The sequence below is a fragment of the Adiantum capillus-veneris genome, chromosome 26 (assembly GCF_014529385.1).
Source record: "Adiantum capillus-veneris isolate H3 chromosome 26, ASM1452938v2, whole genome shotgun sequence".
NCBI classification, from domain to species: domain Eukaryota; kingdom Viridiplantae; phylum Streptophyta; class Polypodiopsida; order Polypodiales; family Pteridaceae; genus Adiantum; species Adiantum capillus-veneris.
The window spans coordinates 105,716,991-105,789,079 of record NC_140956.1 but is presented as its reverse complement, the minus strand read 5'-3'; the positions used below and the strand labels follow the sequence as shown (position 1 = coordinate 105,789,079).

The window sequence follows — 72,089 nt, the reverse complement described above, 5'->3', positions numbered from 1 at the left end:
CGTCGTGCTTCACATTAATGCTCATGTAGTGCTAGTGCTCATAGAGAATATATGCTCCCGTTGACACACATGTGTCCAAGTGGAGAGGAATCGACCGTGTCAAAATTGCTTAAAAAAAGAAAGCATTATGTATTATATCTTGACTAAATATGCTATACTAAGCACAGTATTGTATCATATACAACTAACCAAAAGGGTTATTTGAAAGAGGAGATAACCACTAAAGAGCATGCAAGAAATTTATTGACTACTTAGCCGTAAAATCCATCAAAAAGGCATAAGAATCTAGTACCTGGGGACAATGTTTCCGTTGATGTTGTCCCATACAATTGAAACATAACTTCTACAATTTGGCTTTCTGAAAGTCTACTGTGGAAAGTCTCCTTTTTGCCACCTTGACGGAGACCGGTTCGATGACTGCCACCCACCACAGGTGTAGATACGGTAGCCTGTGGGATGCATGAGATGACCAGCTCTGTAAGATGATCCACCTGTGTAGCAAGCAATTGGATGCGAACCGCCAATTTGCGAAACCGTTCTGCAAACGTTTAAAAGTCACGTCTTGTAACGTACTCTTTTTCCTCGACGAGATTGCTAGTATCCTCCAGAATTTCCACCACACTTTGAGGAGGAGGAGTAGATGCTCGTGAAGGAAGTTCGAAGTCAAAAAAATGATTCTCGGAAAGTTCCGTATCCAAAAACTCAAACTAGGAATCCATGACAGTTTTATGTGGTGCTAGCAATTAAAAGGAAGAATACTTAGATATCAAAGATGTGATGCAAACCCATTGTATCCGTTGTCGGTACCGAAAATCGTCGGTAATTAGCCATGCTAATTACGTGATTTTTAGGTAATGGTCATCCCTTCATGTGTGTTTCTGATGACTCCAAAAAACCACCATGATCGCAATCAATTAACCGTGTTAATTGACTTGGTACGTCAGAGGCAAGATTTCTGAAAATCCGGCTCGATGGCGATAAGCACAATCCCTTTTGCTCGATCAAACAAGCACAAAAAATGTGCTTGAGAAGCAGTCGGATGTAAAACGTATCATCCAAATCCCACTGTGTTAACTCAACGATTTCACTGATATCGTTTCAAATTCGCCTTTTCTTCTTTAAAAAAAACTGCTGCAAAAAATTGGTAATTTGCTGATGAATTCCCTTGTCCTTTGCCGATGATTTTGGCCGAGGTGCGACACCTTGCCATGCAGCTTTTGGTGTCCTTTTTATGTGGTGTGTGGTCGAGGGTGCGCACGCATCCTTGGTAAGTTGAAGGCCAAATTTTAGCCTCCGGGAGGGCGGCCAAAAATATGCCCTTCAAGTTGGAGTGATGGCGATTACAGCGCGCAGCGTTTGCAGACGAAGCAGCTCTTCGTGTGAAGCTTTCCGGTCTTCGGCCGTGTGACGAGAATTGCCAGGCTCGGTGGCGCGCACCCGTCAAACTAGGCCTTTCGGTGTGTGGCTTTGGTTGAAACACCCTCTCCCCTCGCCTCAAGAGGCCCTGTACACGCTACCCGTCTTCGACCCCGCCTGTCAAGAGCGCTTCTCCACCGCATGAACATGCAAAAGGCTTGCAAGGGAAGGTCGACGACCCCCACTTCCTAATAATAGCTCCAATACCAATGCAAAGCCCTCTTAGGGACTGCCTGAGAATGAACCTCCCATTAAATAGCCCCTTGGCCTCATTCCTATCCACACTTGCAACCGGCCCCTTGGGCCTGGTCCTTGACCACCGGGCATTGCCATTGGCATGACACTCTAGCTGGACAGGAAGCTCAAGTCTTTGTCGCATCTCCTCAGCAACAAGGCAAGGTAGGGTCACTCTACCAGTACGGGTGTCCTGCGTGTTCAATCTCTCTATCCAAAGTTCCTTCACTTTCTCTCCAAGCTTTGGATCCAGCAAGATCCTCTTGGGAATGCATAGCATCACACCCCTCCTCCTCTATCTATCTGTCACTGTAAGAATCATTGGTGCATGGTCAAGAAAAGTAGTCCTTGCCAAGATGCAAATAGATCCCCCCATGTCACAGATGTAATCACTAGCGTAGAAGCAATCTATCCAAGATAGATTCATGCCTCCTACTCTACAATCAGAGCGAGAAAAAGATAGGTTGTCTTGGGGCCTCACAAAGCCTAAGTGTTGCCGAACATTAAAAACCCTCAAAGTCAGGCACAACCACTCCCAAGCTGCCAACTCAGCCCCGTGCACAGTAGCATGGCCACCTCCAATCATGTCAGAGGGGTCCTCCAACATGTTGAAGTCCCCCCAACACACCACTACTCTACATGTGGCAAAGACTCAACAACATGAGCCCAAAATTGTGATCGTGCATTTGCAACATTGGGTGTATATATGTTCAGAAAACCCATGTCAAGGCAACCATGAACCTACATAGTAATCCACTCAGCTCTACCTAGCACAATAATACCTCTGCCCATAATGACATGTTGCCATGAGTCCACAATAGTCATACATACCCCTCCCTGGATATCTCCAAGTCCATCTACAGGCAGCTGGCCAAACTGTATCATAGCGACTACGCAAAATCTGGCCACATCATCTAATGCAACTCTCACAAAGATGATGCTCTTGTAGCATAAGAATATCAATCTCACCACCCACAAGGAATTGTTGAAGGTCCTGATGCAACTGACCCCTCTAACGCTAAAACTGGGGACCTCCTAATCCTTGCACACTCCATTAGACAATCCTCATGGAGTCAGTTAGAAAAAAACAGATGCTGCAGTAGCAACCAACCTTGCTATCTTTGAGGCCGGTTTGGATGGGGAGTAATCCGCATTTAAGCAACCTCTAGACAAACATATCTAAAGTGACTCTCCCACCCAGCCCCAGTCCGAACGTGCAATCTGTAGGGCTACATCCTCTGTCCAAGAATCCTCATGTACAAATACATAGCGAGGGGGGATCTGAGTGTTAGCGAATAAGTGCACCACAATGTGTCTGCAACCTGCTGCATCCGACACGACGTCACACTAAACTTGGCTAAAGGCCAAAGTGTTTATACCAGCTATGTCACCCCCAGGTTCCCTATGTGGCGTGAGAACTCAATAGCCTCTACCTGGAGTCAGTCAAGAACTGTGTGCAAGGTCCACTTTGTATGATCCCTGCCGCATAGTGAAAAAGAGAAGCCTAATGATGTATCGAGAGCAATGTTAGGATTTGAAGGGTTCCCTATTCTTTCAAAAGACAAGTGGGCATATTTTTAAAAATCAACATGTTTAGCAAAAAATATAAGAAGGAAGCATGTTTGAGAATAGTAGAAGTTGAATAAATTATCTCCATAAGAGAAGTGACAAGTTTTTAACGTTGTGGGAACAATCCCGAGAGACCTGAAAGATGTATCCAACCAGTAATCCACCACACTTGTATGATAGAAAAGTTATTCCAATTTCCTCTTCTTATTCCCACACACGCACATGCTTGCATACACATGAGAAGAGAATTTTTCACTTCAAAGATCTCCAACAAGTCTTGAACTCGAGATCTATACTTTAGAGTTTTGGGAATACATGAATTCTAAAAGAGACTCCTACTTTACATAGTGCTTTCCATTTTCAATGATATAGCATGTTCCTATTTTCTAAATAAGGTGGACATCTTATGTACTACCCATCTCCTTGAAAGGTGCCCTATGTTATTCCCTTTTCCTATAGATGGGAATTTTTAAACAAACCTTTCTAATGACTAATAAGTCATGAAATTTTGACCTTTATATGACGAAAAAAAGACCTTAAGAAGTGTAGATGGGTATCAAATCCTATCCCAGGGTAGTCCTTTGACAAGGAGGGCATGCCCTAGCATATGAGAGATGCAAGCTATACGAGAGCTGCCACTTGCATCAAGAGAAGTATAGTCGACAGATTTATCAGAGATAGCTATGACACTAGATGTGAACCAAGTGTCAAGTATCTGCCATAATGGCCTACTTAACACCCCTCCTACCAAAAATAGGAACAATGAAAGTTTGCCATCATAAACTTGTCATGTGGCACTAATCTACCAGCTTTTATCCAACGGCCCACAATGGCTACCAAAAGTTCGGTGCTTTACTAAGGCCTTATGTAGGTCAAAAATTTATGTGACTAGTATAGTGTTTGTAAACCCTTGATCAATTGTGATTGTTGGTAGCATGGCAACTATACCTCAATCCATGGGGCCCCTCAGAGATCCAAAATGGAGGAGACATTAATCATCATCCAAAGTAAATTATCATTAGCGTTTGCTTCAACCATGACACCTATGTTTGCGGTACGGAGGGCTGGTGGCAAATGCATTTTGAGAGACCATGCAAAGATGGGTTAGAGAAAGGACCTGCAATGTCCTTTCCCCAAAATGCAAGCGACCCATTGGTGACCGGCAAAGGCCGGGAGCCATGGGGAGCTGCATTGTGGGGAAAGGACACTGTAGGTCCTTTCCCGATCGTTCAGTGTCGGGGGGAGAGGGGCCACTTATGAGCCTCCCACGACACTAATTGACACCCCAATTTCAGTAGGGATGAACGATGTGGAGATGATCTACATCCAAGGCTATTAGATGAACAAGGGGAATAATTTAAGAATCAAAAGGGAAAGGACAAAACGCCATCTAAGTGGGGCACTCCGGTTCGAACTTACCACCGCTATCCTATTAGGCAACCGCCTTACCAATAAGCTATTGCTCACGACTTGATGGATATAGCATGAATAAAAAAATAAAGTAAATAGCGGGTTTTGACGTTTCTGAGGACTACACAAGGATCACATTTGGTTCACACGTGGATCACATCTAGATCACACCCCATGTGTAGCTCAGATGAGGATCACATTGTGATCATAAGGAGATCACACTACAAGATGATCACATTGTGATCACAACTATGCACATCCATGATCCGACGGCGTACATGAGCAAGGCCCGCACCTTTTGGCAAGGACGATTGATCCCCATCGGGGAGGTCCGTGTCAATTGGTCCTGAGGATGAGCCTCCACATGGTAGTAGTTTTGGCTGTGGGGCTGCAGGGAGCAGTGTGAATGCATACATTCGTACAGATCTGCAGGTTCCAACAAACTACTATCAGCAATGGACTGGGTGCCCTTGAGAGGATTCATGAGGATGTTGGAATGTGTTCTCCCTCTTTCTGTTGTATCGCTTCTAAGATTACACAATTTGACATTTTTCTCTCTCGAAGAAACAGTATGAAAATTAAAAGTAACCGTATGGAGTTGTGATGTGTCTGAAGCTGGACGTTGTTACATCGTTCGGATTGATAATAAAACTCCCTCAGGTACCCCACTACATTTAATATCCTTTCTCAATCAAGGACTCAAGTGAATACCTTCCAAATACCAAGCATTTCTTTCACAAAGCCCAAACTTATTTTGGAGACACTCAAGGTTCCTCCTTTTTGAACTTAATCTCACTTCAGCTTCAAGCAAGATCCTCTTCTTTTAGGTTCATGGGATTCACCACAGCTAAACATTGCTCGTGTTGTCTCATTAACCTCCTTTACCTTTCATGTTGTAAAAAATTGTTTTCCTGCCGATATCTCTGCAATACTCACCTTAATCATGCTGTAAAGTCAAAGGGAGCTTTTACCCATCGAGATACTTACCACCATACTAGGAAGAGTATCAACCACCCCACCTTGTACATGCCTACTCAAGCGCGAAATAACCATACTCAAAAGGCATCAATTACCAATTCCATTACGTACACTTGCACCTTGAAGGCATGTGGCATTACACAAAATGCTGATATGGGCAAAAGAATTCACGATGATATTGTTAGTCTTGACATAGAAACACCAATATGTTACATATCCGCACCTACAAAATTCACTTTCTCAACTTTCTAATCTCATCAGCATAATCTACTCATGAGAGTTGCATTTCAACGAAAACCTTACCATTCCAACCATCAAGGAACATGAGTACAAGGTGTCAATTTAATATCGCAATCTTAAGAGCAAGCATCCTTTTCCAGATTATTGGAGGATGATTAGATGATGGCATCACCATAATGACCCTCATAACTTTCTCGAAAAGCCTTGCACAACCCAAAAAGATCAACCATGCAAGGGTAGTGTTCATTGTTCGGTGCAATGCCATATTGTTACCAGAACGCATTAGCCCTCATCCACTATGACCTGAGTGACCACATGCATTATTGCATCTTGGGAGATGCCCTCCTGTGGCATCCACTGAAAATGGTCGAGAGAGCTTCCCTAACCAGCCCTTGCTGGGCATTTCCTCAAACAAGTCCATGAGACTATACCTGGAGAGAAACCCCCACTTCTGTTCATTGAAAACAGCCCAGTGCTTGTTGGCCCTGCTTCTGTTCAGCATATTCTGCAATCAATGCACTCAAGACATTTTTTCCTGGACAGGAAGCTCACTGAAAGAAATTGTGCTTTCAAAAGTACACCTCAATTGTCACACCTGTCGACCAAAGCTCCACAAAGCACTTCATCCATTTTTAACAGCCCTTGCTAACAATTCCATCATGAATGTATTTGCCCATGTCAACATCTTGCAAAATACCGCATGCCTCCAAAATAACACCTGGAAAGAGAGCTCCCGTTGCATTCATAGAAACAACTCAAAATTTCCTAGCCTTGCGCCTGTTGTTGGCAATAGCTTGCAATCAATGCACTCCAAGGGACCACGTCTTAAACAGGAAGTTCATCAAGAGCTTGACCTTTCAAAAGGACACCACCATTTGGCATATTTGTTGACCAAAGAATCAAATCCTTTTTTCAAAAGCACCGGACCAACATTATCATCATCAAATTTCCTTGCTCATATTAACATCTTGCATAATTCCACATGCCTTCAAGATACAAGAATAGGTGATCCCATTTGGCGAGAAGCCTTCACTCCGCATTTGTTGAAGACAGCTCATAGCTTTCTGGCCCTGGCCTTGTCGAGCATATCCTGCAATCAATGCATTCCAAGAGGCCGCATCCCGAACAAGAAGCTCATCAAAAACTTTTCGTGCTTTCAAAAGCACGCCACATTTGGCATACATGCCGACCAAAGCTCCACAAAGCACGACGTCTCTTTTCAACATTCCTTGACGAACAATCTCATAATGAATTTGTTCGCCCATGTCAACCTCTTGCATAATGCCACATGCCTTCAGAATGCTAGTATAGGTGATCGCATTTGGAGAAAAGCCCTTGCTTTTCATCCTATGAAAACAACTTAGAGCTTCTTTGCCCTGCCCATGTTGGATATATCCTGCAATAAGTGCATTCCAGGATACGACATCCTTGACAAGAAGCTCATCAAACACTTCATGTGCTTTCATGAATACACCACACTTGGAATACATGTCAACCAAAGCATTGCCAAGCACGATGTTATTTTTCAAAAGCGCCCGACTAACAATCTCATCATGAATTTGTTTGCCCATGTGGACGTCTTGAATGATGCCACATGCCTTCAAGATACAAGAATAGGTGATGGCATTTGGAGAGAAGCCCTCACTTTGCATCCGATGAAAACAACCTAGAGCTTCTTCGCCCTGTCCATGTTGGACATAACTTGCAATAAGTGCAGTCCAAGAGATTACATCCCGGACAAAAAGTTCATCAAACACTTTATGTGCTTTCTTGAATGCACCACACTTGGCATACATGTCCACCAAAGCACTGCCAAGCACAACATTTTTTGCCAAGAGTCCCTGACTAGCAATCTCATCATGGATTTGTTTGCCCATATCAACGTCTTGGACAATGCCACATGCCTTCAAGATGCAAGCATAGGTGATGGCATTTGGATACAAGCCCTCGCTTTGCATCCGATGATAACAACCTAGAGCTTCATTGCCCTTCCCATGTTGGATATATCCTGCAATAAGTGCAGTCCATGAGACGACATCTCGGACAGGAAGCTCGTCCACAACTTGTTGTGCTCTCACAAGTGCACCACACTTGGCGTACATGTTAACCAGCATATTCCCTAAGTATGTGTCCTTCTCAAGTAACCCATTACTGCGGATATCAGCATCTATCTTACTGCCTTGGTACAAATCCCTCTTCTTAGCACATGCTTGTAATGCGGTCCTGAAAGACGATATTGCTTCTTTCGAACTTTTTACATGGGATTTGGAGCTGCTCTGTGAGCACGAAACCGGTCAATGACCAAAAGAGAGAAAACAAATTTTCTCTCTCTCTCTCTCTCTCTCTCTCTCTCTCTCTCTCTCTCTCTGGGTAAGAGACACTCTCTTACCCAGAAAGAAACAGCTTAATTACGAGAGAGAGAGAGAGAGAGAGAGAGAGAGAGAGAGAGAGAGAGAGTCTTTCTTACCCAGAAAGAAACAGCTTAATTACCTTGACAGAACGTCGTCTCAGCACCCCCATTGTCTACATGGTAACCTTCAGTGCGATAACTTGCTCGCTTTCTACTTTTGCCGGACCGGGTCTTAGCGTTGAAAGTTGCTCTTTTACCTTAGGCCTCTGTCACACACGTCCGGACAGAGTTGTGTGCAGATGGCAAAAGAGCACTGGCCGCCTATGAGGTGTTCTTTTGAATGCTAGATCGAGAACCAAACTAATCATGGTAAAAATAGCACCAAAAGACAACCAATTTCCATGTGTTGGCCATTAAAAAGGACCTTAATTAAGCGGACATCTAAAAAAGCTTCTGTGAGCGCAGCTAGCTAATTGCGGCATCGAACAGCGAAAGCCAAAGTTGACGTAGGGCATTTGGCGCTTCTCGTTCGAGGCTTAGAAGCAAAGGGTAATGGAAAGAGAAACATGTGTAACGAGAGAAGGTGTTTGTGGCTTAGAAGGAAAGAGTAACACAAAGAGAAACATGTGTAGGCGAGAGCATGTTTTGTAGCCAGAATGCATCAAATGGAGGCTATGCCCAATGTGGCCAAAACCAAGAAATTTCTAGGAGATCATGCAAACTGAGAAAAACACATCATCCTTCTACCGAACAGGTGGGTTTTCTATTGGTTGGTTGCACCCCAATTAAGCACCTGCAAGTGAGGTGTGCAACTACAAATGCATGCGAAAGAGATCATGATGTAGAAGATGTAGTATTTTGTACTTCCGTTTGAGACAGTGGAATAAGGTAGGCAGGGTGATCCCAAAGGGGCTTGGTAATCTATGAGTGAGTTGGCATGTATGATTTCAAGGGTAGTGTGTGTACAGGATCATAGCACAAGTGTAGCTTACTTGAAGGCACACTATGGACACATGCATAATATGATTGCGGTTGGACATTATGTATAATTTTTGGAAGAGCCTTAATGGTTAATTATTCTTCTAGAGTCTTGCATAGCGTGTGAACAACACCAGAGAATAGCTCTAGCTTGGTTGATGGTGCATCGTGGGTCTATGTCTATGATCGAGGCTGGAAAATGCTTTTTGAATTTGCAAACTTGTAGAAGGAATGTAGTCTCTTGGAATCCAATAATGTAGAATCTATTCAATAGACCGGAGAAGCTCAAGGATATTTTCATTGAATGTGAAGTGAAGTTTTCTCTCTACACATAGTATCTCAGAGTGTGGTCTAATGATTGTAGGATATGCCCAACAAGGAAAGGGCCAAGGTCCTTAGAGTTGGTTTCATTAGATGCGAATAGAGGGTTTCCCAATAGAGGGGGAGTCACAAAGCTTGGGGCAGGCTATTTTTATTAGATGCAAAGAGAAGGGTTTCTCTCAAGGTATACACAAAGATTGTAGTATCTCGGAATGTGTTCCATTGGAATGCAATGATTGCAAGACATGACCACTAACAAATAAAGGGCTAGGGTCCTTAGGACGGGTTTCATAGATACAAACAGAGGGTTTCCCAATAGGGGAAGAGTCATGAAGCTTGGGGTTGTTTCATCATATGCAAAGAAAAGTTTTCTCTCAAGCTGTGAAGCAAGGTTCATGCAATGGAGATGGAAGTAGGTGAGACAGGTGATTGCAATAGACATGATCGACATGATGATGGAGATCGCGGTCTACATGAGAGAAGGTATGAAAGATGAAGAGATCCTCACATGGTTGCACTGGATAACCATGCTTTGCTTAGTCCTACTTTACTACACCGTTTTTAATGCATTCATAAAAATCTCTTGATACCCATAAACATACTAGAAACTAAATATTCTCTCTCTCTCTCTCTCTCTCTCTCTCTCTCTCTCTCTCTCTCTCTCTCTCTCTCTCTCTCTCTCTCTCTCTCTCACACACACACACACACACACACACACACACACACACACACACACACACACACACACACAGAGTAGTAACCTCACTTGAACAAATTTTCCATTTACAAATCTTGCTCTTAAGTATCTACAACAAAAAGAAAAATAGTTCAACTTTTTGTATTGGAAGAAAAATGAAAACTCTATTAAAGTATGTCTAGTGCATGTCCTAAGTTTATGCCATACGTAAATATGATGGAGAGTTGGCACTGTGTATCTCCAGAATTTATAAGAAACAGAATTTGGGCCTTGTACTATAGTCCTTTCTTGTTGGAATTAGGGTTGCTGGGATGCACACACAGCTTGGAGAAGATAAGAAGCTCAAGGCATGCAACAGACAGTGTATCGCTTAGTGCAAAAACAGAAACATAAATTATCACTAGAGTGATAGACATATATACAAACAAAACCTCCTAATGAAGGAGAAAAAAGTGTCGACTGTCCTGGGTGTGTTCACATACATCACTACCACATATGTGGTAACAAATCCCCCTGGAGTGATGTAGTGAACAAAAGCTAGCACATCTTGTATAGGGAAGTGTCATGCCCTAAGGACATGATCAATCTACGAAGGGAAGCAAGCCCAAATCTTTGCAAAAAGCTTCAAAATTCTCATGAGGCTACTCCTTTGTGAACATATCTGCAAGATTGTCATGTGTCGGCACATAAGCCAAGATGATCTCTCTTATTGAGAGTCTCTCCATGACATAGTGATAATGCACCTCAATGTGCATTGGGTTCTAGTCAACTGCTAGTGCGCATTGACTGTCATTGTAAATGATGTTGACAATGTCCTGTCCAACACCCAAATCAGCCATAAGGCATCTAAGCCATACATAATCGTAGCTTTGAAGTCTACCCTGTACGTAGTCTCAAAACTAGAAGTGACCATAATAGGTTGCTTCTTGCTCAACCATGATATGCATGAACAAGATGTAAAGTGCCACTCAAGTAGAAAAAGATCTTATAAAAAGCCTACCAATGCTTAGACCTTAGACATTGCATAAATTTGTTGACCTATGAGACTGTAACTTGAATATCCGACCTCATATTGCATACATAAATAATGCATCCACTTTGATAAAAAGCGACATCAACAAAACCTCCAAAATCATGAAGACTTAAATTCAAACATATTTCCACTGGAGTAGCATTAGGTTTGCAGTCCTCAAGTCCAAACTTACATAGCAATGACAATATGTATCTTGCTTGACACAAAGCAATACCTCCTCCATCATGCTTCTTAAGTTGTATGGCCAAGTAATAATTCAAAAGCCCCAAGTCTTGCATCTTGAAAATAGCTTTCAATTCAGCCTTGAATTCATCAATGTGCGTCTCATTCCAACCAGTAATAAAAAAATCATCTACATACAAAATGACGATGAGATATACATCACTCTCATGTTTGACATACAAAGTGCTTTCAGCTAGATTGTTCCTTGCTTAACCGAATGAGTGTCAGATTTCTCATACCAAGCAAGAGGAGACTGCTTTGACCCATATAAAGCTTTCTTGCTTTTTCACACTTTCTTTTCTCGTCCTTTCTTGACAAAACCATGAGGTTTCATTACATATACTTCCTCAAATATGTTACCATTTAATAAAGTAGTAACAATGTTTGATTGATGTACATCCCATCCAATGTGAGCTGCACTGCACATAGAAAATGAATAGTAGTCATACAAAAAGTGGAAAAAAAGTCTCTTCATACATAATGCCTTTTCTGTGTATAACCTTTTGCAAAAAGTATAGCCTTGTAGTGATCAATTTCACCATCCACCACTTTACATTTGAACTTATAAACCCACTTCGCACCAATGGCCTTTTTGCCAGGAGTAAAATCAGATAAAGTCCATGTTTCATTTTATATAATTGCATGGCTCAAACACCTTTGGCTGATTTGGGTGTTGAACAAGACATTAACAACATCATCTACACTAACAAGCAAAGTGCATTGGCAATTGCGAGGAACCTACTTTAAGTTACTCAAATGCAGGCATTCAATGCTCGACAATTGCAAGAAAAAGGTGCAGTATTACAACAAAACAAGCCAACATCCATGGAAGCAGGTGATCAAGACCAAGCCAACATAGAAAAAGCTCAACCCAAGGACACTACCACAACAGAATCAATCAATACAAAAAGAAATCCTGAGAAGATCAAGTGCAACATCACTAGTGAAAACGAAGAAAAGATGTCCAATGCAGTAAAGCTAGATTTCCAGCTAGACAAGAACCTCATGTCTTTTCGCACTTGGAAAAGATGTGGCCAACCACAGCTGGAAGATGCTTCTGAATTTGTGAGCATATCAGGGACAAACGAGCAGAATGCTGGGGAATCATCTCCACCAACATTGAAGTAAGTTCACAAATCATCATAGCTCAATTTCATGTGATCACAACAAAAGATATGCTAGACAACATCATAATGGGAATGCCAATGTCCCAGAAGATGTTAGAGATACAGAATGCAAACATGACGAAGTCATCACAAACAACAAAGAATGAAGACCAAGACTCGTCACCCACGAGACGACAGCACAAAGTCCTCAAGCACAGTTAGAATGGAGACTGATATCAAAGCAGATCTTATTAAAGATGATTCATCTCCATCAAACAGAACTTCATAAGAGCTTAAAGAAAATCAGGCAATATCAAGTGTAGATCAAACAGAGCAAAGAGCAACCATGAAAGCTATTGAGTATAGAATGCCACCAAAGCCAGAAATTAAGAAGATAGAAACTACAGGCACCCAAGATGCAATAGGAAGTCCAAAGATCAATCACTCATTGCCAGCTAAACTAGTTGAAGTAAGTCAGATTAGAAAACAAAGTCTCAAGTCACTCTCCATAGAGACACAGTTAGATCAGGATGAGACCATGACAAAACAGGACAAAGATCTTCAATAGAACCTCCAATGAGAATAACTGTAGTTCTCAGCAATACAAAAGGAGCAAGTGTGAGATGCAATGCTCTATTGGATAAAGAATAAAATTGCAATATAGTTGCAGATAACATCCAGAGCATTCTAGAGATTACTCAGGGCAAGCCAGATAATAGAGAAATCATGGGTAAGGCTACAAGTCAAAAAGACATGGTTGTTACTCTTAGCATCCAACATCATGAAGAGCAAGTAAAGTTTCAAGTGAAACCTTCAAAGGAAATGCTTGCAGATGTAATCATTGGACATCAGTGGTTAGACCATTACAAGGCCTACAAAGAAGACATGATGCTATTACTCTCTTCTCCAAGAGGAAGCCAGCAACATTTACAGATACCGTTAATGCTAGATTCAGAGTTTCAAAAGTCACAGGAATCAAAGACAAATATTGCAGACAAAGGTTAAGCAAAAGTGGACCCTCCACTGACTGGCAAAGAAGGTGTGACATCGTATGCCTCTACATCAAAGAACCCTCATGGATAAGCTTCTTCAAGCAAGAAACGCTTTCAAAACGTCAAGTCAATTGCTGACCCAACTAAAACCTCTAAGGAGCCACCCAACAAAGCAAACACATATCAGCCAAAGTACTCAAGAAAGCAAAGGAAAGTCAAGTAAGTGTTTGTTTCGAGCAGTTTAGTTAAACTCAATGGTCCGGTTTGGATTAAAGTTAGGAAATCAACACAGAAAGACAAACACATGGGATGGATAGCATCACAATGGATCTTAAAAGAACATGAGTACTATGGAGGTAACAGACAGATATGGGTGCGAAAACCGCAGGTTAGAGCATATGAAGTAACTTCAAGTCCCTCCTAAGAAGAAAGAAGGCCCACAAGGTATCAACCTAGACAATATCCTAGGATACCTAAGAAGCAGGTATACAACAAAACAACATCGAAAGATGCTAAAGTCAACCACAACTCACAAGAGGATACAGAACAAAGACCGATCTCAAAGAATCTTCCTCTTAGACAACGATTCTACACAACTTATACAAAGATTTGGCTACTAGTCAACCACAAGCCAATTGCCTTTTTTCGTAATGTGCTTGACGTCTGGATTTTTTATTTGGAAAATATAAAACCTTACATCAGGTATTATTTCCTCAAGCTCACTGGGCTTGTCAGAACATTCATTATCTGCATCATCATCTCGTTCAAGATGATCTGTAGAATCGTGGAACAACTCCCCATCTACTTCTTGCTTATTTTCAATTTTTCTTGATTTTCCTGAGATTTGGTAATCATCAACTTCTATTAACTCAACCATGTAGTATGGAACCACATCATAACCATTGTGTTCACAAAACTTAGTCGTAGGTTTCTCCGCAATAGCACTAAGGTTGCTAGAATATGTGTCCATTCTAAAGGTTCTAAGGACTCTTCTGGAAAAGGTTCCAGAATGTATTTTGTATCCTCAACCGCTCTGTCTAGAATACATTCCTCTAGTTTTTGCTTCCACAATTGGATGCCCCGGACATCCATAACTCCTTTTAATTTACCTAGCTAGTCTGGGAGTTTCGACCTTACTAACGTAGCAGAATCAAACTCCTCTACCGGGGTTCGGTCTACATCTTTGTAGCTATGGTCCTTAAGGTTTATTCTTGTAGTAGTCTCCATGTGTCTGAGGTATATGTGATTGTAGCCCCAATCTTGGACCATCTTTAATTGTTGCATGACAGGTCATCCAAGTATTATGTCATAGTTATTTTTCTTGCCAAAATCCACGATTGCAAAGGTATGTTCGTACTCAATTCCACAAGATGTAACAACTACTTTTTCCAAAAGCCTTATGGACCTCTCCATATAACCGTCAGCCAGCTGTAGCTTCATCCTGGTGGTTTTCAAAGCTGGTTCTCCCCATTTCTTCCATACATTGTTAGACCATCGGGTAGACAAACATGCGAATAACCTCCCAACCATCCTATATATAGGCCCCTGGCCCTCTTCCATATATAGACCCCTTTATTGCATGTGTGTCTGGCACATTGCCCGGGCCGTGCCCGTCTAGTCCTACCCTTGGTATGACATTACTCCCCCCTTGGAGAAGCGTTTTCGTCCTCGAAAACACAAGTGGTGGTTGTTGAGCCAGCAGAGGATCACACCCACATTTTTGCTCACACTCATCATTTTGTAACCATTGATTGTAATAAATGTCTTTCCGACATTAATTTTGATTTGAGCCATTCATTAAGTAACGGGACTCAATTGAGTTTCTAGCTTGTAATCCCGAAGTAATTTCACTTGCTGATGTAATTAGTTAGAGATGTTCTCACCTCCAAGGCTGAGGTATATAAGCCAAAGTTTTTGTAACCTAAAGGGAGATTTATTAATCAAAGTGAGTTTTTGAGCGCCGTGACTGTGTCTGTGAGAGAGAGAGAGAGAGAGAGAGAGAGAGAGAGAGAGAGAGAGAGAGAGAGAGAGAGAGAGAGAGAGAGAGAGTCTTATCTACTTGCTACGCGAGCTACGGAGCCGCCATTGGAGAAGCGACACCGCCATTGTGTTAGCAACGGCGAGAGCTACGCACAGATACCAAGAGTGTGCGCTATCGGCTTTTATGTGTGGTAAGTTCCTACGAGCTTCGGTGTGAGTTTTCTTCCAACTCGTGTGTCGGAATTGAGCGTGCAGCATATCTATAGAACCACAACGAGTAGAGCTACACATTAGTACCATCGGGGTCAAGTTTCGGTCACCTGTATATTTCGGCCTGTCTTCATACGCGTTTACCGCACGGAGTGGTTATAGGTTGATTTTGCAGTTCAAGTCTTTAGGGTGTTGTTCTTACCTAGTGTATAGACTTCCCCTTGAGTTTGAGATCGATTCAATGATTCTAGATCCTGTTTCGTCTAGCATTCATTCGTAGTACGGATTTCAGTCACTTGCGTATTTTAGAACTTAGATTTGATTTCCTTAGTAGTGATTGTCATTAGAAGGTCGAGTAGGTGATTTGACATCCACCTAGTTGTTTCCATGCGCCTGCCGGTCAAGCTCCGTCCTCGTCTGACAAATTTCGTTGTTGGTTGAGTTCTCGCTATTTAGCTTCCGCTAGCGGCGTAACCGCCTTAACATTTGGCGCCGCTGCCGGGGACGAGAGCCCTAAGTAGGTGACCTTAGACTAATCCTACGAGGTGAGTCGTATAAACTACTTTGTATACTTTAGTTAGAAAAGATCTAGGAGTGGTGGACTCCGAAGATCTCGAGAGATACTAGGAAGTGGGGTATTCCTGGGTCTTCCGTGTTGACAGTATTTTTAGTTTAGCTTAGATTTGTTTGTTGTTTTGTTGGTGTTGAGTAGTTGTTGATAGAAGAAGAATTTGCTAGTCCGTGAGTGGCAGTGGATCTCTTTAAAATCACAATTACCAAACCCATTTTATGATTAGGAATAGCTTAGGTAGGACTTCATTTGATCCTGATCTAGAGCTAGTAATCATTGGAGTATTTGCTTGATATGGTTGATTGCATGTTAGATCACTAAACCGTCGAGTTAGTAGTGAAACTTGCAATAAACAAAAGTCAGAGAAATTTTCTGTGTATCTGGGAGTTGCTGAGCACTTGAGAAAGCTTTAGGAAGGATTCTGTGCCAAAAAACTGGAAATCTGCAACTTTAGACATCATACGCGTATGATGTCTAAATGACCAAACAGAGACCAAAACAGAAATTTTGACTTTACCAGAGTGTTCAAAAGGGGGGTTATACCCTAATTTCAACTTAAAACAAGAGCATTAACACTCAAAGAAACCCAAAAAGACAAGTCGGAGTCCAAGAAACGCAAAGAATAGGAAATTTTGGATTCAGATCTTGTTTTACATTCAAACCTGACAAAAACACTTGAAACTCAATTATAAACATTGGAGAAGGCTTAAAGCCAAGAATAGTCAAAATCTGGGATAAAAGACATCATACGCGTATAATGTCTTTTAGCACATCCACTGCTTATTTTTGATATCTGACCTGACAAGATTGTTACAAACACTGTAGAAAGCATAAATATCAAGTCTTGACCCAAATTGATGAAAAAGACATCATACGTGTATGATGTCTTTGACCTAATTTTGGACATATTTTGATACTTTGCCAACACAGATCCATTGTAATAGCTGTCTAGAGGTTATATTTCAAGTTTCATCCCATTTGGATCACAATTGACCCAAAACAAGTCAAAAGCGGAAAATTGCCAAGAAAAGCCTAAATTAGCCATAACTTGCTCAAACAGAGTTCAAACTGAATTTTGTGAGTGGACAGAGCATAAGGGGGCTACTGAGAGTGAGCATAACCAAAATAGTCCAAATCTATGAAAAAAAGACATCATACGCGTATAATGTCTTTTTCAACATAACTGCAACAAAATTCTCACTTGATGAAACAGAAGTTGTCCAACTGACAAGATTAAAGAATTGACCAAGTATCAATCAGTATGGATCAATTCTGACCACAAAAACTTGGGAAAACAAATTGCCGAGACAGAAAAGTTAAAGTCCTTTAGGGGAATTGATGAATTTGAGATCGGGCAGGTATCTCCAGAATAACTAACCAAAACAAGGGAAACAAGCAAGTGTCATATCAACCGAGGGAAGTGTAAACCAAAGTTGGGTGCAACCATTAGAGCCGATCTTTGAAGGAAGTGTTTCTGATACTTCTTCGGAGAGATCTTACGAGATTTTCACCGAACACTTGGAACACTTGAACTTGAACAACAGAGAAAATATGGCAGCAGGACCATCAAACCCTTCCGCCACAATGAAGCTATTGTTTATAAAATACCAGTACGACAATGAGCAAGGTGCCAAGATCTACAAAGATGGAATGGACCGCTATTGTGTAAAGATAGAAGATAGACCTAGTGAGTTCAAGGACTTAGTGCCTGTGAGCTATAGCGGAGATAGATATCTAGATGACGAGGGTACCATGTATTTGGTAGTCCTAAACCCTAACATTGTGGACAAGTGGGGATTGATGGGCACCAAAGCCAAAGTAGATGAAGAACTTGAGGAGAAAGCACCAATAATGAACTTCCCTGATGCGAGGTTAAGAAGAGAGAATGAAACTACAAGGATCAGCACTGATAACATCTATGTGGGGCTATACAAATATAATGATGGGGAGCAAGATCTCTATTATAGATGTGAAGAACCCTACACTGGAGAGTTGACAGACCAAAAAAGACTTTATGTCTTTACCTACACAGAGGGATCGGAAGTGAAAATTGCCGCTTACGACAAGTATGGGAGGCAATACTCAACAATGGGCAAGAAAGAATTAGAAGGATATACATACTTTGGGGGACCGCTACATCATTATTATGTTACTTCTAGCTCACAAAGACCAGCACCAACAAATGGAGTGCAAAACCCAATGACAACAGGAGGACAAAGAATTCAGGCTGCTGACTCTTTCAGTCAACCTCAGTACTCGAAGCCCGGACCAATGGGATCATTACATTCCAGAGAGTCAATGGATATGAATCGAGGTAGTGCAGTTCCCATCCCCACATATACCACTCCAGGTCCAAGGTTCGAAGCGGAACCATCACATTTACCTCCTAGTAGTAGACTCAGGGCAGGGGAACCGACAAGGGTAACCCATGAAGTCCGTGATGCTAGAGAAAGCTTTAGCCGGGACACAGGAGCAATGAGATTGGTAGCAGACCATAGACGTATGAGACCATCTCAAGTAGCCAAGTGTATACCAAAGACGTATGGTGGTTCAAGAGATCCGTATGCACATGTGTCACTCTTTAAGCAAGTCTTAAGAGCTGAGCAGATAACAGATTTCCATACACAATACGAGGGATTTGGTCTTACTCTAGAAGGTACGGCATTGACATGGTTTCAACCACTGAACAGAGGGGGATTCCATGACATTGACCATTTGCTAAGAGAGTTTGCTGAGGAATTCTCAAAACGAGGGATTAAGCACAATACGGTCTCACAAATATATGCTTTTAAACAGAGAGAACACGAAAAAGTGAAGGAAGCTTCACTTCGCTTCAAACAATACATTGAGAGATGTCCAGTACGTGAACGACCATAAGATGACAGACTATCTGTTCTCTTTATTGAAGGATTGAGAAACGACACTCTCAAGAAGGACTTGCACTTAAAAGCTTGTACAAGTTTCGAGCAAGTAACGAGAGAAGCATTGTACTTAGTGGATAACTGTACGGTTTATGGAGAGGTGTCAACGGATACAGATTTTGCATCCAGTAGCTCTTCCTCCGTAGCAAGCGATACTACCACTAAAAAAATTGTTCAAACAACAACCATGCCAAATGTAGAGCAAATGATAGAAGATGCTCTAAAAAGGATGGCACCATACCAAAAACCATTGCCAAAACCACTGAAATGGTGTGCTATTGAACAAAAATGGACAAACCATCCAACAGAGGAGTGCTATTACAACAAAGGGTATGTAAGGGAGCGTCATTATGCACCTTCTGCTCAATTAGCACCACCTCAGGTACATCCAGTACCTCGATACCCAACGGGAAATGTACCAGGACCTATGGGGATAGAAAGACCGCAACCGGTATTGGGACAACAACCACCTTTACCAGGAGCAAGACCAGTGGGCATTAGATATGCACCAACCTTAGAGAATCAGGAAGAACAAGCCTTAGTGCCTGTTCAAGCCTATTATGAAGAATCTGGTGCACACATGTCTCCAACTATATATTACCCTCCAGAAGAACCCAAACAACCAGAACCATGGGGCATGATTGGGAATGTTGGAACACCAACAGTTACAAGTGCTTCTGATGAAGAGAGATACAATTTGGACGCAAGAACATTGATGTTCATAGCTCATGGAGGGTTAACAGGACAAAGACCATCCTATCCACAAAGGACGAATCAAGTGGGACCAAGACCAGCACTAGGACCCTGTTACAAGTGTGGAGGTGACCATCTGATGAATGTTTGTCCACATACGGAAATCATTAGAATTAACGCTTATTGCACTGAGTGTGGGGTTACTCACTTCATTGAGGATTGTTCAAAGAATCCAAACAAAGTGCAAAAGACGACATTGAATATGCTAGAAACTATTCCTACCAGCAGTGGGTCTGAAAATGAAACTCTGATACCAACGCAAGTTGTTACTAGAGCTCAAGCTAAGAAAACCACTAGAGAACCTAAGAATGGAAAGTTAGCGACTGAAGTGGTTAGTCAAGGACCGCGGAGTCAGAGAAACACATGGAAAGCTAGAAAAGCACGCATGAAGTTGAGAAAAGAACGTGAAGACGCTATTCTAGCTGAGGAACTAAAGCGAACTAAAGATAGATTAGAAAAACTTGAGAGTCAAAACGGGAAACGAGAGATGAGCCTGGAAAGAACGAAACAAAAGAGTATCAAGGAAACAACGAGCTTAAGCTCAGGGGGATCAGTGCTAGTCGACAAAGTACACGAATCATTGGACGCACTGATGAGAGCTTACGAAGCTAGGTTAAAGAACAACCAAACACAAGAACAGAGGTGGATGACATACCCAAACGCGGAATTGGAAAAGCAGAATTGGAAAAGCAGAGACTTGAAATGTGCCAGAGAATGATCGAGACTGCACAAGCCTTATTAGAACCACCAAGAGAAACAATGAATTGTGGAACGGAAAACCCAATTCAGCAAGAGACTATCATTTCACGGGTAGCTGAAAAGACTCCCAGTGCACAAAAGCTTGAAAATACACACAAGGATGACCGCATAGTATTGAACACAACCGATAAGGAGATAGAGAGTTTTCATCCAGTCATACAGAGGTCTTACGGAAGAGAGGAGGATTACAATGAATTTTGGAAACAAGTGAGAGAGGCAAACTTTGCAAACGAGCTAAGTTGCCAAGCTAATCAGACAAATTGGAAAAAGGACATCAGGAATCCTCCCATAGTGGAATTTGAGGCAGGATCTCAAGTGGACTTGGATCTGCAATCTTACTGGGGAGATGGGGGCTCTGTTAGAACAATGGAGAGCAAACCTCATTCACTGAATACCTTACCTTCATACTTAGGAGAGTATGAAGCAAAATCCGAGATTAGAGCACTTCCCTCATGAAGAATTTCATCAGAAAAAGTCATGGACTCGCAAGGATTGATAGAGATCTTGTCAACACCAGTGACATGCACTATCACTCTAGCTGAGCTTTTGAGGCTAACACCACATATGTGGACCACTATAGGAAAATTCTTGGAGAAATTTGGGATAAAAGACCCAGCATCGAGACTGCAAGAGGGTATACAAGAGCTGAGCAAACCACAAAATAACACTAAGCCTGTACCCTTAAACAAGGTCGGAGAGTATTGCGAAGGTGAAGAGGGGAATACAACCTTACCAGTTGAATTCCAAGGAGTGAACACGATGGCAATACTAAACAGCGCAGCTGGGGTAGTCATTGCTACAAAAGAAATCTGGAAAAAATGGGGGAAACCAACAATAAGGAAGACTAGGTTGAAACTCCAATTAGCAGATGGACACATGGAGAAACCTATGGGGTTATTAGAGAAAGTCGTAGTGACTTCTTGCGGCATTGAATACGAACATACTTTTGCTATTGTCGATTTTGGCAAGGAGAATAACTATGATATCATACTGGGAAGACCATTCATGAGACAGTTGAAAATGGTCCAGGATTGGGGCTACGATCACATATACCTGAGAAATATGGAAACCACTACACGTGTGAACCTGAAAGACCATAGCTACAGAGATGTGAACCGAACACCGGTAGAGGAGTTTGATTCAGCTACTTTGGCGGGATCCGAATTTCCAGCTTGGTTAGGTAAGCCCAAGGAGTTATGGATGTGTGGAGCCTCGAAATGTGGAAGTCTGAGACGAGAAGAATATGTTTTAGAAAGGGCTATCGAAGACGAAACTTATATAGGAGAACCCTTTCCAGAGGACATGCTTGAACCATTAGAATGGACACACATTCTAGCAACCCTAGATGTTTGTGCAATTCCGGATGGTCCCACAACGAAATTTTGCGACAAGGACGGGTACGACGTGGTTCCGTACTTCATGCTGAGAACTACACTCGAAAAAGAAATTGAAAAGAACTATACACTGGAAAAGGAAGATGAAGAAGAGGTGTTTCACGACATTCCCGATCATCCAGAGTGGAGAAATGAAGCAGACAACGAGTCAACGGACAATTCAAGCGGAAACGAAGAAACTATAACGGATGTCCGATTTTATGATTTTCCGAACCAAACTAAACAGCGCCAGAAACTCTATAGAGCAAAGAGAAAAACAAAGGGGGTTAGAACCAATCCGATGCCTAGAATAAGAGGAAAAAATCAATTCCTAATGCTAGTAAAGGCAGAAGATCAAGATTTCTGGAAGAATGAGAGGCAATGAGTAAAAGAGCTTACGAAAAGACAAAAGAAGCTCAAGAAATCAAGTTCAAAGGAATGAAACGAAAACTGAAACAGAAAAATTAGAAAAGAACAAGCGCAACAGAGAACACACGGAGTCCAAGTTAGAACGTAGAAACAAGTACAGAGAGCTCAAGAAAACTCTGAAAGAAGTTTGGACGACAGAAATTGAGAGTGGAGAGGATGAAAACGCCAAAATCAAGGAAAACATGGATGTTCCCTCCCACTACAGGAAATTTACAATAGAGGATAGGAAGGTGGTATTAACCTAACCTATTCGAGAGAGAAAGGAGAACGAATCTTATGACAGACCGGAGGATGCAAAAAAAGTTGATTTAGCAGCTCCAGGTGAGACACCTAGACCGGTGTACATAGCCACAGATTTATCTCCAGGCGAGGAAGAGAGACTTTTGAGTCTTCTCAGAGAGTACAGGGATGTGTTTGCATGGTCTTATAAGGACTTAAAGGGAGTTGACCCATCAATATGCCAACACACAATCCCACTAAAACAAGACGCAAAGCCTAGCAGACAGAGACCATACACATATAATGATACATTTGCTAAGCGAATCAAAGAAGAGATAGGTAAGCTAATGGAAGCTGAATTCATATACGAGATTGAACACACCGATTGGGTATCTCCGATTGTGGTGGTACCCAAGAAGAACGGAAAACTCCGAGTGTGTGTCAACTTAAAGAAAGTGAATGCTGCAACAATCAGGGACAATTATCCCCTGCCGATAACTGATCATGTTCTAGAGCGTGTATCAGGGAAAACAACATACTCCTTTCTTGATGGTTTTTCAGGATATAACCAGCTAGCCATAGCACCGGAAGATCAACATAAAACAGCTTTTGCAACGGAGTGGGGAATTTATGCTTATCGGGTTATGCCTTTTGGTCTAACCAATGCTCCCGCAACCTTCCAGAGGCTGATGACGCATGCTTTCAAAGAATACTTAAGGTTGTTTCTAGAAATATACATGGATGACTTATGTGTACATTCTCTTCTGAGAGATGAGCATCTAGAACACCTAAGAAAAGTATTTGAGAAATGTAGGACATATCGCATTTGTCTCAATCCTGAGAAATGTGTGTTTATGGTCCGACAGGGCAGAATTCTGGGACATATTGTCTCACAAAACGGAATATCCACGGATTTAGAGAAGATAAAAGTTATAGTGGATATGCCTAGACCAACCAATGCGAAACAAGTACAGAGCTTTATGGGACATTGCGGATATTATAGACGATTCATTTACATGTACGCTATAATAGGCCAACCACTTTACAGGCTAATAGTGAACTTTGAATGGACAGAGGAGTGTGAGGAATCATTCAAGAAATTGAAAGAGGCACTCATTACTGCTCCAGTCTTGAAATCACCAGATTGGGAGAAGATATTCCATGTGCATATAGATGCTTCGGCATATGCAATAGGATGCATTCTGGCTCAGCCAGAAGAAGGAAACATGGATTTTCCTATCTGTTACGCCAGTCGACAGCTCAACAATGCAGAGAAGAATTACACCACAACAGAGCGAGAGGGATTAGGAATGATATATGCTGTGAAGAAATTTCGGCATTATCTTCTAGCCAACAAGTTTGTGTTTTTTACGGATCACCAAGCCTTGCTCTACCTAGTGAATAAACCATGCAATACCGGGAGAATAGTGAGATGGTTCATTATCTTACTGGAATTCGACTTCACGGTAGTAGTAAAGAAAGGAAAAACACATCTTAGAGCTGATCATCTTTCGCGATTGACGAATGGAGAAGACCCTATAGGAGTAGATGACGACATGCCAGACGCGTACTTGTTCAACATAGAAATGATACCGAAGTGGTCTCAAAATGTCGTTAGCCTATTAACCTATGGAGGAGAGTTTGATAGAAGAGAATACAACCAGAAACATATTGCTATTCAGCAATCCAAGAATCTTCAATTGGTTGCAGGAAGGTTGTATCAATTGGGAAATGATCATGTTTTACGACTATGCATCAATCCTGAGGAATATAATATATATCTGCGCGAAGCACATGTTCAGGAATGTGCATTTCATTGTTCAAGAAGGAACACATATAGGAATTTGTTACAATTGGGAGTCTATTGGCCAGGAATGAAAGAAAGCGTACATGAATATGTCACTGTATGTATTGTATGTTCATCAAAACCGCCAGCAGAGTATTCGACATTATATCAGATAATGATCGCTCCGGAATGGAGTCAGTATATTGTTGAATATCTCACAAATAGAACTTTCCCAGAAGGAACGTCAAAAGCTCGTCAGAAATCTGTAGAGACAGAAGCTAGAGATTACGCTTTAATAGGAGATCAACTCTATAAGAGAGGTAAAGACAACCAGCTTAGGATTTGCGCATCAGAGTCTGAGTATGTGATAATCCTGGAGCAAGCTCATGGAGGAGTAGGTGGAGGCCATTTCTCAGGTGATAAGACAACAAAACTTGTCTTAGCCGCAGGAATATGGTGGCCAACATTACATATGGACGCTGAGGAATACGTTAAACGGTGTGATGACTGTCAGCGGACCAAAGTACCACTTAAAAGAGATGATATGCCGCTTAGACCAATGATGGGGGCAAGAGCTTTTGCAAAATGGGGGATTGATTATGTCGGACCCATTTCACCTCCTGCATATAAGACTCATGCACAATACATCGTTGTGGCTACAGACTATCTAACAAAGTGGGTCGAAGCAAAGGCAACTCAAAAAGCAGATGCCAGGACCACGGCACAATTTCTATATGAATACGTCTTTGTACGATATGGATTGCCAATAGAAATTGTGAGTGATCGAGGCACACATTTTATAAATGAAGTGATAGAGATCCTTCTAGATGAATTCATGGTAATCCATAGGAAATCAGCCCCGTATCATCCACAAGCAAACGGACAAGCTGAAGCAACAAACAAAACCATATGCACGGTCCTTACGAAGATTGTATCTGAGTCGAGAACTGACTGGGACCAGAAGTTGCATTCAACATTATGGGCATATAGGGTAGCATATAAAACATCAATAGGAACGACCCCATATAACATGGTTTTTGGGCTAAATGCTATCTTACCAATAGAATTCTTGATTTCAACCTTAAGGGTGGCTAAGGATCTAGAGTGGACAGGGCACGAGCTTTCTGATAGAATAGATGACCTGGAAAAGCTAGACGAGCTTCGCCTAAAAGCAGTAGCTTCTATCTACGCTCAAAAAAGGCGACAAAAGGAATTTTTTGATAAGCATGTGCGGACTAAAGAGTTTAAGGTTGGGGACTATGTCCTAGTTTACACTCTGAAACAGCATGCTAAGAAGCTTAAAAAGCGAGGGATGGGACCTCTGGTGATTAAAGATCTATCACCAAGTGGAGCCGTCAAGCTTGCTACATTAGACGGAGAAGAAATGCCCAATTGGATTAGTGGATGCAGAGTGAAAAAGTATCTTTTGCCGCTAACCCAAGACATGCTTCTCAAAATACATCAAGAAAAGCTGCGTGTCCAGAAAAAGAAAAAGATTGTGGAGGAAGCGCAAGCCGAGGCGAAGGAAAGAATGGAGAAAAGAAGACTACTGCGTCAGAAACAGCGCAATGAAGGAGCAATACGAATAAACGCAGTCAGTATAACAGAAATGGATAATGACAAAGAAGAACCCATCATTGAATGCAAAGTAGGAACCAACCAAATCAAAGCCAGAGCACTATTGGATTCAGGAGCTCAAACTAACCTACTTTCACTCAGTTTGTATAGACAATTGACAAATGACACTAAATTACAAACTGCCAAGCAAGAGTTAAAGAGTTACTCTGAGAATTCAATCAAAACTGTCGGATGCACAGTTTTACATATACAGATTAACCAGTATGTGTATCCTCATATGTTTTACGTGGTTGAAGACCAAGCTACACAACATCCATTATTGCTAGGACAACCATGGCAGAAGCAATATAATGCAATGATTGACTGGAGTTCTAAATCAGTGCTTATCAAATACGAGGGTGAAAGTCAATCAGTTAAGTTCACCAAAGGAGCAGAGCCAACTCCAAAGGAAGAATCCAAGAACAAAGGTAAACAACAACCAGAGAAAAAGAAGAAGCAATGGCAACCAAAAGTTTCTATACAACTGGATTGCTCTTCGACGAGGAACTCTCAACATTGGATAAGGAAGACAAGCAATAATATAACAGCTCAACCTTGGGAAAAAACGGAGTCAAAGTTGGTATGGAGACCAAAAAAGGTTGTGCCAAAGAACACAAAGGTGGAAAACAGAGTCTTCAATACCAGACAGCAGAGTGATTCCAGACAATCAAGGACAGTGAAACAGATCTGGATTCCAAAGAAGTTCATGACGGCACAAAGCTATAGCAAGCAAATTTGGATCCCAAGGATTTGTAAACAGGATTCACTCCCTTCAGTACAATCCACAGAAACTCCTAGGTATTTCAAGGCGAGGAAATCAACACAAAGAACAAAGCAGGTTTGAGTCGCAAAGAGCTTGTGGCAAGCACAAGCGAAGCGGAAGCAGATTTGGATTGTGAAAAAGAACAACAAGGTAAAGAAGAATCCATCTACTGATTCTACTACCGAAGTGCCAAAACCAACCCAAAACCCGACCACCAATCCTTCAATCAAACAAAGAGCAGCTTTATTGGAAAGACTGTTGTATCATCGCTCTACAATTGCATTGGGAACTTATGACCAAAACAACTACAATGCTTCGCCCACAGACACTTCATAGTCATCCGAGAGGACTCAGACTAGGAGGGGGGGAGGTATACAGGTATACAAGAGCTACAAAGCAGCTACAAGAGACAAAAACAAAGAAAAACAAAAAATTATATTACAAGGGCAGTGTCTTACATGATTTTGCAATTTTTATGTTTGATTGCGGATATTGATAATATTTATGCCCTTATATACCTTGTTTTGCAACAAGAAGAGATCAAATGATGAATTTGGGTCTCTAGACGTGTAAATATCACTAAATAAGAGTGTTTTTGGAGCTAAAAAGTGGTAATCCAAGTCCAAAAATCACAAATAAGTGTATATTCATATACACAGGGTTACCAGCTATTTATTGTGTATGTTTGGAATTTTTTGGCTTCAATTTACTATTTTTCTTTATTTTTTATGATTTTCTTAATAAAAGTAAAAGAAAAATAAAAAAAAAGCAGGTGAAATGAGATCGGAAAAAAGAAAAGAATAGACGGTGATGGTCCTAATGACAAGGACAACCCATGGTAAAAATTGGGTACAATTCTAAAAAAGTTGCGGAAAGTCCGAAACGACAGAATTTTGGCAAGTGGACGGAATTCTAAGAAAACAGGTCAAACGGAGTCTGATTTGGGAAATTTCAGATCCTAAAGCGCATCTCACAACGAGATAGGAGCACATGACAAATTTGGTGGCAAGTGAACTGGGAAGTCCGAAGTCAAGTATTTTTCACATCACTTTCAAGCTCATTCATACTATTACCTTCTTGGAGAAGAGCAGAGAGCCACAGGAGCACAGATCTTCTACGACCTTCTACGACTTCCACGAGAGCTTAGAGGACACCAGACATGAGAGGTAGACTCGTTGCCATAAGCTTTTGATGCTTATCATTAACTTTTGTCGCGAAAACTGACCAAAACCAAGAAACAAGAGCAGACGGGGAATGGGGTAGAATGCTAGGTAGTGGCACAACTGCCTAACCAAACCTTGCAAGAACTTATAGGTGGGTTACCCTAGTATAGAAGATGGGTTTCTAACACTCAAAGCTCGAGAAAGAACGACTGGAAAAACCCTAGGTCAACAGAGCCTGCAAGAGGCAAACAGGAAAAAGTTGTCGAAACAACACGAAACTTCACAGGAAGTTCAACCACATCAAGGACAATGCAACCATAGAATATCTCCAAGTTTGAATCACAAAAAGTAGGTCGGAACAACCGATTTGGCTGCAGACACACAAAGCGTCATTTTGGCATAACGGCTGAAATTGACGACCGAATGAAATGAAACTTCACAAGCAGCTTCAAGTAACTATCGATGACTTATGTTTGCAAGCAAAACCCAAAAGAAAGTTGATTCACTTATCGATGGTGAAAAAGACGCTTTCGGGCAACCAAAGGGAGAAAGATGGAGAACGGGGAGCCAAAGTCAAGTTCAACCAAATAGATGGCTTCACAATATATCCAATGAGCTGGAAATGCAACTCTCGAGAAGAAAAGTTGAAGAAATTCAACTCCAAGGCAAAAAGACGACTTCGGAGACTGAAATGCCTATAAGAGGGCTTTTTAGCTAAACTGATGACTTTTTAAGTTGAAAACTAGTTAGCAGGGCTTAGGGCACTAGCACAAAGCATTCTTTGCACAAAAAGACCAACATTTCAAGAAAAGACATCATACGTCTATGATGTCTCACAGCATGAATTTCACATCCATTTCAACATTTGAGTGCATAGCCTCATTCCACATGTTAATCACATCCTATGAACCAAGTATCGTGAGAATTGGAGTTAGAAAACCCAAGGAAAACCAAAAAGACGCAAAGTAGGCCATAAAATTGATTTTTGGTCCTAATTTTGTCAAAATAACTCCAAACTCATTGAAACTTTGTAGGATTGTTGTTAAACACATCTACAAGCTATCTGGAACCAAAAAGCACCATTTTGACACAAAAGACATCATACGCGTATGATGTCTATTTGCACTTACAGAGCCAAAACTGCTCATTTGTCATCATACATCCATTATATATATCTAATACATGCTACATATGAAATTTGGAACCATTTGGTCAAGAGGATCACCCCATTAGCCCAATTGAGGGAAAATCCTTCACCTAAAGCCTATTTTTGGCCCAAATCCAACATATTCAAGTCCAAACCAAGATTTGAGTAGGAACAGTCCTTCACTAGTACATGGGGAGTCCATAGAACCAATTCCATGCAAAATTGATGAAAAAGACATCATACGCGTATGATGTCTCCAGAGCCATTTTTAGCCCAAAATCTATCCAAACTTCATAAATCCACTGAATAAGCCTATCTAAAGCCAAATCCAAGCTTATAGAGAAATTTGGTCCAAAAATACACTAAAAGACATCATACGCGTATGATGTCTCACTATGTGATTTTGGCATCTCAGGGCTTCAACCACCAAACAGAAGTGATCTACATGCCATTTGAAAGTGAACCACCAAGTTTTATCCAATTTGGATCATAAAATCCAATTCCCTTTCAAAATTTTGCCAAGAGCCGGAACTGGACTAAATTGGCCAAAACTTGACCAAATGGGATCCAAACTCAAATCCAAGCATATGATAATCATGTATACACTATCAGCTACAAGCACAACCAATATGAAGTCATTTTGACACAAAAGACATCATACGCGTATGATGTCTCCAGCATGATTTTGAGCCCATTTTGCATATTTTTTCACCTACCTTGCATCCTTAGGCCCTGAATAGCTCATGTTTCAATTTTCAAGTCATTTGGATAGTTAAAAGCTTCATTTCGGCTTTCAGTACTAAAAAGACGCTAACTTCTGAAATTGGAGTTACAGGATCCATGGATTCCACCAAGTCATCGGCAACGAAGAGAAAAAGACCGACAATCAAAGACGCTATTGCAAAAGCGGAACCATTTGACATTCCAGCAGAAACCCTCAAGCCGACCAAAACTTGGGTGGAGGAAGCAGTATTGGAGAAAGAGGGAATAAAGATCTACCAAGGGACTTTCAGAGATCCTCAAGGGCAAGCGGTGGATGAACCGATGATCCCACAAGAATTGGTAGACTATAGCAGGTCAGAAGACATCAGCAGGTACCCGGAAAGGGCAGACTTGTACAGTTTCTTCACCTCGAGACCATCAGGTGTGGATACAAGAAGAGTGTACGAGTTGGCAACATCCATTCAGAAGGATGGAAAAGCCACATTGACAGCCATGGATGGAGAGAAGGTAGAAGTACAGATCACTCCACAGCTAATTGCAGACGCATTGAAGCTCCACAACAAAGGGAGCACGGTCAGGGAAAGAAGGGAGGCTATAGAGGTCTATGGGCCCAAGAAACAGAATGAGACCTATGGAGATATGAAGGACCCAAGAGCGGCAACCCTTTGCCGACTGTACAACCAATTTCTTCATGTTTGCAGTAAAAGACCGCAAAAGTATACGACACCACCCCATGCCATTGCGACCACCATCACATGGGCATTAAAGAGCAATATGCCAAAAGAGGTGAATTACGCTCAACACATCCACGAGCAAGTAATTTCCATGCACAACGAGAAGCCAAAATACATAGGAGGAGCGGAAATTCTGACAAGAATAGTTTATGAAGCTATTGGAGCTAGAGATCAGTGGCCAAAGGCTCCCTCCCAGAATGAGTGGCTTAGAGAAGCCGGGGAGGAGGAAGAACAGCCTGAAGTATCCAAGAGGGCATCCACAAGAGCACGCCGGAAACTAGAAGTAGTTTCAGAACCTGAAGAGGATGTGGACGAGCCACTTAAGAAGAAAGTAAAGAAGAAGGTTGCTCCCAAGCAAACCAAAAGTCAGAAAGCGGCAAGAATGGAAAGATTAGTGGAGCAGTTTAGAGCGGAAAGAGCTCTAAAGGGTGACTTTGAAGAAAAGTGGGTGCCAGACCCCACTAAAGTCGGAACTAGCTCGGCCAGGCCACATATTGATCAATACGATCAATATATTAAAGCTTATGAGGAGTCAGAGGCTATTTTGGAGCAGCAACCTGTCGAGCCATACATTGAAGAGGAGGTACAACAATTAAAAGCTGAGCTAAAAAAGGACGACAAGGGGAAAAGGAAAGTAGATGGGTCTACTAAGCCTCAAGAGAAAGATGGGCAAGCCGACAAAGGGAAAGCCAAGGAAGTTGAGGACAAACATCCCTCTATGACTGATGTACCAAGCCCGAAGAAGATGGAAAAAATTGTGGAAGAGACCACAGTAGAGGTGGACACAGATGTTTTGGAAAAGCCGGAAGCCGAGACCAAAGAAAAGAAGATAGATCCAGTTCAGCAAAAGAGAAATGATTATGAGGATCTGGTAGAGATAGGATACACCGAAGAAGAGGCCCTTGAGGCAGTTTATGGGATCACCCTACAAAAACAAGATGAACGGAGAGGGACGGAGAAAAAGACAAAGAGTAAAAAAGAAAGTGAAGAGAAACTGGACGAACCGAAAATACTAGAAGAGCCAAAGCCAGTGGAGGTGGTGGCGGAAAGAGCTTTAGAGTTGACAGATGATGATGAAAAAGACATGTACATGGTGCATGAACTGCTCAGCAAGATAAAAGAAAGGTCCAAGGCAAAGGAAGTAGAGATTGAGACAGCCAAACAAAGGGAAGCGGAGTTGCAGAGAAATTTAGAGAATGCTATGACTGAATCTGAAAGTCATAAAGCATCACTCTATGACGCGGAAAATGAGAGAGACGGCTTGATACTCCAACTAGCCGAGGCTTCAAGAGAAGTAACAAGTGCACAGGAAGCAAGGGAGCGAATAGAGGATGAGTTGGAGGCGGCTAAGGATGAGCTCATTGAGATAAGGGAAAGAGTCGAGATCCAAGAAAGAACAATCACTAGACTCAGGTCTACCCCTAGAGCTAGCAGAGCAGGAACCAAACAAGAGGGAGCTATCGTACCAGTTTTGGAAGACCAGGTCCGAAGCTTACAAAGAGAGTTAAGATTAGAGCAAGTGCAAAGGTTGCACATTGCGGAGGGATCATTGGCCGCAGAGAAGAGGCTCCCATTAGAAAATCAAACACTACGGACAGAGAATGAGGCCCTCCGCAAACAGCTCCAAGATCTACAAGAGCAACAAAGGAGAGAGAATAGGTAAAGCCTACATGGTGAAAACCATAATGGACACCATCAAGCTCTTTACTGGCTCTCCTGACCTTTCATGTCAGATGCTCAAGAAAATCTGCAGGACTCTCTTAGCTTGCATTGAAGTGTTCGCGCTAGATAAAGCCACAACCTCGAGTCTACTATCGACGGCCGACACGGTGTCTGATATGATGTACGATCTTTCATTGCAGCCTTCTCCAAAAGTGTTACACCTCCTATACCAAAGGATTATGTTTTTGCCTAGCTTCCACATGCAAACATTCGAAGAAGCTTTCTACACCGGCTTTTTCACCCACGAAAGCAAAATATTCGGCCCAACCTTGACCATCGGCAACCTACGATACGAATCACATTTGCAGATGCTCAAGATGACAGGACTTTATTGACCAAACATAAAAGTCATGTCAGGGACGACATGAACGCGGGGGGGGGGGGGGGGGGGGGGGGGGGGGGGGGGGGGGGAGTGTTGAGCCAGCAGAGGATCACACCCACATTTTTGCTCACACTCATCATTTTGTAACCATTGATTGTAATAAATGTCTTTCCGACATTAATTTTGATTTGAGCCATTCATTAAGTAACGGGACTCAATTGAGTTTTCAGCTTGTAATCCCGAAGTAATTTCACTTGCTGATGTAATTAGTTAGAGATGTTCTCACCTCCAAGGCTGAGGTATATAAGCCAAAGTTTTTGTAACCTAAAGGGAGATTTATTAATCAAAGTGAGTTTTTGAGCGCCGTGAATGTGTCTGAGAGAGAGAGAGAGAGAGAGAGAGAGAGAGAGAGAGAGAGAGAGAGAGAGAGAGAGAGAGAGAGAGAGAGAGTCTTATCTACTTGCTACGTGAGCTACGGAGCCGCCATTGGAGAAGCGACACCGCCATTGTGTTAGCAACGGCGAGAGCTACGCAGAGATACCAAGAGTGCGCGCTATCGGCTTCTATGTGTGGTAAGTTCCTACGAGCTTCGGTGTGAGTTTTCTTCCAACTCGTGTGTCGGAATTGAGCGTGCAGCATATCTATAGAACCACAACGAGTAGAGCTACACATTAGTACCATCGGGGTCAAGTTTCGGTCACTTGTATATTTCGGCCTGTCTTCATATGCGTTTACCGCACGGAGTGGTTATAGGTTGATTTTGCAGTTCAAGTCTTTAGGGTGTTGTTCTTACCTAGTGTATAGACTTCCCCTTGAGTTTGAGATCGATTCAATGATTCTAGATCCTGTTTCGTATAGCATTCGTTCGTAGTACGAATTTTAGTCACTTGCGTATTTTAGAACTTAGATTTGATTTCCTTAGTAGTGATTGTCATTAGAAGGTCGAGTAGGTGATTTGACATCCACCTAGTTGTTTCCATGCGCCTGCGGGTCAAGCTTTGTCCTCGTCTGACAAATTCTGTTGTTGGTTGAGTTCTCGCTATTTAGCTTCCGCTAGCGGCGTAACCGCCTTAACAGTGGTATCTTCATAAGAACACTAATGTTTTCCACCGTGGCATCCCTCATGGATCCAACGGTTCGTTGAATCGAAACCCGGTTCATTGGGAGGTTCAATGAAATCAAGAGTAACATCTTGATTTTCTACATTGTTGTCCCTGTGCAACCGTCTTGGTTAACCGACTCATAATCAAAAGAGCGTGAAGGCTCCATTTAGAACTCTCACTTGAGAATGCTAAACGAGTTATCACAACTAAGAGGTGTTTAACTGCATACCCAGGTTTCAGACTTTTTGAAGGTATTGGAATGTGCAATATAACCTCGGCTCATCTTTCCATGAAAGTACTATGCTGACATATTCATCAGCAGCAACCAAGTCTTTGACTTGCGGTGGTTTCTTGCCAATAGTCAACCTCATCCAAACTGATGATTAAGGTTGCTAACTTGAGAATAACAGGAAGAGACTAGAACTAGCCGTAACATGCCTTTCATCATATGAAGCAAACTCCAAACGAGAAAGGTAACCGATCTAGTTGTTTCACTTCTTGCTAACGTATGCACTTAGCATATCCTTTAGCGTGCTTTACTAATGTATGCACTTTGCATATCCTTTAGTACCAAATAGAATGCTTGTAAGCTGCCCATCCTACATGGGATGAATAGCAATAGTAAGAGTGAGATGATTTCCCCCAACCACTTACAGACAGTCGCCCATGACTGACGACAAACTATGACTCAATCATTGAGTATCCAGCCATATACTCGAGATGGAATGGAGACAACCAACTAGGTTGAAGGCAGATTGGAGTTTCACGCAGCCAATCACGAACACCCATACTCGGCCATCACCTTGTATGGCAGGGTGTAAACTCATACTAAATCTGTAGGAGAGATTGCACTGGCAGTGCAAAAAATTGCAGAAACAATAGTGTCCATGAATTTGCATGCCGCTCCGAATAAATTTGTGGTAAACTCTAGGGCCCATAACACCTAGTGTGCATGCATTTAACACAAACATATCCGAACCGCAATTCCATGACGAGACTTTCCACGATACGTACGTGAAAGTTTTGCAACAAATTTGGACCATAATAGAATGTGACAACCCGATCACACCTAGGTACCAACCATGAGACATTCTTATGTACATAGCATACTGAGCTATATGTAGAAACGACCCTCCGTGAAGGTGGTTTCGCAACACTTGGAATCGTAACAAGTTTGTACTTAGTACCCGACAATTTCTGGCCACTGAAATTGCTCCTGATACTGTGTGCGTAAAATGGTCGAACCTATGGATGCGACCAGCACCTAGGGACTTCGTCGTGACACATTGGTAAAATTTGGCGCCAGTGTCAGTCCAAGAGACTCATATTCTCCACATGTGGAATATGTCTCAAACAAGGATATCAAGAAAAACCACATCCATCAAGTACGAGCTGGTACTTGTGTGTGGAGGTAACTGCAAACACTCGCGACAAGAGTGAGAGGGACCCTCATTAACATGCTCCACACTGGCTAAACTGAACTCCTTGAGTTCCTAGACCATGTTGTATCCCATGTGACAACATGTGCCAAATTGAACCCAACAACGCTACAGTCCAAAATACTCTGTTCCAACATGCCCTTGGCATGGCTTTGAAACATTCAAGCATATTTATACGACTTGCACTAAAAACCGTGGGTGTTGCCTGCGCAATCCAACCCCTTTGGTTAACATCTACGTAGTCAAACCCTTGGTAAGACCCTCTGTAGAAACTACTCAACTAGCAGGCAACGGTAACCAACATAGTTAACCGTGTACATAATGATTGGAGTCAACTCGAAAATTTGAATTCGTCCGCTACCGTGTGGTAGATTGCAGAATTCTTTCCTTGAAAGTTTAACTGGGAGAGATCAAACTGTGATCCTCAATGCCTATGGGGTGATTGAGCAGTCAACCTCCGGGTCGTGCCCCAAACAATACGTCCATAGACACTCCGTAGTGCTATAGAGCGGGCTGGAAATCCACACAAGTGAACTGCCTAGCTCTAGTGGACAGCCATGCTGTCTCAACTGATTGCTGCATCTATACTGCCTTGTAAAGATCAGCTGTTGTGAGTTGAAGATGTATCAAAAACTCAACTTGAGTGTTGCACTAAAAACATGTAGTGCAAAAATGACACCCTAAACATCCGTAATGACAAGACTCTTGCTTGTGCATTAACGTCGATGTATACTTCCTTGGGTAGATCTGTTCGATCTGGAAAACAATCACCCAAAGAATGCCAATAATTGGGTCTTACCCTTGGCCTGACAATGGCTCTTAGCCTGTGTGGCTCATAGCCCTTATGCAAATTAGTTGAGAGTTAGAGCACCTTGGATCAGGCTCCATTGAACCGTTGAAGACTAATATGAGTAACATCTTAGCCACGTGCTAGCTGATAGGTAGAGCATCTTGGCTCAGGCTTGGCTCAGGCTGCACGTATCAAAAGCTTCTTAGAAGATTTTCATTTTTCCCTTAAAGAGAAAGAGAGAGAAGAATAGCATGCTGGGCTGAGGAACTTTCCTTAAGTTTTTAGAGTGTGTGCCCAAACTGTGTGCTCTTACGCATCTTATGTCTGACTTGCAGCTTATCGTATAAGCATTCCACAGGTTGTCGGTATGACTGTCTCATCAAGAGAGATAACAGAAAAACACAAAACTCACTCCGACCCACCTACCTTGTAGGGGTCGTGATTGTATGAGTACAACATAGCTTTGGCACTTTGCCTGGAAAATAAGTGCTAGATTGAGGTTCCTTTTAGTATTGTTGGGTGGTAATAGCAACCAACCATCAGGTTCAACAATCCATCACTTAGTCTGTCCTTGACAAAGTTGCGAGTGTGATAACGGAAGCGTAATCTATGAAGTGGTGGATTCCATGCCACTTGCTTAGCATGCCTTGCATGAAAAAGCGTAAGCCCTTGGCTAATATGACGGCCTCAAGTGTGAGAGTGGAAACCAAAAGTGCCTTGCACAATCTGCATTGGTAGTGGTACATCATAATGGGATATCACCACACCTAAAATGGGAGCAAACTTCTGGTCATACCAGTTCCCCAAACTTGTGTGCCAACGCCCGTGATTCGAGGTCAATGGGCAGTAATGTGGCACAAGGGAGAAGTCTTGCTTCGTGTAAAATTGCCAAAGCACTTTGCTTTGCACAATGATAGTAATTGCCAAGGAAAGTGTAAACATGGAAAAAACAAGAAAAACTTAAACTTGGCGAACCTGGTTGTTGCTGTAACCAGTTGTCCCGAGATTTTGTAGGAGAAAAATTGCTCACAGATGGCTCATAGCCATATGTGGTTGTCGGATAGATGGCTCATAGCCATTTCTAATGTCTCATAGATGGTTGATAGCCGTCTTTGCTGTGCGAGTGGGAGTTGTCGTGTACACAACTACGTCTTCTTATGGCAGATACATCCGTCGTGTACGGAATGAAATATCCTGCAGACAGTTTGCCATATCCTTCCCAAGTTGTATGCTCACAGCATATGCCAAACATGGGGAGTGTCAATGCAAGAAGCCTAATGGGAAGCCTTGCTTCATAGAAATATGTTTGTGCTGACAGTCAACGAATGTGGCTGCAGATATCATAACAAAAAGAATCGACTTTGTCGAGCAATTTCAAGTGAAATTAACCAGTATTGTGCGCAAGCATTCTCTGTCAGTTTGTAGAAACAGTGCCAAGGAGTCAGCCATGGCGAGCAACTTGCTGCCCACAACAAATCTAGTAATAGGCCATGCCTATCTCCTTGAGATACAGAAAAATTGGTCCTTGGCCGTGCCTTTGAAGCAAAATGTAACCTATGACAAGCGTGCTCTATCAAGGTACTCAGGAGAAGCCATGCTTCATATAACTATGTCTGTCCTCATTGCCAACAAATGCTATCAGCGACGACAGATGTCATAGCAAAGAGAGTCGACCTTGTCGATCATGCACAAACAATTGACCGTGTCGAATTGTAATGTAATGGAAAAATAGTAGAACCCGTGCAAATTATGCAGCTCGTACCTGCTTGGCTCTATGAACGATAGCCGTGATCATCCATGCTAGTGCATACTAGAGTGATCAAACACATGCTCCATACTACTCTACTTCTTGCTGCCAAGGGCCTTGCCCAATGCGCAACCAATTTGGAATCTTGTGAGAACTTCCATAGCGTTGCCGTAGAATCATTCAAGCCTTGCTTGATAAATTCTACCTATCTCTTGGGCGGCAACCATTGCACCAGTCAGAATTCACAAAACCAAACAAAGTGCAGATGATTGTAAAGAATGCAAAAAGTAATGCCGAAACATAAACAAAAATACCTGGAGAGTTAGCAGATGCACCTTGAAGCCTCGCCAAGATGCCAACCCATGACCTTGTCGTGCATGGTGTTGGATCTCTCCCGTGGGATCCATAAATTCTCGAGTCTGGTGTCCAAATCTGTACCAGACTTGGTACTGCTTGAATTTGGGAGTCGTCCGGATTCCTTTCAAAAACAATCGGCGTCCGCCGCAAGTGATGCCTTGCATGTGATTTCCAATCCATATCGAAGTTAGAAACCTTGCATCATGGCAAACTAAATGCCTTGCTTGCCGAGCACTGCTCTTCATGCATGCCTTGGACTCCGCTTTCAATCCCGACATGAAGAGGTTTTGAGAGGTAGCTTGTAAATTTTCTTCACATAAGCTATGCAGAAAATTCAGAGCGAGCTTCTCCTTTTGCCAAGATCATACCTTGAATTGGAGGTCCCTCCGGAGCCATGGCCAAGAGAGCTTTGGACTATCCGACTCATTTGTATGCAGTCCGCCTGTGGGATCATCCGCTTGTGTGGGGAGGGTGCCCAAGTTGGGGCGCCCATTGCTAAGTAAAGGAAAAAAAAAAAACAAAAAAAAAAACTCATGCTGCAGCGATGGCGAAAACCGCAGGGCTGTCACCGAATGGCGTTCGCGCTGCTCCAACCACGCCCTTACAGGGCTCCGTGCTGTGACGAACCTTGTTTGTCCTGCCGGGGTGCACTCTTTTGGTGCCATGCCCGCCCGAAACGGCACAGGTCCATCTTCCTCTCCCCTTCCCGTAAGCGGCCCTTCCCGCGAGCTTCCACGAAGGTCTTGCTCAGCTCTGCAAGGGCCGTTTCCTGCGGCCGGAAGAGACAAAGAGACCGAGAGCGCTTGAAGAACTTGCAACCTTGACCCTACCTTGCCATGCAAGGCCATGCAACCACGTCCCCTCCATAGCTCGTGAGAGAGAGAGATATTCCGGGAGAGAGGGAGAGAGAGAGAGAGTACATGCCTCGAAAAGAAAACCATGCCTTCTTCCCCGCCATGGCTCCACCCTCCTTCCTCCTCTCCACCTTGATCTGATACCAATGTTAGACCAGCGGGTAGACAGACATGCAAATAACCTCCCAACCATCCTATATATAGGCCCCTGGCCCTCTTCCATATATAGACCCCTTTACTGCATGTGTGTCTGGCACATTGCCCGGGCCGTGCCCGTCTAGTCCTACCCTTGGCATGACATACATCCTTTGTCGTGATGGCTACACCAGCTCCATTGTCAAGAATTACCATGGTGGTGACACCTTCTAATTCAATTGGGAGCGTGGTATTGCCATCTTTCCCTTCACAGTATTCGCCTACCTTGTGTAAGGGTAGTGGTTGCATGTTTACTTGAGGTTTTTCTACTTCCTTGATTCCTTCCCGCATTTGTGAATTCGGATCCCTTATTCTAAATTTTTCAAGACATTTTCATACCGTACTCCACATATTAGGTCTTATTCTGAGAAGCTCGGCTAGAGTAATGGTACAAGTCACTAGAGTTAATAAAATGGTTATCAACCCCTGGGAGTCCATACCCTTCCTTGTAGAGAGTCTTTGTGATCTTCACATCCGACTTTGCTTCATACTCTCCCATATAAGAGGGAAAAGTTCTCAAATATAATGGCTGACTATCCGTAGATAATGGCTCAATACGAGTGCATTTCTAGATCTTCTTGAGGCCCTGTCTCAAATTCTTCAATAGGAGGAAGGAAGGCATCTGTTAGCAGCAAGCTAACTCGGATAACATTTTTTAAAGCTTTTATTGTAAAAACACGTATTATTTTGATGAATCGGGAATGTTGTAACTCCTACTTTTTAGGTAATAGTATAATTGATGAGCCAAAGCTACAAGCTTCCAGATTGTATAAACCTGTCTTTAGTTACAGCTCCCAGATTATTAGTTTTGACCATAAAAACCTTGGCTAAGTATAAAAGCCATTTTTTGTGATTATTTTATAAGTTTTTGGATAATAGAAACACAGTGTGAGCTAACGGCGCTCACTTCTCTCCTTCTCGCGCTTCCTATTCCCTTTTCAATTGTCACATTGCAGTGCTGTTTGTTGCATTGCAACCGCAGTAAGAGCTCTACGCATTGACGTAAGCATTTCATGGTAATCCGTAGCTTTTACCATCGCTGACCCGCGGCCTAATTTCATCGTAAGTAGGAATTTACACATTAAAATCAAAAACTAAGTATAGGTGAGGTATTGGGGTATCATATCTAAGCATTTAGATGTATTCTGGGTCAAAAACGACTAGGTCAAAAACTCACTGCTATTAATAACCGTGATTTTTACACTTGACCTAAAGTGAGATTTGAGACCATAAGCATGTGTCTTAGGTCTTATAAACATGTCCTAGAAGTTTCGTCACGTTTGGATGTCATTTGATGCTGTAACGGTTGTGATTTGTTTATCGATGAGCGACTAGCTTTTGGTGATTTCAGTCATTTGAGTGTAGCTTGAGTTAGATGTGAGTTGTTTGTTGTTTTTCAAGAGATTGACAACCTCTTGTAGCCTCTATGCACTAGTCAAGTCAGCTTTGTCCCATGGATTGACGATTATATTCGTGGTTCTCGCTATGTCTGCAATAAGATAGGAGTGAGGTTAGACACCCGTCCCACGTTTGGCGCCGCTGTCAGGGATGGAAGAGACCTAAACTAGGGAAAAACACCAGCTTCTTGTGAAGTTATTCCTTAACTTCCTCGAGGATCACCTAGAGTCAAAACTTTCTTTTTAAAACCCCATAACTGAAGATTGTTGTCTTTTGCTGTGTAGAGGTAGCTTGGAAGTAGATTGTACTTGCTAAGTACCTTCTAGGATTGTAGAACTATAGGATTAGATTAGGATTTTGAGAATGATTGATGGATGAGACAAGTCTTAAGATCAAGGCTCAAAAAACCATAAAAAACAAGAAAACGAGTGTTTGTGGACACTTTCCACAACCCCATTGCAGTAGAACCTGGGAGTAGGGTAAGTAGAATCCGAGGTGGATCTCAGAACATTGCTCTATCCAAAAGAATCAATTGTGAGTTGTTTATGTGAAGTTGCAAAATTTCAGGTCTAGAAATAGAACTAGAAGACTGTCCACTATTGAATCCAACTGGAGATTATGCTTTAAAAATTGTATGAACCAGTGGGTAAGCTTAAGGACGCAATCGAGATAAAATTTCAAGATTTTGCAAAAACTCAGATTATTACTTTTTCTTGACATTTTTCTCAGACCCACATGCTTAAAATAGATCATAAAAAGACTGTCCACTGAAAAAGTTGAAAAAAAGTGCTCATTTTTTGCCAAAAGTAAATAATTGCGATTATTTACTTTCAGCTTAAAAGTAACCAAGGTTGATACCAGAGACTCTATGCATGTGTACAAACATCTTTCGTAAAGACCCATAGAATTTGGATCACCAAACTGACCAAAAACTTGATAAAAACTGAAATCTGTACTAATTGTCGAGAACTTGAGTGTAAATTGAGGAAATTTTGTTCAAACTCAGTGAAACTTGACTCATAGGCTTATAGTGAAGTGTTAAACAAGTGTACATGCTCAGTTGAGCAAAAAGATGCAAAAATTTGCTAGAAGTAAATAATCGTGATTATTTACTTTTGTCCCATTTTTTAACTTTTTTGACCAACCCAGAATACCACTAGTTTTAGCATGTTATATTAAGCCCACAAATCAAATTTGGTAAGATTTGGATCAGTGAAGTGAAAATTGTGGCCAAAATTGCAAAGTTAGTATGTAGACACAAAATTGTTGACCATTTGAACAGAGTCTGTCCAAACTTGATGAAACTTGGCTAGGGAGCTTAAGTTGAGCTACTTAACCATTCTGTGTCAAGATTGTGGCAAAAACTTGCATAAAAATATCTGGAGTAAATAATTGCGATTGTTTACATCTGCTACAAAATTTGATATTTCTGCACATTTGAGTATACCGCAAGGTCAAGCATATCACGTAGACCACAAAAATCAAATTTGGTGAAATTTGGATCACAAAAGGGGTATTTAAGCAAAATTCTTGAAAATTGAGTCTGCGGATACAAAACAGTTGATAACTTGAACAAATTTTGTTCAAGCTTAGTGAAACTTTTCTAGAGACCTTAACAAGTTGAATACTTGGCAAAACAAGCCAAAATGTGTAAAAAATTGAGAAAAGTAAATAATCACGATTATTTACTATTGATACACAGAGACAGACTCTTTAACTTTTGAGATTGTACAGTGTTAGACCAACATAATACAAGGCCACCAGGCAATTTTGGGTTCAATCAGATCCAAATAAGTACATGTTCACTCAGTTTGCAGGTTATAGATTAGTCCTTTGTATTTTTGCAAAAGTAGAATCTGAAAGTCTCAATTGCTGACTCACTTAGCTCAATTTGAAGAGATACACAAAGACCATCCACAATAGATAGCAAAACTTGTACAGTCTTTGTGAAAGAATAGCTAACTTTATTAACATGATATAGGAATCAGGTTGCAGACAAGGAATTGAAAGCTTGACAGAAGTTGCAATCAAGTCAATTCAATGGTAAGTACTATATCCAGGGCTTCACAAGTCTATATGAACCTTAGATCTGGTCGTCTACTAGCAAACCAAGGCATATTTGGAGAGACTACTAGTAGAGTATCGACCAAAGAGAGTGTGAATCAAGGCGATCACTTGGACACTATCTTTAAAGAAGCCTCAGACACTTTTTCAAATCAACATCTGAAATGTCTTCCTATTTGACTCATTCAGAAACCGGCATGATAGTGCAGTATAAGCATATACTCACCTTCTATAAGACTAATCGCCATGGAGCTTAGGTTTACCTGGATCCTAATGAAGAGTATGCTATTTACATTGATGACCATGGCATAGAGTTTGAAGAGGAAATTAGGGCAAACAAACAAGGAAAAATGTATATGGATAAAGTAATACCATAATTCCACATTTGGCAGCAAAAGAAGGACCACCGACTTTAGAATTTGAGGGATATAATCAAGTTGATTTGAAGCCTTTGAAACGGCTTAGCACGGATAATCCTAAGATTGGAGTCTATTGTTGGGAGGATAGAAATGTCAAAGATCTTCTATGGACTTCTCATGCCAAATCAGGACAGCTAACACTCATGAAGATCATCTATATCTTCAAGATCAAAGACAAGGGTTCAACAGATCTACCAACCTACTTATTTAGGGATTGTTATAACAATAACTTTGTTATGATGAGTCATGAGCAGGTGGAACAAACCAAATACCAAGGGTACTCCATAAGGGATTGGATATTGGGCCAAGGATTAGAAATTATTCCAAGAGATGAACGCGATAGATCTTTTGAGAGCAATGTTAAAAAACCAAAAACTACCTCATCACAAAGAAAATTGAGTGACACTAAAGCCAATCCAGGGCTACATGAGTCACTATTTCTAACAGACTGGTTTGAAGGACTCGGTACAGGACCAACTGCTAGGAGACCGAGAGTTGAACCAAATAGAGATATCAGACCAGCTAATTTTAAAAAATGGGTCAGAAAATATAGTGGATCTGTGGATCCATATGACCACTTAGCAAGCTTTAAGAAAGTGCTAAGATCAGAACGCATATTTGATTTCCATACTCAATTTGAGGGATTTGGAATGACATTAGAAGGAAAAGCACTGACATGGTTCCAAAACATTCCACCAAGGTCAATCATGGACTCAAATACATTAGCTCAAGGATTTGTAGTTGCATCTTCCAAAACAAGGATCAAACATAATACGGTAGCTCAAATCTATAGCTTCAAACAGAAAAACGTGAGTCTGTTAGGGATTGTGCAACTAGAATGAAACAATGCATTGCAAGATGCCTAGAACTAGAAATACATGCAGAAGAAAGACTAGTATCATTGTTTCTAGAGGGACTACTAAACAAAGAACTTCATGCTATATTGTATAGCAAGAAACAGATGATCCTAGAAGATTGTGTGTCAGATGCTATTGACTTAGGAGACAATTGTGATATTTTCAATGAATAAGATGTCCCTAAGGATAATGAAAGTGAGAAAACAAAATCCACCAAACCAACATAAGTGGGAACGGCTGCTACAACACCACTTACAGCCATAGAAGACATGCTCAAAAGGATGAATGACATGATGAATAACATGCAAAAAGCACCTATGACGAGACCAGGGCAAGGGATACCTCACTAGGGACAACCAATTAGGCCGAAGAAACGGTGTGCAATCGAGGGTAAATGGATCAACCATGAGACCAATGAGTGCTATTACCGACCAAAGTATGATGGAAATGTTCAATACGTGCCTATAGAGGCCACAAGGACAACCCATGTGCATATATCAACCTAATATGGCCCCAGCTCAAAGACCACCGATGGGTATGGAAAGACCTCAACCCATGTTGGGTCAACAACCTTCATATCTTGGACATAATGCAGTGCCTATAAAGTACATGCATTCAGAGGGAGTCATAGATAAACAAGCCCTAGTGCCTGTTACACCTTATGTTGAGCCTAGTCCATCTACAATAATGGTAGAAGGAGACTGGTATAATTCACATCCATCACCAATGGAAGAATCTGTGACTTATACTACACCAGAGCTTGCACCGATGTACTATGTAGCTAATCAAGGTGTTAAACCTCCTATGGTAAGACCATGAGTAAGCCAAGAACTGGGAACTGTCACAAATGTGGTGCAGATAATCACTAGAAAAATGAATGCCCAGAGCCTGACAAGAACATTAAGCCAGTTGAAGCTTTTTGTATACAATGTTGCAAAAAGGGAGGACACTTCCTTGAAGATTGTCCAAAAAATCCTTTAAACAAAGGTAATACAGTAGTGAACGTAGTCCAAGTGATACCTAGTAGCTCATCGGAGAGTGAACCTATTGTTTCAATCAAGGATATTACCAGAGCCCAGGCTAAGAAAAAGAAACATAACTCCTCTGATGATTCAGAGAATACTAAAATTTCCTCTCAAAAGACCAAGAGAAGCAGAATCAAAATGTATGAGATGAGAAAACAAAAACAAAGGGCTGAAATCGTGGAGAAAGCGAAGAAACTATTCCAAGAAAAAGTGAAAGAAAATGGAAGTGAAATCAAGGAAACTACAATGAAATCTGGAGGATCAATTTTGATAGACAAAATTTTTGAGCCGATCAATGCAGCCTTGGAAGCTTACCAAGCGGGACTTAAAGCAGGACAAAACATGGAAAACAAATGGAAAAACTATGCTTCTCCAGATATGGAAGCAACCAAGCTTGAACCTTATTAAAATTTGGTAAGAATTACTCAAGAGATGCTGGAAAAACAAAAACCCAAGCTTGAGAGTATGGAAAAACCTGAGGAGCTTGTAGTAGGAACCAATAAAGAGAAATCTGAAGTGGTGGTAGAACCCCACCTTGAATCAAAAGAGCCAAAACTCATAGTGCCTGACAGTGAAGATGCCTTAGATGGAATTCCATTCCTAGAAGAAGATTGGCTAGGACACTTATGGGAAAAAGTTAAAGAGATTAATGATGGGAGCCTAACTCTGAAGTCAGCTCCTATAGAGGAAGTTTGGTTAGACAATCTACCTCCTGATATGGGCATGGATGTACAATCCTTATATGGGGATTGCGGCTATGAAGCTTAAGGAATGTCCAAACCAATAAGTCTGAAAACATTACCCTCTTACTTAGCAGATAACAAAGATGAATCCATAGTGTGTAAAACCACTCATATAAAAAGAGCGGAACAGACCCTAGAGGTAGACAACATCCATTCAATCATGTCTACACCAATTCAATGCACTCTTACTTTAGGAGAACTGTTGAAAATTAGACCATATTTATGGAATGATCTACAGAAAACTCTAGAGAAGGTGGGGATAACAGGGCTAATCGTGAAAATTTTGGAAAAACTGAAACATGAATTGGATAACAAAGAGATTATATCCGCTCCAATGAACAAAGTCAAAGAATACTACGAAGGGGAAGAAGGAAACACAACCCTTCCAGTGAGATATAATGATATAGAAATTATGGCAATATTGGATAGTGGGGTAGGCATAGCCATAGCCACAAAAGCAGTATGGGAATCATGGGGACAACCATTAGACAAACTCGAATGAAATTGTAATTGGCCGATGGACACATCAAAAGACCCTTAGAACTGCTTGAAAAAGTGATAGTTAATTCTTGTGGAATTGATTATTGACACACTTTTGCAATAGTGAACTCTGAAAAGAAACTCAATTAGGAAATCATCTTGGGAAGACCTTTCATGCGATAGTACAACTTATCCAGGATTGGGAAAACAATTATCTGTACTTGAAGCAAGTGGGATCAATAACAAGGGTTAATCTAAAATATCACACTTATAGAGATGTCATGAAAACACCCTTACAAGAATTTGACTCAGTCTCTTCGGCTGAAACTAAGCTTCCATTAAAATGAGAAGAATGTATCTTAGAAAGGGATTGCACAGATGAAGCCTATGTACCTGAACCCTTTCCAAAGCATATATTCGAGCCATTTAAGTGGACTCAAATTTTAGCAACAACGGATGTATGTGTAAATGAGTCTATGCCTACTCAATTTTGCAATGAGGATGGCTATGACATAATTTCCATACAAATGATCTCAATCCTTCACATTGAAGACAAAATTCAAGAATCCAAGGACTTAATGAAAGATCAACAAGTATTTTCAGACCTCTACTATGATGCAACGGATAAGCTAAAAGAACATCCAGCTACCTCAGATGATTCGGGGTAGGAAAAAGAACATGTGAGAGCTAAACTACTCATGAAAGGAGGAGAGGAAAAGTTTTTTGACTTTCCAAACCAAAAACCTAGAAGACAAAAATGGTACACAAGAAAAGACACGAGAAACTTGAAAGCTAAACCGATGCCATCAGTCTTTAGTAGAACACAGTTTTTGATGCAGATAGATGTACATGATTGTGTCAAAGACAAAATTACTGATAGATATCCTTTAAACAAAAAGCAAAAAATATCAAAAACATTGAGAAAGACAAGAAACGAAATTCAAGCAAAACCTAAATACCAGGACAAGGATTCAACCATGACACGAGTTGAACAAAGGAATAAGTATCAAGAGTTGAAGAAATCTCTAAAGGAGATATATACAACTGAAATGGAAACCATTGAGGAGGATGGTAAAGATGTAATGAGTGTTCCATCCCATTACAAGAAATATACTCTCCAGGACCGAAAGATCATAGTCGAACAACCTGTCAAGGAACTACAAAAATAGGATGAATCCTACAAAGGACCTGAAAACGCAAAAAAGATAGATCTAGCCAAACTAGGAGAAAAGCCTAAACCTGCCCACATTGCAAATGACCTGACAGAAGAAGAAGAAGAGCTTTCGTTAATCTTACTGAAATAATAGCGAGATATCTTTGCTTGGTCTTATAAGGATCTCAAGGGTGTTGATCCAAAAATCTGTCAACATACCATACCTATGAGAGATGACGCAAAACCAAGCAGACAAAGGCCATCAGTTATAATGAGACATTTGCCAGAAAGATCAAAGAAGAGATAGTAAAGCTAAAGGAAGCCGAATTCATTTATGAAATTGAACACACAGATTGGGTGTCTTCAATTGTGATAGTATCCAAGAAATATGGAAAATTACGAGTGTGTGTCAATCTCAAGAAAGTGAATGCCGCTACCATTAGACACAACTTTCCTCTTCCAATCACTAAGCATGTTTTAAACGAGTTGCAGGAAAAGAAGCTTACAACTTTTTAGATGGCTTTTCCGGATACAATCAACTTTTGGTTGACCCCAAAGATCAACATAAAACTGTCTTTGCAATTGAATGGGGTATTTTTGCCTATCGGGTTATGCCTTTTGGGTTAACTAATGCTCCTGTCACCTTTCAAAGATTGACAAGCCATGCTTTTAAAGAATATCTTCGGAATTTCTTAGAAGTATATATGGATGATTTATGTGTGCATTCATCAATCCGAGCTGACATTTTGAACACCTCAAAAAGGTATTCAAAAATGTAGACTTTATAGGATTTGCTTAAATCCTGAAAAATATACATTTATGGGTAGACAAGGAAAGATTCTTGGACATATAGTGTCTAAAAATGGCATAGCTACTGATATGGATAAAATTCATGTTCTTTCTGATTTTCCTAGACCAATAACAGTCAAAGGGTTCAAGATTTCATGGGATATTGTGGATATTACAGATGATTTATTTACATATACGCTATAATTGCAAAACCTATATACAGCTTCATTACACTCTTTGAATGGACTGATGAGTGTGAAGAATCCTTCATGAATCTTAAGCAAGCTCTCACTTCAGCTCCAATATTGAAAGCACCATACTAGAATAAAATATTCCACATACATGTAGATACTTCCAATTTTGCCATTGGGTGTATACTAGCTCAACCAGGGGATGGGAAAATTGATTTTCCTATTTCTTATGCTAGTAGACAGTTGAATGTGGTAGAGAAAAACTATACAACATCGAAAGGGAAGGATTAGGAATGATCTATGCCATAAAAAAATATAGATATTACCTATTAGCTAACAATTTTTTGTTCTTTGTGGACCACCAAGCGTTATTGTACTTGGTCAACAAGCCATGCAACATAGGAAGAATAGTGAGATGGTTCATCATTCTTTTGGAATTTGATTTCACTGTAGTTGTGAAAAAGGGCATGACTCACCAAAGAGCAGATCATTTGTCAAGGATAATATCAGGAGAACCACCCAAGGGAGTAGGCGATGACCTACCAAATGCATAACTATTCTCCGTAGAAATGATACCTCAATGGTTGGAAAATATGGTATCATTGATTACCATAGCTCAAGTGAATTCGCAAATACCACTTCCTATTACAATTGGATTAATCGAGCAATCGGCTATGTATCAATTACTAGCTGGAAGGCTATCAAAAACAAGTCAAAATGGAATATTGCTTTTGTGTATCAATCCTGAGGAGAAAAACCAATACCTAAGTCAAGCACATATTACCATAGTAGGACTTCACTTTTTTACGGAAGACCAAACTATGCAACCAATCTTGAGATGTGGAGTATTTTGGCCAACTATGAGGAGTGATATTCACTCATTTGTAAAAAAATATCCTCAATGCCAGAAACACGCGCCCATACCTCATGTGACATTTTTCCAAATATCACTTTGCTCCTAAGTGGAGTAACTATCTAGTTACTTACTTATCAAACCGAACATTTCTTAGGATATGAGAAAACTCCGCCAAAGAGCAATTGAAACTAAAGCAAGAGACTGTTCTCTTACTGGGAACCAATTGTATCAAAGAGAAAAGGATCAAACATTTGCATCTTTGTGCAAATGAAGACGAATATATTCCCATTATAGAACAAGCACATGCTGGATTAGCTGAAGGTATTTTTCTAGTGAAACCACCACAAGAGAAATCTTAATGGTAGGCATATGGTGGCCAACACTTTTTGCACATGCCAAGGAATATGTTCGAAGGTGTGATGTATGTCAACGAGCAAAAATGCCAACCCGTGTATATAGCATGCCTTTAAGACCAATGATGGGGGCTAGAGCTTTTGCAAAATGGGGTATAGACCTTGTTGGGCCAATACAACCACCTGCTTATAGAACCTAAGCTCAATATATCATTGTAGCTACGGACTATTTGACCAAGTGGAAAGAGGCTAAAGCAACCCAAAAGAATGATGCAAGAACCACAACCGCGTTCTTGTATAAGAATGTGTTCACAAGATATAGACTGCCAATAGAAATTGTCAGTGATAGGGAAACTCATTTCTCAATGAGGTAATTGAGTATCTGCTTAATGAATTTATGGTTGTCCATAACAAATCGGCTCTCTATCACCCACAAGCTAATGGACAGGCTGAGCATACGAATAAAATTCTTAGCTCGGTATTGACTAAAGTGGTTAGTTCAGGACAGACAAATTGGGAAATGAATCTCCTTGCCACTCTATGGGCTTATAGAGTTTCATTCAAGATAGCTTTAAATGCTACACCCTTTAACCTTATTTATGGTCTTGATGCCATACTACCAATATAATTTCTATTGCCGACGCTAAGGGTAGCTAAGGATCTTGAGTGGAGTGGACATAAATTGTCAGAGAGACTTGAAGATGTAGAAAATCTTGATGGGCAAAGGCTAACTGTTGTAGCTCACATCTATGCACAAAAGCGGAAACAAAAACAGTTTTTTTGATTCCCATCTAGTTACAAAAATATTCAAAAAAGGGGACTTAGTTTTAGCCTATTCCCTTAAGCAGCACATTCCTAAGTTTAAGACAAAGGGAAACGGACGGTTTATCATTGAAGATGTATCTTAAGTGGAGCAGTTAAGTTTTCTACCCTAGATGAAGAACCAATGGCTAATTGGATTAGTGGATGCTGTTTAAAGAAGTACAATTTTCCACTAACCATTGAATTGCTAGAAAAGATGCATGCAGCAAAGCAAAGAAAGATAAAACGATAGCAGGTCATTGAGGAAGCCCAAGAGGAATCTCAGCTTTGAGTACTCAAAAGTAAAGTTGCTCTCAAAAATCAACAAGTATCTATTCCCATCAACACTCTGGAACTAGATGACCGACTATGGGAATTACAAAAGGATGCAGTGTCAACAGATGATGAATGGTTAGATGGAATGGACCTTCGCATCAAGGTACAACTGAACAATCATAGCACAAATGCATTGGTTAATACAGGAGCTCGAGTAAATGCAGTCATTATCCCTATCACAAACGGATCGTATGTGACCCCTATAGTCTCATCCATGCCCACTTACTCTTATTCTTATCCCAAGGAAAGCAAGGGACCAACAACGGTGCCGACCATAGTAGGATTCCCCTATACGGAGAGAATCAAAACAGAAATAGGATTTGTTAACGAAACCACCTGTTGAAAATTCATATAGAGGATATGGGATAGGGGGAGAAGTTGACGGAAGATTGAGACCTAAACGAGACCTTGTGAGGGGAGAAGGACGAGGAGATTCCACAATTAGACTGGTAGAACATAGACGTGTTAGACCTTCTCAAGTCCAAAAATGGGTATACAAGAGTTATTCAGGAGAAGGAGACCCTAGAGATCACGTGGCAACGTTCTTGAGAGTGATCCAAGTAGAAGAGGTTAGAGAATTCGATAAACAATTTGCTGGATTTAGACTCACCTTAGAGGAGGATGCCGCCACTTGGTTTGATTCTGTTGAAGGACGTGATTTTGAGACCATCCAATAAGTTTTTGACGAGTTTGTGGATGAATTCTCTCAAAGAGGGATAGCCCACAATACTGTCTCTCAAATCCACAAGTTTAAGCAGAAAGAGGGGGAATCTATTAGGAAGGCTGGCCTATGGCTGAAACGATATGTAAAATTGTGCCCAATGGAAGAATTACCTAATCAATCCAGACTAATGTTGATATTCATCCAAGGCTTGACAAATGCTGACCTTCAAAAGAACTTGCATATGAAGAAAAGCCCCACTCTGAATGAGTTAACCAAAGAGGCTTTATTCTTGGTAGATAGATGTGCGATCTATAGAGATGGAGATCAAAGAGATAGAGATGATGATTCGTCATCTCAACAAAGTGGATAGAAGTTTGGGAAGTCAGTAGAACAAAATGAACCAAAAGTAAATCAAGAGCGACTGATAGAGGAGGTGCAAAAGAGGATTAGCCCATTTGCCAAGCCGTAGGCTAAGCAATTGCTAAGCAATTAAAGTGTTGTGCCATCAAATAGAAATGGACAAATCAGCTTACTGCGGAGTGCTACTACAATAAGGGGTATGTGCGAGAATGACATTATGTTCCCCAACCGCAAGTAGCACCACCTCAAGTGCCACCAATACCTAGATATACTGCATGGAATTTTCCAGGACCAGTTGGGGTTGATCGACCACAGCCAGTTTTAGGTCAACAACCACCACTCCCAGGGACAAGACCAATAGGAGTGAGATATACACCCACTATGGAAGAACCAGAGGAACAACCCTTAGTGCCTGTACCTATCTATTACAAAGAGCTAAGTGAAACAATGGGTTGTCCAACATACTACCCACCAAAAGAGCTAAGAATGCCAGAACCATGGAGCATGATCGGCAATGTTAGAGCACCAACAGTGGCACAGGAGGCTGCAACAAAAAGTAGATATAGTTTGGACGAGAGAACGTTGTTATTCATAGCCAATGGAAGCTTCAATGGACCAAGACCTACTTACCAACAGAGGGTTTCTCAAGGAGCTCCATGACAACCACTAGGACCGTGCTATAAATGTGGGGGCGACTATCTTATGAAAGGCTATCCTCATACGAAAATTGTCCCAGTCAATGCGTATTGTCCAGACTGCAACATCACTCATTTGATTGCCAATTGTCCAAAAAATCCAAGCAAAGTGGTCAAAACAACTTTAAACATTTTGGAGGCAACCCCTTCAAGAAGTGGTTCAGAAAAAGAAATAGTAATACCTATACAGGTTATCACAGGAGCTCAAGCTCAAAAAGATAAAGGAGGACCTGTAAATGAAGAACCAGGACTGAAAGCACCCAGCATTGAACGATAATGCCAACGAAACACATGGAAGGCTAGAAAAGCACGAGTAGAAGTTATGAAAGAATTTCCTAACAGAAGAATTACAACGAACCAAAGACAAACTAGAAAAACTTGAAAGACAAACAGTTCAAAAACTAGAAACACCAACAGACATAGATCTTGAGAAGAAGGCAGAATCAAAAAGTGTGGGATCAGGCGGATCTGTGCGAGTAGAGAAAGTAAACAAACATCTAGACGCACTCTTGAAAGCATACGACTCAAGGCTTAAAATCAACCAAACTCAGGAACAAAAATAGATGACATATCCCTACGTTGAGTTAGAAAAACAGAGACTAAAAATGTGTCAAAAGATGATCCAAACAGTGCAAACCTTACTAGAACCAACTGCAAGGAAACAAGTGGAGGAGGTAGAACTTCCACTATCAATACCAGGGAACCCTCCAACACACGGATCTAAAGGAATAACAGTTGGCATGGAAATTGAATTAAAACCTGAATATTCAATAGAAAAACTTAGGATAGTGCTGAACTCAACATATCAAACTTTAGAAGGTTTTCAACCTATCATATCGGAATTGTATAAAGGGGACGAGGGCTTGAATAATCTTTGGAGACAGATAAGTGCAGCCAATGAAGCTAATGAACTAAGCCAGAGGGTTAACAAAACCAGTATGGGAGAAGATGATGAGGGATGGGTGTCTAACCTCACTCCTATCTTATTGCAGACATAGCGAGAACCATGAATATAATTGTCAATCCATGGGACGAAGCTGACTCGACTAGTCCATAGAGGCTACAAGAGGTTTTCAATCTCTTGGACAACAACAAACAACTCGCATCTAACTCAAGCTACACTCAAATGACAGAAATCACCAAAAGCTAGTCGCTCATCGGCAAACAAATCACAACCGTTATTACAGCATCAAGTGACATCCAAATGTGACAATACTTCTAGGATATGTTTATAAGACCTAAGCACACATGCTTATGGTTTCAAATCTCACTTTAGGTGAAGTGCAAAATTTGCGATTATTAACAACAATGAGTTTTTGACCTAGTTGCTTTCGACCCAGAATGCATCTAAATGCTTAGCAATGATGCCCCAATACCCCGCCTATACTTAGTTTATGATTTTTAAGCTTAAATCCTACTTATGATGAAATTAGACAGTGGGTCGACCATGCCAAAAGCTACGGATTACCATGAAATGCTTACGTCAATGTGTAGAGCTCTTACCTGCGATTGCAGCACAACAAATGACACTGCAATGTGACAACCAGAAAGGAAGTAGGAAGCACGAGAAGGAGAGAAGTGAGCGTCGTTAGCTCACGCTGTGTTTCTATTATCCAAAAACTAATAAAATACTTACAAAAATTGGCTTTTATACCTTAGCCAAGGTTTTTGTGGTCAAAACTAATAATCTGGGAGATCTAACTAAAGACAGGTTGATACAATCTGGAAGCTTGTAGCCCCGGCTCATCAATTACACTATTATTTGGAAAGTAGGAGTTACAACATTCTCGATTCATCAAAATAATAAGTGTCTTTACAATAAAAGCTCCGAAAAATGTTATCCAAGTTAGCTTGCTACTAACAGATGCCTTCCTTCCTCCTATTGAAGAATTTGAGGCAGGACCTCAAGCAGATCTAGAAATGCACTCGTATGGAGGAGACAAGGGGTCCGTGAAATCTTGGGATAGTCAGCCTATATTTTTGAGAACTTTGCCCTCTTGTATGGGAGAGTATGAAGCAAAGTTGGATGTGAAGATCACAAAGACTCTCTACAAGGAAGGGTATGGACTCCCAGGGCTTGATGACGATTTTATCAGCTCTAGTGACTTGTACCATTACTCTAGCCGAGCTTCTCAGAATAAGACCCAATATGTGGAGTACGGTAGGAGTTACAACATTCCCGATTCATCAAAATAATAAGTGTTTTTACAATAAAAGCTCCGAAAAATGTTATCCGAGTTATCCCAGTTAGCTTGATGCTAACATTTCCCTCCTCCTTGATTGTGTCGTCCCTCCTCCTTGACTGTGTCGTCCCTTGACACAGCTTCATGGACTGAAGTAGTCTTCAGGTTGATGATTGGTGAGGTGGTCTTTATATGTATGGAGTGCTTTCTCATATCTAATTCTTCGTTCTTTGTCAGGAACTTGCAAGAACTGCCTTGTGACTCTGTTTTTAAGCTCAATGACTGAATAGCCAACAAATCTAGATGTAAAGTTACTTATCAATGGCCCAAATATCTTCGTTCGCCAAGTGAAGAAACCTATATAGAATGCTTACTCAAACGCCAACATATTGCTAGAGGGCAAAAACATGCATCGGGCATAGAAGCCGTAAAGGACTTCTTCTGAAGGCTGGCCACTTCAGTCATAACACAGACCTTTATTACCTTCGAGAAAAGACATCCATGGTGTTCTGGCTTCCTCAGGCTCGTGAAAAGCTTGAATGTAGGTGACCAGCATTCTGAAAGTCTTATACAACATGGCACATGAGAGGTTAGGGAGGCTCTTGAAGAAAGTCATGGCGCCCGTTAGGGTTTCACCATGTATCCCTCTGTTTTTGGTCCCTGCTCTGGAGCTGGTAGTCGTGGATAGTTCATCCATGTCGGCCTCTTCTTTTTCAGTGCTTCGTATGCTTACCATGTCCTTACCCTTGGTACATGACAGAATGTTGGATCTTTCTGTAGTGCTGTAGGTGCTCTTGTGAACAAACTTAGATATCTTAAATTCTTGTTGAACCAACTCTTTCTCCACTTGGGGTGGATATCCTTTGAGCCTTCTACTTGAATATCCTTGTATAATCTTTCCTTTGCCTGTAATAGCTCCACTTTGATCAAGGGGTATGGCAGTGATTGTTGATGCCACTGAGCATTGATTTGGTTGGGAGTGAGTTGATTTACATTGACTAAGTGAAGAATTCTCAACTCCCAATCCATTGTTGCTTTCCATTCAACATCCGTTTCTTGGGCAATCTGTTCCTTTAGTGCATCTTCTTCAGCTTTAGAAAGCTGGACCATGGGCACTTGCTTGGCTTTAGTAAGTGGTACTTGAAAATCCGATTCTCCTTCTAGCCCTTCTCGTGGCTGTGTTTCCATCTTAGTAAATGAGACTGAGGGTATGTCGACGGTTAATTTTTCAGAGGGTCTTGCTTCATCCTGAGTCTCTAGTTGTCCCCCTCTTAGCAGCTGATTGACTCTCTTTGATTCTGCTATCTCTTTGAGTAATTGCTCTTCTCGTTGGACCCGCATCAATGCAAGGTCTTGTCTTTGTGATTGTTCTAGCTTCAGCTCTAGCTCAAGGTCCTTGTTCCTCATTTCCAAAGTCTTGCAGACTTCATCTGTTCCTTTGATTGAGGTGACATCAAGATTTTCTCTTATCTGTCTCAAAAATGATGCATGATCATTCATCCGTTGCTCAGAGTACAATAGAAAAGCACTTTCTACATCGAGCTGTACTTGGATCTTTTGTACTGACAGAGTTGTGGTTAGAAGTTCATTGGTTACTTCTGTTAGTTGTTGATCTTTGCTTTTGCAGGCATCGGATAATTTAGTTAAAAGCTCTCCCAACTCTTCCATTTCTTTCTGCTGCTTCTCTTTTGCAACTTGGTGTTGTTCTGCTTCGCTTTTCAGCTCTTTGATTTGTCTTTGGAGGTCTGTAATAATGGTCATTTGGTCATCCAGCTCTCATTATAGAGCATCAATGACTAGCTCAAGCTCCTTAGCCTTAGCACTGCAACTAAGTACTGTTGTTCGTATCTTATCTGTCGTCAGCTGCATTTGCTTGGCATATTCATTGACTTGCATGATGACTTTGTCATTTGTTTCCCAATGTTCAAGCTCTGCCTAAGGTTGTTTAGAGGTTTCAGCCATTTCCACTTGTGGCTCTTTGGGTGGTGCTGTGGTTTCTGCTTGTGGTTGTGGCGGGGGTTCTACTTCTCCTCCTCGAGGTAGTGCGATTGTCTCGGCTAATTCTAATGCTTGAGGCTTCATGGATGCCTCGGCTGATTGTGGTTGGGTTGTTGTAGAAGGTTCTGCCTCAGATTTTTTTGTTCCCTTTGGTTGTTTAAATCTGGCCTCTTCCTATTGTTCAAGCTCTTTTCTCTTTGCTTCCTTGCCTTCATTTGGTTTAGCAGTTGGTGAAGGGCTTGGGCTTGGCATCAGATGGTCTTCTTGCTCCGTAGTGGGTGAATTGGGTTTTGGAGACATCTCCCCCTAGTCGTGATGTGACTTACCTTGTTTGGTAGCTTGTACTTGTCTCTGTTGCTCGGCCACTTCTTCCTTTGCTTTCCTTTCAGCTTCTTGAGCTTCCTTCAGCTTCAAGGCTTCTGCTTCCGCATACATGCGCTCAAGAAAATCCTTGGGATCCTTTGCTCCTTTTCGTGCAGGGTTCTTGGTTTTGGGTCCTCTTATATCTCTTGGACTCCATCTTTCAGGGTCCTCGCCTGTAGCTTGGCGGCTCCTTTCATACATCTGCTTTTCTCTTTCAAATCTTGCCTTCTTTTGCTGAGGTTCCTCTTGGTGTGCTGCTACTGCTTTCTTTTTCATTTCTTCAATTCTTGCTCGTCTTTCTTTGTTGTCCGAGCTCTCACTACTATGAGCTTCATGAGAGCTTTTCACAGATTCTTCGTCTGACTTATACACTCTCTTTGTTGATCGAGTGGTCCTTGGAGAAGACTGAGCGGATACAATCCAAGTATTTTGATCTGGGGCTGGTGGAGAATTGTCAACCATTCCAATAGCATGATATGCTATTCTTGTCACCACTTCCGGGGAACCCAGATATGTGATTTTGCCTTCTTTCTTTGCGCCTTTCAGCGTTGTCAGCACATACTGCACATGATCAATTACCTGCATGGTTGTCGACTTCAACACTTGGGTGGAGGTGGTTGCAACCACATGGTTTAGGGTGGTGTACTATGGTGGTTTCTTTGATAAGAAGTGGAAGTGTTGATGATAGAGGCGAGCTAGTTCTTCCACTTGCCTTTGGATGAGATCTGAAAAGGTGGCAGCAACAGTCTGTCTTTCTATCTCTAGCCCGCATTGTCATACCTTCAGTCGGCAGCTTCAATGCCTCAGCCACTATCTCCTTTGTGATTACTACTTCTACTTTCTACCCTTGTTGGTCGGTGATTTAGGCTGACCCATCCTCTTTGATCGTAGACAATAACTCATATGCCTTCTGGAAATCTACACCGCATGGTTCTTGGTCGTAGAAGTCCCTTAGGCCTAGCCTTCTGTTGGCTTCTTTGGTGTTTGGCTTGGCAGCTATATCCTATATTTCCCTTGGTAGCATTTGGAGTTCGACTTGGTGTCCTTCTTCGCTCTTGAACCTTCCAATGAAAACCGTGGTGTTGTTTTCTTCCAACTGTTCTTTGGACAAGTACGTTGCCTTGGCCATCTTTATTGAACTTGGGTCTAGTTGGTAGGGTGGAAGATCTTGCAACTTTTCATTCTGGGACACCCTTTTCTTGGCCTTCTCGACAGCTTGCATTGCTCATGTTAAGGGAATACAGTGTCAAAGATAGAAAATTTTACAAATTACGCTCTGAAATGCCCTGAGTCTGAATTGCTGACAAATGATGTCCATTTTGTTTCAAATCACTTTTGGAGCATGCATAGATGCATAAAAACATGTAAAGATCAAAATCATACAGTTTAGGCAAAAATTGCAAACAAAAGTAAATAATCGCGATTATTTACCAGCTGGGGATTTTTCCAACTTTTTGCATTTTTGACATGATAGGCTTGAAATATATAGCATTTGGTGCTCTAAGTGAAGTGTGGGCTCATTTGAGTGCACTCGATGGAAATGGCGCCAGATTTAGGCTTTCAGTATTTGAAACAATAGATATAAAGAGATTTTGAGTTTTAGAGATCCAAACTTGGTCAGTGGACTTGGGACATTATGTTCTTTGGTCCCATAAGGTCAAAGTTGCAGATTTCATCCATTTTGGCAAGAAAGTAAATAATCGCAATTATTAACTTTTTCATCAAAATGTGCAATTTTTTTTTACAACTTGGTTATAAGCATGATGTAGACTCTGTGTATGAGATATGGGGTGATTTGGATCAAAAAATGTGATAGATAACTCAAAAATTGGGTTGTAAAGACCTTGGTGCGTTTTTTGACAATTTCCAAGTTTTTCTTGATCATTTTGGCTCATACTTGAAATGTGGCATGTAATAGATGTGTACAAGTGGTAGGTGAAGTGAAGGGATCATTTTCAAGCCAAACATGCATAAAAGTAAATAATCGTGATTATTTACAACAATCAATTTTTTTGCAAGAATCGACAATTTGATGACCTAGACATATTCAATACATCTAAAACAAGTCCTAAAATGAATTTGGTAAAGTTTTGTCATGTCGACATCACTTCATGCTCTTGTCGACTCTGAAATCACCTTTTTTTTGTGACTAGGTGGCATGTGGAGTTGGTTAGTCGCTTTTGAAGCTATGGACTTGTCTGCTCTATAGTCTTGATGCTACCCATCCAGTTTTGGCCCATTTGGAGTCAGTTTGACTTCATATGTCAAATTTGACGCTTTGTAGCCTTCCAACTATTTTTTGTTGTTCAAGAGCTTTACTTGACTGTTTTAATGAAACCATCCATGTACATTGTGTATAGACCCAGTCTATAAACTGTTTGTGGAGTCAGAATCCAATTTTGGCATATGACAAAAACCTAGATTTTCTACTTGGGACCCCCCTCGACCCCTGCCAAATGGTCATCTCGTGATATAGAAGTGTTCTATTATATAGAGGCATACTACAGTTCAAGTCTCGTTGAATTTGGTTGAGATGACAGGCCATTATGGTCAATTTTGGGTCGTAGGATTTCGTGCACTACTGGGTTTCTAGGATTTTTTCTTGAGCCTAGACTTGCTACCGAGCCATATAGAATTGTTCATTGATAAGCTTAGAAATTACCCCTCATGTCTCGTGTGAGACAGCGCTGTAAATGGGCGGCTGTGGACTCTGAAAATTGTGCACAAAGAAGGTCGAGAGCTCTCTTCTAAAAGAGTGACTAGTGGAAATGAGGTGATTTTGGGCTACCTTGGATATCTATACTTGGACTTCCCAAACTATTTTTCCCCAAATTCCCCTGTTAGTCCTACTATTTCGTGAAATCTATATTAGACTCAAAAAATTGTTCAATCGGATTTCGATAGCTCATTTTGCAAGAATTCATGAAAATAGGCCTTGGCAACCTAATTTAGGCTTCCCACTTCCATCTATCGTTTTGATTGGAATTTTTTGTGCATGTCCATCTTGTCCTCGTGATCATTGTCATATCTTCAGTTTCTCCATCTGAGCTCATTCGGTATTTATTATTAATTTTTGACCTGTGTATTTTAAAAAAAACGCTAAAAAAGAAAAGTGAAAAATGAATAATTAGAAAAATCCATTGAGAAACACTGCTTTATTGTTTTTTGGTGGATTTCACCACTTTTAAGTCCCAATATCAAGAAAAAATGATAAAAAATAACCAAAAAAACCCATTTTTGATGATTTTTTGATAATATATACACTCATCAGGGAGATGTTATTAGTTAAATTTCCCCTGTTGATGACTTGTTAAGGGCATTATTAGGTAATTCTGCAAAAAATCACACGTTAACACTAACTTTTTCCTCCCTCTTCCAATATTGCCCTTAATTACTTAGTTCCCTTCCACCCCTCTTAGATAGTGTACTCCGGGACGACTGTGTGCATGGGTTGAACAATCATGTCTATGCATAGCCTTGGTTGGCTATATCATGCTTCGAAGATCAATGCAATTCAAACCATTATGATGTGCAAGAGTTAGGTCTTGAGTAATTAACTCAAGGGTTTCTGAGGTCGAGGTTTTCTTTTGTTGTTTCCCAAAGAGCAAGTCTTGTAACTTGTGTGCTCTTTGCTTTATTGTATCATCAGGATGCTTTGGCACACTAATTTCTTGAGCTATCGATATCAATAATGATGGTTTTTGAGCTTTAACTCTCCATTGGTATCTTGGTTTTCCTTCAATGAATTGTTGTGGTTAAGTGTTTTGAGACTTAACCCTCCATTGCTTCATTGGTTTTACAGTTTGCGGAGAAGATAAGTGCTCCTTTTTCCTCCAAATAGATGATGTTTTGGACACCCAAATTTGAATCGGCTTGTCCTTAAGTTGTGCCTTTGGTACCCAGATATGCCTGACCTCTTGCATGCTACTTGTAGCATTTACTTGTCTATAGGATGGAGAAGATTGATTTCTTTGTGATTTGTTCTGCTAGTAATCTCCTTTCCATTCCTCTTTGCTTGGTGCAATTGGAACAATAAGTTGTCCGTCTTTAGGTGATAGCTTGAGTTGATTGGTATCCCAATCTGGTACTACCTTGTACGTCCACATCCATGAGATTCCAAGAATCATTGTTTCATTCATGTGTTCATCTGGTAAGCATACAAACTAATGAGGGCATGAACATCCATGTACTATCACATTTAAGTTGACTACTCCCAATGTCGGTGTTGAGTTCTTATTACATCTTTAATACTCGATATTCCTATTGCCAAAGACTGACTTGTTGCTTTCTTGTACGTTTCTCCACTATAAAACTCATGTTCCCTTGTCACAGTGGGTGGCAACCATGATTGCAATGTTTCAGGATTTGTGTTGAGATATGAAGAAAAGATCGATGTTTCTACTGTTCCAACTTGCCTAGCTGGAATTCTGGTCGCCTCCTCTATTTCTTCAAAGGGATTGGCAGATCTACTGGGGGTAGGGTTTAGTCCTTGAGTGGAAGCGAGGTCTGTTGGAATTACTCTAGTGGCTATCAATCTTGCTACCTCTGCTTTTTTTTATCGGCATATACTCTCGTCCATATTTTTCTACATATAATATGAGACTCCCTTCATTAGATTCATATGAGAACAAGAACAAAGTGTTTTCTGTGTCCAGCTCAAAAGTGAATGGTGCTAGACATCAAAAATATGTCTTGACTCTCCCATTCAGGTATTCATAGATTCCTACCGCTCCTTGGTTAGTTGCAACTTTAGTAACCTTTTTGTCAAAAACTAGGGTGGCATTAGGAAGATCTATTAGAGGAGGTATTTTGGTGATTTCAGAAACCATCTTCCCCTTTACCACATTATCCCCGTATTTTTTGTAGTTCTCTGGATCCTTAACAATAAGGTAATGCGTTCCTTTCTCATCATGGAATCTATCCCCATCATCGTAAGTTAGAAGGGCATCCACTCCTTCTGCTGGTTTTTCCTCAATACATATGCTTTTTCCTCACCTTTCATCAACATATACTAGAGCCCCATGGACATTTGGTCCTTCTAAGTAAAGGGTTGTAAACCTATTGTCCAAGGAGGGTTCTTACAAGTGCTCCCTCCTCCTACTTGGATTGGTCGGTTAACCACGGTGTTCTGGTCTGTTATGAGATAAAAAGATTGTTCAGAGGAGGTGTCTTCTATGATTGGTGCTAGTGGATCTATTCTAGCTTGGGTCACACTCTCCTCCATAGACACTATGCTGACTTGATCTCCTTGTGATTTTTGGTCCATTTGGAGGTTTCTTTTTTATCTTAAATACATCAATTCCTTAATACACCACTACAATCCAAACCTTTTACCTTAAAAGTTTTCTCTGTTGTATCTTACTTTGGCTATTTCAGCTCTCCAATTGGTTGACTGATTGCACTTTTGATTGGCCTTGACTTGTCAGACCTTATTGCTAGCTATCTGTACAAAACTTTAGACTCTACAAATCTTTTTCAATGGTGGTTCTCCCTTTAGTAACATTGAGTATTGGTTAGCACGAACATATAGGTATTTCTTGTCTGAAGTTTGTTTTGGAAGGGTTGGCTCTCTGTATATGTTCTTCTCACCGAATTGACTAGTAAAATATGTTGTCAGAGTTAAGTGGAATACTTGGCACACTTAATTTAATCAAATAGGCTCTAAATCAGGTCCTTAGACTTTATACGTTTATAAAGTCTATCTGACAAAAATAGCAATATTTCTTTCCTAGATGCTCTCTACCATGCATGTAACTCTCAGAAACTTTCAAAATGAAAATTGGACCACTTTTGTGCAACTTATAATTAGATGCAGTCTGATTCTGGCTCAATTTTTTCTCTTTGGCACTTACTGGCTCAAATATGCTCCAAAATGAATACAATCTTGGCTTTTGGCTTCTAAGGTCCCTTAGAATGCGAGGATATGCCCCAGTTTAGCTTTTGAAGTCAATAGGGCCAAAAAGACATCATACGCGTATAGAGTCTTTTTTACCAGATTTGAAGAAATTTTTGCAGGTTTGTGCTTATAGTTGTGTGCTCATACCCCTGTGTAGTTTGAAGTTCAAAAAATGTTCAATATCTTCAAGAACACATTATACGCTTATAATGTCTTTTTGACCCAATTGAAATGAATCTTGCTCCAGAGGTAGTACAACACTTAGGGACTTCACAGATATTCTTTGACTTGAGTTAGAATCAAGTTTGTTCAAATTGGGGCCAAAATGGGTGTGTAGAATGTTTGGATTGGTTCTTGGTATTTTCCAGCTCAAATTTTGGTTCAAATGCAATAAATTTTAAACTATGGACTCTCTCAATGCTCTAGGCCACTTGGAAATACACCTTTGTATAATTTGAGTCTAATCTAGGCCAAAAGACATTGTATGCATATAAAGTCTTTTTGACCAGAATGAGCTTAGATTTCTACCCAAGGTTCCGCTTTATGTGTACTCAAAGCATATGTGCTCAAAATCAGGTTTTGATGCCAATGTTTCACCAATTCACCACTTTCCTTTGTTTTTGGCAAGAATTTGCAAAATTCTCTCCAAATGTTAGGTTGGTTGACCAAATGGTGTGAAATCTTGCAATCAAGCTTATAGCTATCTTCCTAGTGCTTTGGTGATGACCAACATGCACGTTACTGTCCAAATCTAAGCTGGAGACATCATACACGTATAAATTCTTCCACCTCAGATTTCAGATCTGTTTCTATCCCACGTTCCCCTATTTAACAGCAACATGTACATGTGTTTACAACAAATTTAAAGCTCAAAAGTGCTCACAAACACAAAGTTTGCCTTTTCTCCGTCACAACCACTCCGTCTTTTGGCTTTTGGTTCCCAATTCTATGCCAAAATTTCCCACTCAAGGTGTCCCTAGGGTATAAAGACTCTTCTGAACACTCTGGTACATTCAGTTTCCACAGCTTCGGTCCTTTTTTAGCCCTGTAGACTTTACACGCGTATAAAGTCTAACCTTGCATAAATGAGATTTTTATGTGCAGAGCCCTCTCAAATGTCTTCTTAAGCTCTCAGCAACCCTCAGTCATGTAGAACATTTGGTGAACTTTGCTTTTGCATTGTTTTGACTAAGAATCAATCTTCTTTCAAGGTTTCAATGCAAACAATCAACTCAAGCAAATCTTCATTGATGGACAACTCTAGATCAAGATCAAATCATCTACCTAAAGCTACTCTTAAACATGAAAATGGGATTTTGCCATTGTGAGAAGATAAGCACTTAACTGACACATACGTACTAGCTAATGCCTTTATCACCTCATCAACTACTCAATCTCCAAAACCAATACATTTCTAAACTAAAACCATCAACACGGGTGACCAAGGCAAGACACATGCTTCCTAGCACCTCTCTATAGGTCCTAACTAAACTAAGATAGAAAAGAATATTCTAGCACACAGAGGAACTCTCACCTCATAGGATTAGTCTAAGGTCACCTACCTAGGGCTTTGTTCCCCGACAGCAATGCCAATGTTGGGAGGTACGCCGCGAGCGGACGCTAGCATAGCAACAACAGAACCAAAAACTCTATGTCGATCGAGGGAGAAGCTTAACATGTAGACACATGGAAACAAGAAGATGGGTTTCAAACACCTTCTTGACCTTCTAAGACAATCTCTAATCGAGGAAATCAAATCTAAGCGTTCTTATGCACTAGAGAAAGCAATCCAACCTATGATGCTCATGCTATCCGAAACTACGCCAAATGCATTCGAAATGTCATAAAAATCACACGATATTCTCTCCTTATCATGAGATCAATACTCTATGGATTGTGACTTGATACCCGACCTCTAACTACCTCTTATGACAATCGCATATAAAGACAGGCAGCAAAATACATGTTACTATTTTTTGTTGCATATGGTCCTAGCGTGTAGCTCTACTCCCCATGAGCTCATAGGTACAAAGAAATCATCAAACGGATACCCGGTTTGCGAGAAAACTCACCTGGAAGCTCGTAGAAGCGAGCTTCTACGAAGTCATCGGAATCATATACTCTTGACGTTGGACGGAAGCTTTTGCAATGGACCTTCTGTAGAGCGTGTAGGAAGGAGAATAAATCACACACTCTCTCTCTCTCTCACTCACTCTCTCTCAAACACACCGCACAGTGAAACACCAGTTGATTAATTTAAAAGTTAGGCTTAGGGTTACAAAGTTTGACTTATATACATTCCTCCTTAGTAGAGGCTTGTTCCCACAAAGTCTAATGGCAGCTCAAATATTACAAAAAATATCATTCCGCTTTAAAAATAATGATACAACAAGTTGGGGAAACTTCTTTTGTGTTCCTCCATCAACACATATAATTGAGTAAAGAGGTGCCATTGTTAGACCAAAGACTCATATTCTCCACATGTGAAATATGACTCAGATATTGATACCAGTAAAGGTAACATTTATCAAGTACAAGAAGTACCTATGTGTGGAGAAAATTGGAAACACTTAGCGACAAGAGTGAGAGGGTCCCTCATTAACCTTTCTCCGCACTTGCTAACCAAACTCCATGAGTTCCTACACTATGGAAAGTGACTCTTGCAACAACAATGTGCACAATGCATCAAACTTGACAACTTCAGGATTTCCTCGTGTCAGAGTCTCCAAGTACTAGCAAAAGTCTGGTAAGAATCTGGCAAGGCATCAAGAACAGTCTGCACAAGGTAACTGTATGAAATGATTTCACCTACGGAAATGAGTTGCTCATTGATATCCTTGACACCAGTAAGGAAATCTTCCATGTCATCTTCCTCATGCATAATCTTCGATTCCAGCTCTCTACGCAACAATGCAATTTTAGCCTCATTCTGACTTGCATAAAGACCAGCCATGATATCCCAAGCCTGTTTTGCAGATTTGCTGAACGAATGTGAGTAGTAATGGTGAGCTTCAGAGACAACGCAAGAAACACATGATCCTATGCATCCTTTAGATCCCAACAAGCTTGTTCTGCCATAGGCAAAACAACTCTAGCAATAGCAATCCTTGCAGCAAGACCTGCAACATCCTCAACATCGCCTACATCCTCAGAACGAAGACGTACATCAATGCCCTGCACAATATTCCAGATGCCCTTTGACACAAGAACGTGTTGCATCATGTAAGCCCACATAGGGTAATTGTCCCCATCCAATCCATCCTCAGTAACAAACATCTTGAACACATCTATGTTGTTGTCAGCCATGGTAATTGTTGCACCTGATGTGAATATTACCCAAAAAGAGAAGAAACAAAGTGGTAACAACACATGCTATATAACACAAACCATAGAAGACTGTAAGGGACTTGTTATGCACAAAACAGCATTGACAAAAATTCTGCACAAAATGACAAAATAGCTTGTGCAGTACTATATGTAGTGGAAACGGAGGCCGAAATGAGCCCAAATCAGAAATTTGAGCAGACTAAGCTCTACTAGCTTTCTCGAAAAAAAAATTCAACTTGCAAACGCTCGCCAAAACTCATAGGAATTGGAGAAAATGAGCAAGTGTGTGGTACTGGAGCTGCTGGCGACTAAGCCCGAGAGGACGCAACCTTCTCTAATACCAATTGTTGAAATTAGGGTTGCAGCGAAATGCACACAGCTTGGAGAAGACGAAGGAAGCTCAAGGCACACAATGAAGAGTATATTACTTAGTGTGCAATGGAAAGATCGATAGCCCTAGAATGAATGGGCGTATATACAATGCATGGGGGGAAAAACCTCCTAAAGAGGGAAAAAATGCCCCGGCGGTCCTAAGTGTGTTCACACACATCACTACCACATGTATATGGTAACATTACCTTAAAGTCCTTCGGCACGGTTTTGAATCTGGCATCAAAAAATTGATATGCACCTGTGGCTTCAATTTGGCATGGCCAAGTCAACATCTGAACTATGATTGCCTTTTTGTTATCTCTTTCTAGCTTTGCAAGATGCCTTTTGTTCAAGGTATTTTTTGCTTATTTTTATCCAGGCACTATTCCATGGATTCATGTTTTGATCGCTTGATATGGATCTTCCTAAAAATCAAAACTTTGGTTTTGAACTCTCCCCACAAATACAATCCTCCTCTCTAGAGTGTGTTGAATATTCTCGAGAATGACAATAATCTATCTGAAGCAAAGGAATATTTCACATGACGTAATTTTTAGACTTTTGAAAATCATTTTTGTAAATTGATAGTACATGTACAAATACTAGCCACTCAAGTGGAGACACTTACTGAGTTATTAAACTCTTTTATCTCACAAAGGAGGCAATAGATACTCTTCTTCTTGTCACCCAAAGGGTCTTGTTCTCTAACATACAAACAACTCCACATATGAATTTGTATCAAGTGGAAACCATGTCTTCCAATGTGGCCAAGAAGAGACAGTTAACGAGAAATTTTAAAGATGCAAAGTGCAAAAGCTATGTTTCAATTGTTTGGGACTGCACCAAAAAAAGAATTGCCTCCATGCCCTTGATCAATAAGTCTTTAAAAGATGCAATCAACAAGTTGCAGCCGTGATCTACAAGTCACACACATAAGGTATCTAAATTTTTAGTTATTTTTACATGATGCATCAGACTAATAGGTACAAAACAAGTAGTTAGAAATTTACAAAAAGTTGCGTTCCTTCTTTATTCTCTGAAGGATTGTTTTGCATATACATCTGGTGAATCTCTTCCTCCTAATTTGATTTCCCTTTTTAGGCACTTCTCTTTTGTAAATATTGCATTATGTGCCCTACCCGTCTACAATTTTTTGGATGGAAAGGCCCATTGAAAGGCATAGCCTTTACTAAGTTTCTCATTGGACTTTTTGCATGGCATGACATATAGTTGCTCAAGGAGCTATTTATTCATCTCCATATTCATTGGATTAAATCTTATGCTAGGGTGACCAAAAGGGATGCGATATAATCATTACCCTACAAGTCGCTTATTATGAAGTGCAATCATGGATCCTACAATTGTCTATAAGAAAAGGTTGTGACTAAGAAAATTGTGTAGTTGTCCATTGTAATGGGGGAGCAAGGCTCCATAACCCTAGGTACCTCAAGTTTCCAGTTCATTAATGCATATTCATAATTCCTTTATGCACATTGATTTCCATAGCCACATAAGTCTTAGGATCACAACCTAATCAAAAGCAAGGCTTCCTATTTTATTGCTTCCAAAATTTGTGATATGTTATCATTATACGAACTTGCAGGACAAGTGTATATGATCGGTTATCCTAGAAGTGTCGGCATGCACCACACCAAGGGGCTTATATTGGTACATAGGTTGGCCTCTAGGTGTATCACAATCCATGGCTATAATCCGATTTCCAAGTAAGATCTTCTGGTGAATATGATTCACAAAACATAGTCATTTGTTGACTATTCAAATAAATCATGTTAGCTTCGACTGAGCGATCAAAAGTCAACAGGGAGTCTTGCCTATAGAGACAAGGATTCTTGTCTCCAAGATAGTATAAGTGGTATTTTATTTTTACTAACCTGTACTTTTGTATTTAGTTTACAAGTCACAAAAAAGGGAGAATGAATAGAAGCAAGGATTGGTGGTGATGCACCTTTACCTTTCTCTTTGTTCCCAAGAGCCCTTCCATTGCAATAAGTATATGGTACTTTTCCTTGGTATATAATTTAGGTGAGCTATCTAAGTGGGATTCATATTCTTCAATGCTTTCATTCCTTTAGCTCTTTATGTCCATGATCAAGTCATGTTTTCTTATCTGCCAACACAATTCTGAGTATCCTAAATTCTAATGTCTTGGATACGTCTTTGTCACCAAGCACCTTAGGTATATCAATCCTAGTGTTTTCCAAAGGCTTGTCCGAGATATCTAGTAATTCATTGGCACAGATTGTGTACAACAACGAAAATGCCAACCAAGGGATTCATGTTGCCAATGCAATACAGAGGGTTTTGGACTAAAGAAACGGTTTTTTCTAGTTGTGCAACATTGTTGCCCAAATGGTTTTGATACAAGTGACATGATCAATGGGACTCACTAAGGGAGTCTCCATTTGTGATAGGGTTGGTCGTCTGGCCTTTCTCGTATCCAAGAATCTCATTGGACCCATCGAAGGAATGGTAATTCCCTAGTTTTGCCTCCCTAATTGGACGGCACCATGGATGACATCACAGATCATCCATTACTGCTCCTCTAAACTTGTGGCCCCAAACGTGGATTGTACCACCTCTAACCACCCCACAAGGTATGAGCAACCTGTGTACAGGTCGGTCAACATCTTAGTTTGTAGGTCATACTCCCAATTTTCTGTGAGAAATATCCCCTCTAATCTTGACGTATTGGAGGTTTCCCTTGAAGTGGAAGCATTATGTCTCCCCATCGCCTAACCCTTCATGACTGCTATCTTGGGAGCACTCGATTGCTTGGCTGGCATGGTTGTTGTCATAGGGGTCTTGGTTTTCATGGCTCATCTTTGTTCTAGCATTTGTAGGTTCTCAATTTCCCTCTCCCTCGTTGCTTGCATATATCATTCGATCTCTTGCACTTCGGCAAGACTTTTACCATCGGGTAGTAGAACCTCAGGGGGTGATGGTTCAATAGGGTCTTTAATGAACTAAGTAGGTAGGATGTTAACATGGGCACCATTGGGGAGTACAAGGTCTACATGAGAAGTGAAAGACGAATTTCCCTCCCCATTTCCCTCATTCACTTCACTAGTTGTGGGATCTAAATGGGTGGCTCGACTAAAGGTCTCATTTGAGCAGCTAAACATGCTAGACCCGTGTCGTGGGGCAAAGCCATGCACATCTTGACTTGACATTTTAGGGTTTTGTGTAGGATATCTCTCCATGATGTCGTAGTCAAAGGAAGAGTCACTAGATGCGATATGAGGGTCTTGAGTTGCACTACCTTGGATTCCAGTTGAAGGCCCGGAACCTAACATGGGTGGGTAATTGGTTCTCATGCAATTCAATGCACTCTCTAATGGATTAGACTCTATCACTCATCCAGAGCACAAATACATGTGAGGCGCGTACCCCAAAAGTGTTGAGTGAGTACTTTAAGAGGTCTCACCACTAGTGATTTTGGTCGTTTTACTTGATTTGTATTTTTTTACATTTTAAACAAAACCCTTTTTATGTGCATGAGACAGAATAGCTCCTATGATAGCTCGAAATGAGCGTATAGTTCAAGGGGATTTGGCGTGCTTTACAGCACACAATTCAACAACCAAAAACTCTTATGACCCCCAAAATACGTGAATTCTAGTTGGGTGTGTAGGCAAAAGGGGGAAAGTCCAATGAAACTAGTGGAAGGAAAGGATGAAGCCTAAATCCCACATGCTTCCTTTCGACCTCTAGACTTGGGATATATATATAGCATGAGGTATTCTATTCCTTCACTTGAGAGGAAGCTATGGAGGTCTCCTCTTCCTATATATATATATATATATATATATATATATCTCAAAGATCGAGACCGAGATCGAGGTTGGGGCGGGGGGAATGATCTCGATCATTCATTTCATGAACTTTTTTTTTGTAAAAACTGTCTGGGCGTTTTTCTTTTTTCCTTTTTTGTTTTGTTCTTTGATTCAAAGATTGCAAAAACTGTGGAATTTCACAATTATTAAAATGCAAAATTACAAAACTGTAGATTTGCACAAATGCAACAAAAATTCAGATTTGCACAAATACAATGGGCACACGAATCTAGAATAAATTTTTTTTTTGCGAGAATATTAAAAAAGACAATGCAAAACACAGATCTGCAAAAACAACCACACACACACACACACTCTTCCCAACCTTTCTCTGTAAACAAAAGGAAATATTAACCTCATCAATGCAGTATGCAGGCTACATGCGAAGCTTGGCGCATAGCATTTCTCTGGCAATGGTGCTAAAAATATCTACTTCTAGGGACTTGTTATACGTTGTGTGCGAGCAACACGGATACAAGCACACAATTTGGCAGATGCAAACAAGCTCTACGTCTACAGGGTGGTGTGTCACTCACCTCCTATAGTGCTACCGCCAAGGGACTCCGTGTGCACGCAAAGAAGAAGAATCCGCCGCATTGTCGCTCGTCCTTCTTAGTGTCGTCGTGCTCGCCAATGCTCGATTGCTCTCTCTCTATCTCTCTCACGCTCCACAGACAGGCAAGAAGAGGTGAAGCTAGAGAAAAGCTTGCACCTTTAGAATCCCTTGAAAACCCTAGTTTATAGCCTTATCTAAAGCTTGCCCTCCTTTTCACATACAGGCACCCATATGTTGTCAGTCAGTGCTAAATGGGTATGGTGCATCTTTCATCGACGATCACCAGCCTTTTACTATAAACCTCTTGGATCGATAAGCCTATCCCTGACTAAACATATGCGCAAAAGAATAATGGAGGCATCATGAGTTAACAATTAGCTACCTATAGTGTGTCCACCCAACCAGGAGGACGATTTCTACATTCCTATGACGGTAGGTATTGTGGCCATTGGAGTGGTGTTGTTGTAGAAAGTCATACGCACACATATACAACGCAATCACACAGTCACCTATACACACACATGCCTAAAAAAACTCACCCATAGACACATATACACATACATGCACACATGCATTGCACGCACGCATATACCCACCCACAATAAAAAGCGAAGGAATAATCAACATCGACGCCAAAGAGAAGAAAGATGGCCAAGTTGCGTGCCGCCAACACCATAACAAGAAGTGGCACCGAAGGCACGCCCCGGCCGGCACCAAGAGGAAGTTACACATAGCATCTCGGCTTCTCGCAACAAATACCAATTCTGGTAGCCTTAAACCTCACACCGACCACCCGAACCATCAACAAAGCCCTTGTAAATTCCCCGAACTCCACTCCTCCCTAATAACCTAGCCAACCAGTGGCTAGTGGATTGTAAAAAAACTCTCCCCACCCCACTCTTTCCTCTCTCTCTATCTCTACCTTCTCTCTCTCTATCTCTCTTACTAGAGAGGCATCTAGACCTTCTACAGTGACCAGTGGATATTCGCAAGGACCATTGGGTAAGGACCACCTTTCAAGCCTATATAAAGAGGCCTCCGCTAAGCACCAAAGAGACACACGAGACACAAGTGAAGGATAAATACACTAGCTCCATGCACTCTACATTGTAAGCACCACTAAGCACATAATG

The 72,089-nt window shown here is 41.0% G+C and overlaps 1 protein-coding gene and 1 pseudogene across 3 annotated transcripts; both read right to left on the bottom strand.

The window, feature by feature from the left end:
- Positions 1-4,706: 4,706 nt before the first annotated feature.
- LOC147423948 (pentatricopeptide repeat-containing protein At4g18520, chloroplastic-like) lies at positions 4,707-8,424 on the bottom strand. Of its 3 annotated transcripts, none has more exons than XM_086502215.1 (2): positions 8,338-8,424; positions 4,707-8,118 (listed from the first exon to the last, which is right to left on the bottom strand). In XM_086502215.1, the coding sequence occupies exon 2, from the start codon at positions 7,959-7,961 to the stop codon at positions 6,789-6,791; it is 1,173 nt and encodes a 390-aa protein (XP_086358341.1). In that variant the 5' UTR covers positions 7,962-8,118; positions 8,338-8,424; the 3' UTR covers positions 4,707-6,788. The 3 variants fall into 3 exon arrangements, with proteins under 3 accessions (XP_086358341.1, XP_086358340.1, XP_086358342.1); XM_086502214.1 differs by having other exon boundaries at positions 4,707-8,123; positions 8,338-8,419; XM_086502216.1 differs by having other exon boundaries at positions 4,707-8,123; positions 8,315-8,378.
- Positions 8,425-37,817: 29,393 nt separating this feature from the next.
- LOC147423947 (uncharacterized) lies at positions 37,818-39,022 on the bottom strand (annotated as a pseudogene).
- Between the last annotated feature and the right edge of the window lie 33,067 nt (positions 39,023-72,089).

What these genes read in the sequence shown, in the direction of transcription:
- LOC147423948 (XM_086502214.1), bottom strand. Translation starts at nt 8,367, where the DNA reads ATGGGGGTGCTGAGACGACGTTCTGTCAAG. An exon ending in TGAGACGACGTTCTGTCAAG is followed by an intron (nt 8,124 to 8,337) that starts GTAATTAAGCTG and finishes TCGTGCTCACAG; the next exon opens with AGCAGCTCCAAATCCCATGT.